Source organism: Chanos chanos, chromosome 8 (genome assembly GCF_902362185.1).
Source record: "Chanos chanos chromosome 8, fChaCha1.1, whole genome shotgun sequence".
NCBI classification, from domain to species: domain Eukaryota; kingdom Metazoa; phylum Chordata; class Actinopteri; order Gonorynchiformes; family Chanidae; genus Chanos; species Chanos chanos.
This window is the reverse complement of record NC_044502.1, coordinates 39,156,017-39,227,708: the sequence shown is the minus strand read 5'-3', so window position 1 is coordinate 39,227,708 and position 71,692 is coordinate 39,156,017. Positions and strand designations below refer to the sequence as shown.

The 71,692-nt window shown below is 41.8% G+C and overlaps 4 protein-coding genes across 5 annotated transcripts in view; 3 read left to right on the top strand and 1 right to left on the bottom strand.

The window, feature by feature from the left end:
* Window positions 1-2,645, top strand: part of hivep3b (HIVEP zinc finger 3b) — a 10,857-nt gene extending 8,212 nt beyond the window's left edge. The window contains exons 5-6 of the mRNA XM_030781906.1: window positions 1,011-1,639; window positions 1,852-2,645. Coding sequence (XP_030637766.1) covers window positions 1,011-1,639; window positions 1,852-2,616 — 1,394 coding nt within the window. The 3' untranslated portion in view covers window positions 2,617-2,645. The remainder of the gene's footprint in view (window positions 1-1,010; window positions 1,640-1,851) is intronic.
* Window positions 2,646-36,763: 34,118 nt separating this feature from the next.
* phactr4b (phosphatase and actin regulator 4b) lies at window positions 36,764-52,979 on the top strand. Its single transcript, XM_030781913.1, has 14 exons — window positions 36,764-36,818; window positions 42,643-42,813; window positions 43,242-43,322; window positions 44,183-44,644; window positions 45,519-45,935; window positions 47,314-47,445; window positions 48,701-49,232; window positions 49,429-49,709; window positions 50,600-50,780; window positions 51,118-51,173; window positions 51,734-51,795; window positions 51,969-52,106; window positions 52,263-52,339; window positions 52,451-52,979. The coding sequence occupies exons 1-14, from the start codon at window positions 36,764-36,766 to the stop codon at window positions 52,464-52,466; spliced, it is 2,661 nt and encodes an 886-aa protein (XP_030637773.1). The 3' UTR covers window positions 52,467-52,979.
* A 2,029-nt stretch (window positions 52,980-55,008) lies between these two features.
* On the top strand, window positions 55,009-61,745 carry rcc1 (regulator of chromosome condensation 1). Its single transcript, XM_030782143.1, has 10 exons — window positions 55,009-55,084; window positions 56,256-56,345; window positions 56,613-56,800; window positions 57,105-57,284; window positions 57,386-57,482; window positions 57,703-57,825; window positions 58,274-58,420; window positions 58,516-58,635; window positions 60,680-60,832; window positions 60,957-61,745. Exons 2-10 carry the CDS (start codon window positions 56,270-56,272, stop codon window positions 61,130-61,132), a joined length of 1,260 nt encoding a protein of 419 aa, XP_030638003.1. The 5' UTR covers window positions 55,009-55,084; window positions 56,256-56,269; the 3' UTR covers window positions 61,133-61,745.
* Window positions 61,746-71,332: 9,587 nt separating this feature from the next.
* oprd1b (opioid receptor, delta 1b) overlaps window positions 71,333-71,692 on the bottom strand; it is a 4,949-nt gene continuing 4,589 nt past the window's right edge. For both annotated transcript variants that reach the window (XM_030781455.1, XM_030781456.1), the window contains exon 3: window positions 71,333-71,692. This exon is cut by the window's right edge. In XM_030781455.1, the coding sequence (XP_030637315.1) occupies window positions 71,333-71,692 (360 nt within the window).

Sequence of the window (71,692 nt, the reverse complement as noted above, 5' to 3'; positions counted from 1 at the left end):
TTTGCACGAAACAACGATATGTCCTGCAATGCCTGGATATCCGAACCCTGAGGACGGTTAGATGTAGACAAGCGTCATGGGGAGCAATATTCCAGCGGGTAAAACAATTACCCAACTGTTAGTCAGACCTAGCTTTAATGTGAATCGGAGTCACGCTTTGACTAAACCATTTTTATGTAGTTTGTGAGTCTGCTTTGTCTGCAGAAGTTTGCTTTGTTCTATTGTTCCTTCTGCAGATATTAGAAATAGTTCAGCTCTGTCCAGCCTCTAGCTGTGCTTCAAGTCTTCTTTGTCTAGTGTCACGATGAACATGAAGCTCACAAACTGCAGTGTAATCTCTCTGCTGGTCCCTGACTTAAACTCAGATAATTACATATATGTGTTCCTCTTTGCACACCTCAAAAATCTAACTGAAGGACAGTAAGTTTTTGTGCCTTTTGATTTAATTTTGGAAATTAATGATTTATTGCACATCTTGCAAAGACGGTCACCTTGGTTGGGGGAAAAAATCCTCCATATAAATTTGCCAAGTCGTGCTATTGAGGCCTCACTTCCCTAGTTCTCTTTCTTGGAGACTGAGACTGGTATACAATGCTCCCAAGGTCATGAGGACGGTTGAAAAAAAGCCTGCTTTTCTATAAAGGGAGGTATTCCACCCACCTGTGTTGGCCTCCAGTCTTTCTGTGTGCTGTAAATATAGAGCCAGACCTGAAAGTTGCCCATCCCACTCAAACTGACAGCCTGAATAGAGCCAAGGACACTTCATTCAGACAGATTCCATTCAAAAGGGCTGTAAATATGGTTGAATGGAGCAAGCACGACTCAATTAAAATTGCATACTTGCTTGTTTATATGACGGCTACATATTCTATGTTTGAATGAAAGTTAACTTTTGTTCATGACCATCTAAGTTACTCTCAGGTTTGTGCACTGCATGTGTAGTGTTTTTTTGAATGTGTTTTCTAAGCAGTTTAATATTATATTGTTCATACTGCTTTTATGTCTATCAGTTGGCAGTGAAGAACAGGTTTGTGAGTCAGAAGAACAGGAAGAGCACCAGTTTTCTGATGTTGAAGACTCAGAGGATGATGACAATAACGAAGATGAAGAGGATGAGGAGTACTCATCTCACGAGGACCCACCCTCGTCGTGTTCCACTGACACTCGTCCATCCACAGGAGGGCGCTCGGACGGCGGACGCGGTCCGTCATTAGACAACCCCGATCCCACCGGTCCAGAGAAAGAGGACGTACCTTCACCCAGGAAGCAATGGCCCAGTGGGCAAGCAGCATCTCCGAGCAGCAAGAGGGCGTTGTTCTCTCGTAAGGGCTGGAAAGCTTCACCACGAGGCTTCTCACCTGGCAGTGAGGGCTCGCCCCTCAGGAGTCCGTCACCCAGGCTGGACTTGTCCTCGCCCAATAGGCACCTCTCTCCTTCACCAGAACGAGGTCCCTCCCCTATCAGAGCCCTTTCCCCGATCAGACCTCTCTCCCCTCTGCAGCCTCTCTCCCCTGGCCGTTATAGGAGCTCCCGAGCTCTCCTCTCTCCTACGCCCCTCAGGCCTCAGCACAGACCCCACAGCTCCCCCGCTCACCTCCCCTGGGACTCAGCGAGCAAACAGGCCAGCGTGGGTCACCAGGTAGGTCTCACCATTCTAATATCCTACCATTTTGGTTTTAACACTGCTTTGGGTTTTTTATTATTGCTCTCTGAAATTTTAATATCGGTTGTTCTTTTTCGGAATTTCAACAGACCAGAGAGATAGAGTGCAACATCATCATACCCAAAGCTGAGTTCAGTCAGCACTGGAAAGTAGAATGTTCAATTCTAATTCCCTGTCTCCCCCAACAGGAGAAGACTGGTACTCCTCGGGAGGGGCTAATATTCCCAGACCCATGCCTGCTACCTCCTGCTCTGCGCCTCTCTCCCAATGAATCTTCAGCTCACATCCCACCTAGGGCAGTGGACGTCATGTTCAGTCACCTGCCTTTACACTCCCAGGACAATGCTCGCATGCCCTACCACATGATTCCCATTGGCGGTATCCAAATGGTTCAGGCCAGACCCAGATCTCGGCCTAAACTGGAAAGAGGTCCCTCATCCACCCCGTCGCCCACCTCCCCAAAGGAGGATTTGCCCTTTTCCCCAGCAAGAACGGATACGACGCCCTGGGGTTCGTACGTTGGAACAAATTGGCAAAGTACTCATTTGGACAGTTGGTTACAGAGCCAAGAGGAAGGAGCTGGCCAGTCAGGGCTATGCAGTCCTAGTACAAGTTCCACACTTCCTAAACCCTTGAGTTTACAGCCGTGCACAGGAAAACGAGGGGCAAAAGACAAAAAGCAATATGGCAGCTTGTACCATTCCACTAAGACTCACACCCTTGTTCCTGAGAAAACCGATCAAGTGACTACAGACACTGATGAAGGAGTCAGAAAGGCCTCTGAGCTATCCCCTGGACAGACAGCGAACCTTGCCACACAGAGAACTAGACAGCCATACAAGAGGGAGTCAGCAGAAAGTGGACAGTCCAGGGAACGTGGCTCGGATGTGTCAGAGGGAGAGAAATCTGCCAATGCAGGCAAGTGCCAGGGCCCTAATCCCAAAAGCACTTAAAAATTACTGCACCTAGAGTCTTTGTGTCCAACATGAAAATACTCTTTGTTGCTATTGTTAATATTGCTCATTTTGTTTTGTAATGCTTTTGTCTTTTATACAATTTTTCAATACTGTTGTTAACATAAATGTTCTGCAATATTCAAGATTGTAATAAGATGCACTTTTTTTTTTCTTTTGACATTAATGTTTCTCTAAAATCTATCACTTCTATGTCTCCTTAATCTTTACTGACTTTGCATATCTTAATATATCTATTTGAATATATGTATACGTAAACATAATTGTCAAAAAAAGAATATGAATACATTTGTAAATGACCAAGATGAGTACTTATATCAAAAGTAATTCCAATTTTATTCTTCCCTTGTCCAGTGTTACTAAAATGATAGTTATGTGTGCCTTTTCAGTCCAGGTTTATTGCTTGAAGTGTAGACAAAGATGAAAGGCTGTGAATTTTCAATGAATTTATTATCTTTTGTGTTTTGGTGGTCTTGATGTTGCGGTATTTGGGAGTTTTGTTTTTTTTTTTTCCTTTTAGGTTTTGTTAAAAATCAGGGTAAGAGAATAGCAGTTGGTGTTTTAAGGAAAGGAGTCAAAGGAGTTACAGAGAGCTTTGCGAAGAAATTGCACTGAAGTCATATTTTTTTACATAAAAACATTATTAGATATTATCTGTATACAGAAGTCTATGTTCTATATTTATTGTCATGTTAAGCTTTTTTTTTTTCTTACTTTGACTTTCAAAAAGATTTTGCTGCCATTTTTATTCTTTTCACTTTTTGTGTTCCTTTTTTTCTGTTTGTTTGTTTGTTTGTTTGTTTTTTGTTTTTTTTGTTTTCTTTTTTTTTTTTGGTTCCGTTCTAAAGACTTGAAACTGAGAAACTGGAGTGGATTCCATGAGATTGGCTGATAGCTGAGACATTCTAAGGTTGAAATACCCTGCAATTTTTTCACAGATAAAAGTTATAGTTTCTGAACCAATAAAAGTGCACCAGGCATTGCTGATGTGGCATGTTTTTGTCTGATTAATAATTTTGTTTTTCCTCTCAGGCTCACAACACGTATTGTTTTGCATGCGTTTCAGTTCCCTGTTTCTAGCTCCGCCAGTGCATTCATTTGAGCCATTGCCCGCTCAAGGTCTATTGAAATCATTTCACAAATGAAATCTTTGGCTTGCTCTTTCTCTACTGTTCAAGCTAAGTTTCTAAAGGAGAAAAAAAAAACAATTCACACCCCGCCATCTTGAATAATTAATGACCTATCTCAAATCTCTCTTTTTTTTTTTAATTCCAAGGTCATAGAAGAAGCAGTCTCCGTTTTTGAGAATTTTAATGCCTTCAGAGCCATTCACAGCATTGAAACAGCTCTTCTCTGAGTTATTACTGACTTATTTGTGACAGCTGACAAAGAGTGCTCCGTCTTGTTTCTTTTTGACTTCAAAGCCATCTTTGATACAATTCATACCTATTATTATCCACTGCCTAAAATTGTGGGGACTAATTGACATGGGCCTGAATTGGTTTGGATCTTATCTGTCAAGTAGGCATTTTTAGTGGCTACTGGTGATGTAATTCCAACATCAGAAAAACTTACATGTAACGTGCCTCAAGGCTCAATCCTGGAACCCATTTTATCATCAATTTATACTCTGCTTGACCAAATCATCCAGAGATACGATACTGATATTCCTCTGTGTGCAGATGATATTTGCAACTCTCTATAAATCCTAATGACACTGAATAGGTGTGAATGAGACTGAGTAAGTGTGTGTGTGTGTGTGTCTGTGTGTGTGTGTGTGTGTGTGTGTGTGTATGCAAGTGTGTGCACATATGTAACCAGCAGGTGGTGCCCTGAGCTCAAATTCATTTTGATATAGCTGTCCAGCTGGTAACAGACTGCTCTCTCTCTCTCTCTCTCTCTCTCTCTCTCTGTCTCTTTGTCTCTGTCTATCTCTCTCTCCACTGTTCATATGCTATCTGTACCTTTCTCTCCGTATTTTGAATTCTACAGTTCTTATGTAAGATATGTGGGAGGCCAAACACCGAGTTCAGGTTTTATAGTTTCCTGGAGAAAATCTGTTAATGTAATTCTGATAATCTGTGCTTTCACAATAATTTAAATGTCTGAGTTGAGAATTGCAGAATGGTAAATATACCTTATGTTCTAAAAATGTATCTTAGGCAACATAACTGCATTTAGAATTTTTCTTTCAATGCTAGAGTTTAAGATAACAAATACACCAAGCCCCAAATTGACTGGCTTTAAATATACCTGTGTCCTACTGATTCAGGATATAACAATGATATAGCACTGCTTGAATTAAAATATTCACTTGAAGAAATGAGCAATACGTCACAAAATCATTTCTATCTACATTTACCATTAACTGGTATTGAATCAATAATTATCCTGCAATCCAGCAATTATCCAGGAGATTTTTTTTTTTTTTTGCTTTTCGTCTAATGCAGCTCATGGATTGTTTTCACTTATGGATCTAACCCAGTCTCACTGGGATTCATATTACTTGTCCAAACTCTTCCCCCATCTAAAACATTTCACAGAATGCTCTTCTATTGCAAATGTACCGATCTTCATCATCAATATGCCATGCCATAACTAGGTGAAGAGAATATTAGCTAAATTCTGTAATATAAGATGTAATATAACACGTAAGAGTTATAAATCGTTGTAAATGTACCTACTACTAATTATTTTTTCTATGAGCTCAAAGCTTATATTTTTGTATCATTTATTTGAGTAATGTAAATCATAAAAATGATTGTCAGAGAACAATTTGTCAATTAAGGAGTTTGAGGTGGACAGTTCTTAAAGACTGTTGGGGTAATGCGCACAAGATTAATTAGTGTTTCATTATTTTTTAACAAACAAAGGAGCCTTGGTGATGAGATATTATTTAACTTAATGAATTCATATGACATTGATATGATAGTAGAGATGAAAGCGTTACCTTTGGCATATGCATGCAAAATAATAAAACAATGCTCCAAATCTTGTGATAATGTCCAACCCTGACAATTAGCAGACAGCTTTCACCTGAGATGTTCTTTGTTTTCTGGTCAGACATTGATCTGGGTGTGCATTTGAGGGTGTGGGCACGCATAGGGTAATATTCTACTCTCCTATCTCATAAGAGATTTTCTTACGAGTTCTCTTTTCTCCTGTCAATCTTTTGGACTTTGGACAGCTTTCCCAGTCTAAACTTTTCTCATTCGCTCGAAAGAGAGCCCGCTCTAGGCATTTTTACTTTGTTTTTCTTTTAAATATTGTAATGATCGTTCCGGACTCATAAAATAAGTAAGACTTTAACACATCAATAAATCTCTTGTCGCTAGTCTTGTAAATAGGTCAAGGATGGATCAAACCCAATGCAGACAGTTCCATGCCTTTACATTATGTCCCGTCTCTTCCTATTACAATGCATCCATTCAGCAGAATATAAACTGTCACTGAGTCAAAACGTGAACCATTCCAAGTAACAATAATGTATATCGATGAAATGCATGCAGGGATCCTCTTTTTTGCCAGTTGCCGTTCTGTTGGTGGCTGTCTCTACTCATCGTTCAGTCCTTACACAACATTGTCAGGTTACATAGCCAACAGGTAACAACACCATATAGCCATAAAATCATGCCATCGTGGCCCCTGAGGATGATTCTGTAACCCTCCTTTCCTCCTGAGAAGAAGAATGGAAGGAGGAAACAAAAAAAAAAAAAAACAGAGGGAGGCTAAACTCTTCTCCTTACGCATGGAAGCCGCGGCCACTTCGCATTGTACCAAACAACAGCGCATCCCAAATGCCATCTGGATGTGGTCTATTTTTAAAACCTCATCTACTGAATAGCAAAAGGGAGGAATGGGGGGGTGGGGGGGTGGGGGGGGGGGGGATAATGACACCGCAAACTGCTGGAAGGATGGTGTGTAGCAAAAAAAAAAAAAAAAAATTAAGAAGCTGCCAAGACAAGCAGGGAGGCGGCAGGAAGTCGTAATTAAAGATAAATAACGCAAGCGGAGTGAGAGGCGCTGAGTTGTAGCGATCCTCGACGCACCAGAGGATGGAGCTCACAAACAAGTCACCCTGCCTCCCAATCACTCTTACACGCACAAATATTTACACGCACAAATATTCTTTTGTACTGTTTATTGTTCAAATAGAGTTGGAATGGGTTAGGTGGTTGGTACCTGTATATAGGAGGTTAATGTCATGGACGAGGACGTTAGATTGGTACGCAGAGTTGGTGAGCTATAGCTTCAATACCTGTTTTATCCCATTTTACAATCTTTTATCACGTGAAAAGTTAGTTACTGTGAAATACTTGGTCAACCAGGCCAGTGATAACAGGACGACTACAAAATGAGTCAGCAAAATTGTGCCGGCATGTAACAACTTGCCCTGTGATTTTAGGTATATCTATGTTTAGTTACATCCAGTTACTAAGTCTGTACTTGAACATATTTTAAGTAACCGCTCATTCCCAACTCAATCCTCCAGAGACTCATATGTGGATTTCTGAGCTTGAGTCAAATCTTACCTCCTCTGAAACATTCAGTAACTGGCCAGTTTTTCAGGTCACTTGATGCTTTAAGTGGTAAAGGTTTGATAATCACATTGTGTTATAACAAGCTGTTTCTGCTTGGTCACGGTCCATCCGGCATTTATTACATTAAAGGTCATATGATATATTTCAACATCATTTTACATCATTGAGGCTTGTCCTATTGATCTCACACAGTAATTATGTCTTTGTTATAAATATGTTCAAATTGTGTCAATGATTTACCTCAACTTAAAGAAGTAATAGCAATCAATCTTTCAGTGTAAAACTGTTCATTTTATTACTGACACCCGAAACGTATTTGCTTGCGTGAAAGAGAAAAGGCGTAAAACATGTCTATTTCATCAACGCTTTACTGTTCCTCTCGTTCTGTACCTCCCTGTCTTGTGCTAATGAACAGGGGGGGGGAGCGGAGAAAAATAGAACATGATACCATTCTGGAGAGATGAACACATTTCCTCTGTCTTGGGAATGTGCTGAGGAATGTGTACTATCGCACAGCAGTGACTTCCTTCGCAATGTCACACATTCCTTCATCCATCTGTGCGAGATACAGAACAGAGTAGAATATTTTCACCCTTTTATCTCTCTGTGCACTGCCGTTTATTTCTTCTACATAAATACTGCACTGAAAAAAAAAAAAAGGTCTTTAAGCTTCCTTTGGAGACGTATCAACAGCTTTGAATCACTTCGAGACCTATGACTTGAGATAAAAAAATGTTTGGATTTTAACTTTTTAAGTTTAATAAATAATAAAATGTGCAGTAACATTTAAATAATGCCAGATCTAAGCCAAGAGCACCACTTGCTAAAATTATGCATTTAAAAGAATATATAAGTCAGTAATGAAGTCACATGATGTGAAATTTAGTATTGGGGAAACAATAATCATCCACAAGATTTAGAACACTTTTCCCTTTTTTATTTAGAACATATCCCATGTACATTCTTGACACGGGTCATACACTCATAGCTCTGGAGGGATGATTCAATAGTTTGGTATTCATAATGGTCAATTTTCATATCAATTAGACACATTTCCTACATTTCCTTATCCAATTGATTTCCCTTCACTCATCAGCTTTAGCTTAGATGCACGAGCAAAAGCTCATATCGTTATATAGCATTAGTGATACAGTCATCCTAATCTTAGTGTGTGGGGAGATTAACAGCCATGTCATTTGCATTACAGCAATGTTCTTTTGGCCGTCATAGTGATTGCCGTGGATCATTTCTGTACATCTGCTGGAAAGTCCAGTCAATGGGTACTGTGTGAGCATCCCACGCTAGGGGGCTGCATTTGCAAAGTTAGTCAGATACCCCTTGGCAAACCACGAGCATCTTATCTCTGCGTGGGTTCTGACTAGCCATCACGGAAACTCACCACCACTGGCCATGTCTGTCATTTTTTGGGACTGCACCAAGATTCTAAATTACAGAAGCAACCTGACTTCTTTGACAGTGTAACTTTTTTACACCTTTCAGTCACCATTCACTTTGTGTTAAAAATACTCATAATTGTATTCAATGATAATCCTGTTTACTGTGGACTATTCAAGCACTTTTTTCAGTGTTACTATACATCAGCACTGACCAGAGTAATTATAGACATGTGTGCACTGGAAAACAAAACCCTCTTGAAAGTAACCGTGTCACTGTAGGAATTCATGGATGTTTAAGTAAATCTATGCAACTCCAGGAAATCTTATACTGGAAAGCAATGCTTGCACATTTGCTATGCAATATTCTGTGTAAAATTATGACTGTCACTGCATAGAGGTTTAATCCTAATTTGTTATTAAGTTATGACTAATTATTTCCCTTCCATGCGTCTCTTTGCGGTGCTTCCATCTGAAGTTACCATAAAATTGCATCATATCACCTGAAGTCAATGTACAACTGTGGAATAATGGTCTGTCCAACATGTAGGACTGTAATATGGTGGTATATTTAATATACCACCATAATGTAACCCATACTGTTTAAGAAATCACATAGTTTATGCAGGTATTCTGAGTGGTAACCCACAGTAACCAAATGAAAGTATTGTTAGCTATGCCATCTCCAAGAGAATATTGTTATCTCACACTAAACTGGGGGAAAAGCTGATTACTCGCTGGAGGGCAAAGGAAACAGTTGAACAATCAAACCCTTTCCACACTCCACTCCCACTCCAACGTGGATGGACCAAATCTCCACAGTGTTCCCTATGGAGATCACTCTTTCCATGGGACTCACCGTGCAAGGGCTTCTATCTGCATGCAAAACAGACAATTTATTGCCAATCTACAACTATATATCTCTTTTCCTCATCACCCTTGGCTTCTGTCTTCCTGCAGCCTCCCCAGTCTTCACAGAGAGAAAAAAACCCCCTCTTCAAATCTGAATAGTTGTGATTCATGCTTCATGCCGGGAAATCTGACAAATTATTCAAAACCTGTATCTACAATGTTCTTGTCCCCCAAGTTATTCCTTACGTTTGTTCCAATGGAGTGTGCAGAGAAGGGGGTAACAGATTCCTGGAATGTGAGAGGCGACCAAGACAATCTGGAGTTGTGTAACGACTACCCATGGGCTCTGACTGACTTGTGGGTGTGGCTATGTGACATCACGGGGAACAGTGCTATAAGTGAGTGCAAACAGTGCAGCTGAACTCCACAAACACCTGTAGGTCTCTGAGGACTGTTGGGATTGCCTTGCAATCAAACCTAAGGATTTGTTTTCATTGCAAAGTGAAGCTATACACGCTCAACATCAAAAATGGCTCTGAACATTCTCCTGTTCTTCACAATGGCTGTGTGTGCATCTCTGCATGAAGGTGAGCCTGACTCTGTCAGACAGAGTATATCACTTTGATTTTCTGACTTGTTTCAATTTTTGTTGTGAAACTGAATGTAAAATTTTGACATGGGAATTATTAGGATCACTACGTTTTGCAATGAACTCAGCATTATAGATCCATTTTTTCATGTTTAACTGATAGAATACATTGTTTTTATTACAAGTTCTTCTGTAATTACATTTAATTACAATTTTTGTGGTGTTTACTTTACTACAGCTATAAAGATAGAATCAATGACGTTCAGTGATTTAAAACTCCTAATTACAACCTATGATATATTAATGTGGATATTCTGGATATTCTTAGTTGGGAACAACTGAAAATAAGCTTAGATTCACACACACACTGACAGTTTACTCTGGCAGACTGCTGGAGTCAAATCAATTTGGCCTTTGAGGATGAATGTGTGTCAGGTTATTATCACATGTTCAGGCATTCCTGCACGTTGTGGAAATCTTAAGGAGTGTCAAAACAAAAGACTAGACAATGTGTTTGCTCACGCTTTCAAAGACCTGTGGTACTGTGTTGACCTCGTTAACAGATGTTGCATCTTTTAACGGCCTGGTCTGTACCTTAATAGCATGACAAATGAGAAGGTTATCTCTGAAAACTGAACCACTAGCACACATTCCTCCTCTAATGATGAAGTCACTCATTCACTCGCCAGGGCATCAACACGGACATGAAAACTGTTTGCCTTTCTGCAAGCGTCTCCTCCCAAAACTCACCTTCGTTTTTGTTTAAATGGAAACACCAGCGTGTTATCGGTGATTACACAAGATAGCGCCATTTGCACAGAGTGGATTAAATGAACTGCAGTTATAAATCAAGGCAGAAAAGTGGAGCTCTGATAATATGTGATGCACGACACTGATTTATAGCCAGGGTCTCCTCTGGAATGTCTTGTCGCAATATGGTAGCGAAGTCTGGGGGTTTTTTTTGTTTGTTTGTTTTTTGGGGGGTTTTTTCTTAGCAACTCAATTCTCTTTTTCTTCAGGTTTTGGGCTGCCCGCGATGGGACAATCTGACTCCGGTCACATGGACTCTACCCACAAGGTGAGGACCAAACGCTGCTCTTGCAACAACCAGCTGGACTCCGAATGCCATTATTTCTGCCATCTGGACATCATCTGGGTGAACACACCAAGGTGAGCTCACTGTCCCTGGATGTCACTTACTTGCTATAGCACAAGTATAAATGTTACTAATGTCATGATTGCATCATATATCTCAAAACATCAGCACGAGTGTCTTATCAGCTCGTATATCAAGTTCCAATTTTTTATGGCTTAGACTGCTATCTAGACTGCAGTGGAAAGCAATGGATAAAACGAATGCACTCTTTACATCACATTTTAAGTGGATTTGTTGCCATCCAATGATTATCACTGTGTTAATCCCAGGGCATTGATGTCATGGAAAGTTCTAAAGGAAAGCAAAGTTCAGAAGTGTTGTGGCTTTGTAGGATCTATGATTATTCAGTTTATTCTGACACAGTTTTTTTTTCATATTTTCCAATCTCCAGCAAGACCACTGTTTATGGACTGGGAAGCCCACTGACGCGCCGTCGTAGGTCTACCGGCCGTTGTCTCTGCGCTAACCTCTCCGACCGCACCTGTAAAAGTTTCTGTCTCCAGAGGTGAGCTTTTTTTTTTTTTTTTCCAAATTGAAAAAAGAAAAAAAAAAAGACTGTCTGTTGGCTATTAAACGAACGTATTTCAAGCCCCATTAGCAGAGGGCTTTAATGAAAAACATGCGCTCTGTCTTTGACAGTCTTAGTTTGGCAGAGAGCATGTTATTGTATGTGTTGAGGATGACTCATTAAGGGAGTGCTCATAGTGTTACCAGTTCCTTGAGGGCACTGTGTTACACAGCGACACTGTCTGTCACAAACACAATTGTGTTATCGCTGGCCAGAAGCTGAAACTGAGAGGACGTGTGGGAGTTTCAATGCTGAGTCAGGGATTCGTGCGTTCCAAGAGTTACAGTTTCAGGCAATTAAAGATGACAACAGATTGAATGAAACTGTTAATCACAGCAATGAACATTACATACAGCACTGTTATTCAGAAGACAGATACCACAAACTACTTTTTATGTTATGTGAAGCGGTTTATACTATTTATCAAAGGCGTGAGTTATAACCGCTAAATTTCTCTTGGCTCCAGCCCTGGCACCCATGCCACAATGGTGAATCCAAGCGCAAACCAAAATGCATTGGCGGACAAACCTAAACAACTGGATTCAGAGTTCCCGACTTCCCAGAGTTCCTCTGCTTTCGACGGCTCAGATGTACTGCTCATCCAAGAGACTTCACCTGGAGCTCCCTCAGACGCTCTTACATTCCTCAGGTGAGACACGCCTGAGACACAGTGACTCAGACGACACCATCCCATTGAACGTAACCATTTGAGGCTCGTCTGTTTGCTTGACCTATCGTCATTTACCTTTTCATATCTCAGGAATCTGGTCAAGGCCAAAGTCAAGTCCATGGAGAGGGCCGGCCGCCTTAAACAGAGGGGATCCAGGGCCCGTAAACCCGGCTACACATAAAAGTGGATTGTGAGGGGAGAAGAGAAAGGAGTGCGAGCACCAGAACAAAGGACAACCCCCTGCAACGGGTGGGGTAGCAGAACAGAGATGCGTCAGAAACAAGTGGCAGCACAACTAGAAGGAGCTGCTTCTGCGCATCAAGAAAAACAAGGTGGAGGACAACGAGAGGGCAGGCGAACAGAAGATGGCCACTGAGTTCTACGGTCACGAGAGAGGCAAAGGACACAAAGACAAACCATACTTCTGGAGGCGCTACCTTACTCAAATCGAGGTTTTTTTTTTTGTGACCTAATTTGAACATTTGGGTTATGTGAGACTACGAAAGAACTGTCTTACCGCACTACAGAAGAGGTGTGAACAAAACACAAATGACGCCTAGCTTCTACAGAAAAAAAAAAAAAGAAAAAAAAGTAGGATTAGTGTAGTAGGACTCACACCATAAAACACTATTAGTCTAGAAATCTTCACAACAGCATTAGGTGTCTGAACATCAGCAAAAAAAAAAAAAAGACATTTGTTGGATTCAGCTGAAAGAATAGATTGTTCGTCTAGCATGTCACAGCACATCCATCCATTCCTCATATTTCTAATAATGCTGCCACTCAGAAGCACCTTGACTGATGGTACCATCTGGCAGCATATCAGAGGGCAAAGGTTGAGATAACACAGGTTTATTAGAGGTGTGATGAATGCACTTTTGTTGTTCACAGGAGAAAGTAAAACCAGAGACGTAAAAACTGTTTGGTATTTGCGATGACGTTAGGAGGTTAGAGAGGCAAAACATTCTGAATATACATATACACGGGTCAAGTGATCATTCAAAAGTTTGTCGTTTCAAGAAAATTGCTTTGTATTTCGATTCTTCTCTCAAATATCGAAGATAACAACGAAGAAGCTTTCACGATAGCAGATTAAATCTTTTCATTTCCAGCTTTTGAACAACAATATAGAATAGACTGTAGATGGGATGTTCCATGCTGTTTGTTATGGCAACGGGTACAATAGAAGGACGCTTGCCAAAAAAGCTGGCACGCTTTCAAAGTAATTGAATGGCACCGGCACTTGAATGCGGTCCCGCTTATTCGACGACCAAAATCACTAGTGCTCAGCGATGGAAAGGCTGCAAAAGCGTACGAGTATGACTTGTTAATGGTAATAAATGAATTTTAGTACTTAACACAGGGCTCTGCACTAGTTTACTGCCACTGTGTTGCTTGGGCTTTTCAGGTCTATGATCTTATGCTATTGTGTACAATATATTTCAGTTATAGAAGTAGAGCAGTTTGGTGTGAGATTTTGGATGGGACAGTGGGAAGATAATTATACACAGACTATAAATAACCAATTTATCTCTGCATGCCAGTTATTAAGTTATGGTTCTTTTACGGTCATTATCATTTAAAGTAAATGTTACTTGTTATCAGTAATAATAGCTATGTTATATAACTAGATATCACATTTATCATTGTATTTACAATTATATTATTTGTGGTGAAATAAACTGTTATGTCAAAATACTGATGGGCTTGGTTGTCTCACATTTTCCCTTACCGCAGATCTCACTTGAACAGTTGTCTATAATTAAGCAACAGAAAACAGTGCTGATCCACCTAACAGTGACACTTACAGTGCAATTCCTTCTCTTTTTTTCAAAAAATTTCAACCCCGCCAATCAAATGATCCTCGACACGGTCATCCAGAGTGGCACCACTGGAATTCGAACCCTGAATCCCAGATCAGATGCATGACACATTTCTGCACTAGGAGGGGCTGAAATCATTGGAATGCCCGTTGTGCCTTGTGTTTTAATGCACAGCACCTATGCCTTTCTTATGGCAAAGCTAATGACATGTAGGGTCAGTTTTGCAATGTTTCACTTTCACTTGCCCTGAGTGACAGCAAACCAAAAGATCAAGGCCTTTGCTAAAGAGAATGTTGTTGATTGATGCCAGATCTAGACAGAACAGAAATGAATCAGTACTTTAATATGAAATAATAGTGATAATAATAATAATTAAATAAAACCATATCCTTATTAATGGTCATTTTGAACTTTTTTAACAATTTTAACTTTCATTTTAATTCACACTGGGGTTTTTTTCCCCCAAAAAATGACACAATCCAGATCTGTGGAGAGTTTTACAATCTTTTTTTATCTGGTGCATCAATATTCCATAGTGAAATAAAGTTCTTAACTGTCTCAATCAATAATGTTAGCTGACAAACAGATTAACAATGCTTCCAGCAATGTAACAGCATTTTCCCTTTCCTCTCCAAACAATGTACAATGTACAGTTACCAGGAAAAAAAAAAAAAAAAAAAAAGTCCACACAAAGAAATAAAGTGACTTTTCCCAAGAGCATTTTAGCAAACTCACTCGCACCGTCTGGCTAAGCTGATGGTCTGTATTCCACGAGGTAAGAAACAGGAAGAGCCTCCACAGTAATCACCGAGGCGAGCAGGTGAACTGGAGAGGAAGCGTCATGCTAGAACGTGAGGAAGAAAAGAATGCGGACAAATGCCACGTGAAAAACAATAACTTTCCCCCTAGCTTCTCCCTCTGTGTTTCCCACCGTGTGTGCCAAGCCAGCTGCTAAAATGGGGAATGTGAGATTTGAATACAAAGTATTTCAGAGCACTTCAGGTGATGATAAAGATTGGATGCCAACAAATAAGATAACAGCGCCGTCAACACCGTGCTTGGATCAGGCACCATATCTGCCTGCTTCTTTATAGATATTATTAACGCTTGAGAGTCCTTCAAATGCCATAACCTTTTCTAAAACATCAATACGGCTGATTATGGAGCATAAGGATGTTCCATAAACAGTATGATCAGATGGCAGATATTCAGACAAATTCTAGGATTGAGGCTATTATCGCAGTAATACTAGGAATGCCTATACATCTGACCCCAAATAGACAATCATTGTTTAACTTCACCCACTGGAACCCATATGTATGATCTAGGTCTCCAACACTTCCTAATCCTTCATATGTGCAGCACAATACATATTTAAACATCACAATGACCTGTTATTAAAAGAAAGGTCACTGAGTTTAGGACGTGGATGTCATGTATCATCCACTTAAAACCGACCTTACTTAAGAAAGCTGGCAGCGGCTGCAGAGTTCAGATCTGCTCTGAGCCAAATATCCTCAAGCCTGTCATTGGACATCTTTGTCCTACGAGAGAAAAACAGGATGCTTTAGCACATTCCACCCAAATCAACGATATTATAACCTGAAAGAAAGAATGACAGGAAAAGTGCATCAAGGGTCAACACGAGGAAGTGATATGAAGTAGACAAGGGTAGATAATAGAGTGATCAACACTGCTTTGCTTTTTTGTCCAGCTTTTTTTTTTCTTCTTTTTTTCTTCATAGCTACACTTCTACAGCTAACGCATCTACAAAAACCAATTTAATGCTTATAAAACACGGGGAAAAAGGTATGGAATGTGACAGAGAGATAATACATAACACGATCAAACTCATTAACCTTTTGCAGTTTTATGACTGTAATATCTTCTCAGAGGAAATAAGATTGAGTCCAAACCGAAACTGATATGTACTTCTACACAAGGTTAATATGACTAATATAAAAAAGAATGAGTCAATTCTGGACTTCAGGGGGAGCAAAACTAATAGACTGTACCAAAGGAATGAGCAGTTATGTAAGCAAATGTCAGAACTCTTGCCTAACCTACAGAAGTTAAGGTTGTCAATAAGTAACAAAAGATTGTTACTGAATGGTTAAATCCACAGTAATTAATAAGGCATGACTGGTATCTAGCAGAAGTTACTGAGATATTAATCTTTCTTAGAGACTGGTGGCATTCACCTGTTAAGGCTGGGAGGCTGTGATGTGAAGTTTATGAATAGGTTTACCTAGGCAGACAGAAGCTGAAAAGTGAGTATTAGTCGAACTATAAATCATTTTTAAACAATAACACTAAAGATCTGGAGGGAGGTAACTGATTTATCTGTGGCACTTAGCGTCTTTTTGTATTATAAAAGGCGGAGGCAGAAATACATCATACTTATTTTGTCAAGAGCTGGCCATTGTCTTTTTCAGGAAAAGCGGCACGTTGACTTCAAAAGGTTTCACCTTTGAAACAAAAAAAAAAATGTGAGAGCAACTGCATCCATCCTGATTTCTTTGTTCTCTACCATGGTGGCACTTTCTGCATGTTTATGAAAGCAAAATTCCCTGAGAGAGATTTGATCTCCCTTTGTCTGTCCCTCATCCCTTTTCCTTTTCTATGGAATGATTTATGGACAGAGATATACAGAAAAGAAAAAAAAACCATAGGGGCCAAATGTCTGGTTTTTATTTGTCACAGCGAGACTGTGGGGGGGAAAGTACCTCTGTGTCTCCAGGATCATAGGATCCCTGACGTTTATTTGCATTTAAAGTGTTAAATCTGACAAAGTCCTGGTCCGGTTTTGTTTTGAAACGATGCTCCTCTCCAACCATAACGCTTTCACTGAATTCAGACGTAATTACTCTGGAAAACAGAGCTTAACATTGAGTTGGCCATCGTTTGTGATAGGTTATAATTTATTTGATGATCTTAACTGATTATCATTAATGATTGCTGTACACAATACTGTGGTATTGTGGTGGTCTCTGTCTTCATAAAATGAAACATCGTCGGTGGAAATTGTAAGAGGGGTTTGTTTCATGTTTTATTTCATAAGGCTGCTGCTGTTATGTTCAAAACACTCTGTGTCTGTTTACCTTCATAAACATAATCATGCCCCAAGGGAAAAGCATAAAGCAGACTGGAAAAACACCAGAACTTACAGGCGAGCGTAACTAGACTCCTTGGTGGTAGCCTCACTGATTACCGAATGGATCCCCTTTCGCTGTGACTCACACGCTCCCCTCCGAGGAGAAATCTCTAGTTGGATACAGGAGATGTGTACCACTGCACAATCTTTTCCATGGACTCTCTAAACAGCCAGATAGTGATCTTAATATCCCATTCATACAGGTAATGATTGTCATCTACTGGCTGCGTGGTTGCAATACTGTACTGTTATTCAAATGTCTGCACATTGTTGAAACCTGTAGGTCTACCTGCTATGTGAGCCTGAGCAGGTGCATGCCAGCACGTTCCATGTGCCCTCCTGTGTCCTTCTGTACACTATACATAAAGACCACACAGTAGAACCACTGATCAAATCTACACAATGTGCAACAGTGATTCAAGCATAAGATTGCACAGCGTACTGAAATAAGACTATGCAGATACCATAATGTCGTCATGAAGAGTTTCCTTTTCTTTTCCACGTAGTTCTTTTCTCACTTAAGCAGTTATCACAGCATTTTGCTCCACAGAATTTATTTACAATGTCAGACTTGGAAATTTCACATGCCCATAAAATAAAGGCTGATTTACTGGTTCGTTGAAGGAGGCCAATTAAACAAAACTTACACATCTTTTCTCTTCAGAGAACGAGTCTACTGGCAATCATTGAGATTGCAAACAGGTAAGCAAACAGGTAAGACACAAGAAAAATGTCACATGGTCTTTTTGCTCATGGAGTTCATGGAGCAGTTACTGTAGTTTATTTGACGTACACTTGCACGTCGAACTTACAACAGATGACAAATGAAAAGCTAATGTTTGTTTTCTATAGTACTGCCCTTAATCAACCCCTTTCACAGCTTGAGTTTGAACGTGCCTGTCTCCACAACAGGAAGAGTCTGTTTCCTTAAGAACCCAAATAAACACCCCCCCCCCCCTCTCTCTCTCTCTCTCTCTCTCTCTCTCTCCTCCTCCTCCTCCTCCTCTCCTGCCACACTGTCTGTTCACCATAAGCCTGTCCCTGGTTTTGACTTTTTGTCACAGCAATATTGACTTAACATTTCTTTTATGCAAACCAGGTCTCACAGGGATCCAGTTAACTTTGGCTGACAGACAATGTGAAAACCCTGAATACAATCATTTTGTTTATGACGATGTACACTCATGTGAAACACATCCATTTTTGTTCATTTTTGGTTTAATCTAAAACTGTAACAGAGATCGATTCAATCTCATTGTTTTGAGCTGTACAGTCGGCGAAATGCGTTCAGGAGTACTTTACCAAGTTGGAAACCCAAACATGGAGTTAGAGTGCTGCCAAAACGCCATAAACACACTAAATAGGCTTTACAAATGCCCCATGATTTTCAAACAATCAGAATGTGATTTATAAAGGCCCCACGATTCGCAAATATGCACACCATGCTTTACAAGTACAACATACACCTCTCAAACAGACGCGCTGTGCTTTGGAAATACAAAACACATCTGTCAAAAAAAAAAAAATTCAACCTGTCTTGCAAATACAAATGCTGCTTACAAACAAATGTAGGTCAGGTTCCACAAGTGTAAAGAAAGAATGCAAATAAATAAACAACATTTTGCATGTATGTGTCATCGGTTTTACAAATGCAACACATTTTTCTCAACGAGTACACGGCAACACACGTCATTTGTGGATCACGTGACTTTTTGGCACATTATTCTGTTTGCATTTGTATTTGCAAAACTCACTGTATATATATATATATTTTTTGTCTGTGTCATGACTGTTTGTTGAATAGAAAAGTAACACAGTAAAAGCATATGGCTAATTCTGTTGAGTAACGAATGTTTCTGCCACAGTGATATAACATGTGCGTTACATCAACGCAGAAGGTCATATTTTATAACGGAAAAGTTCTTCCTACCTATAAACCCTGGCAATTCAAACAAAGCCCAACGAATTGTGTCAACAAGTTAAATTACATTTCACTGATGACAGCAACATTCTGTATTTAGCTGAATGTTATGCTCGGTTAGAACATTTGTGAAAATAAAAGCTTCTAAGTTATATGTGATAATATACTATGAAGAACGTACATATTTTCAGTGAGACTGATGAGGAATAATATGTCAAACTGAGGCACGTATGATCAGTCTAGGGGGAAAAAATTAAGGCAGCTTCAATCCATTGGATCCCAGGTCTAATTCACATTTTACTGGGATCTCATGTTTCAAACTGCTCACTCCAACAGAGCAAATTGATGTGCAGGTCAGCCACACTCAGAACTAATGGTTGCATCAATTAAAACAGACACAGCTAATGAGAAGTACAGGTTCACTGTCACTGCTATCTCTTTAGTTTAACGTAATCTTTTAATTTTATCACTTAACTTTTTCTGTTAAACTAAAATGAACAAAGGTAGTGTGAACCCCTCAGTTTTTCTCCAGGAAAACTCATATGCCGCTACAAAGTGCCGCCCCCTGGTGTAACCAACAACTGATTTAATTAACAGCTAAGCACACTTAGCTATTAGACAATGTAGCACTGCCATTATGCTGACTTTTAAACCTGACAGTTTTATGCCAAACCCTAGAAAACAGTGTAAGGTTGTCCTCTGAGGGGTCTTACACCCCACAGTTGCATATTTCTTTTTTTTCTCACGGTCAGGCACGGTCAGGAGACAAAGAAGACACGCACTGTGCGTAATCCTCGGACCATAAACAGGAGTCGATGAAAATGCGTGGAATTTTCCTGTCAGTGTGTTAAAGTGTCATTTTGTTCCTACCTCATCCACATGAGAAAATGGGCCATGCGTGAATAGTGGCAGGTGTGGGGGGGCACGGCATCTGGGCGTAATTAGAGTCACGTCATGGTAAAGAAGTATTGGGTCAAGCCTTATTTTTGGCATGAGCTCGACTTCTATCTATCGTCTGTCACAGGAGATATGAATAGATCCTAATCTGTTCTGGAAAATAATTCTGATTTGTACAGATTAGCAAAATAACCATAACAAACCCAGCTGTTTCTTAGACTAAATAGAGCATTCCTTCCAAATGCCCACAAAACGGTGTTTTGGACTCTACATTCCATATTGCGTATATTGCTTAAAATCCACACCAAACATAAGCCTTTTAAATCTTCTGATAGATACCATAGTGCCAAGAATTTCTGAAATGCATGCATGTCCTAGAAATGTTACATCAGCCAGGGAAGAAATGTGAAATGAACAAATTATGTCAATCCATGAATACCGTGTGTTCAGTTAAATTCACTATGGTATCAAGGAGTAGCGTTTGCCTTTCCATTCAATGAAAAATAGTGCAAATAGCACACAGCTTTTGCACTTCACAGCCAGCACCGATGAAAGGAATGACTGTAAACAAGCGCAGTGGTTGAGCTCTCCAGCAGAGCAGATTGTGTGCAGTGATGAAATCCACTGCAGCTGTCCACCGAACACAGACATTCCGGCTCAAACTGTTTAGTAAGTTCTATTACTGCCCTCTGAGCTATTATTAGAGCTCCTTCGTGGGGGAGGATCGGTGGAAGATGTTCGCTTTCATAATACTGTGTACATCAGCAATCTGATACACCACTATGAGCAGTAGGTGATTTGTTATATTTTAACAGGGGCGGATGGCCCAATGGGTGCACCCCCCCCAATCCACCCACCCCCCACCCCCGCTCCCACACCACCAACCAACACACACACACACCCATGTACACCTCTCAAAGGACATTGTTGCAGGACGCCTTAAACAACACTGTGGCATTTCTAATTGTACAGTTCCATTTTATCCAGTTATTTTCCTTCTCGTCCTACTACAATTGTCCCTTTATAACTGTGTATTACAGTAATGAGTAAATACACCTTTAGATTTCATGCAGGTGGACTGGGTTAACATGGGGGATGCATTTTGGTCATTTTGCTAACAATGGGGATGGCACTCCTACCCCCCCCCCCCCCCCCCCCATCTCCTCTCAAATGTGACCAGAAACAATCCACAGAGACAAATACCTCTCCACTGTCTTGGTTCTCTCTGCATGGGCTCGGGCACATGTTTCTGTTTTTTTAACAGCATGGTGGCACCAGATGATCCCGTGTGTTGCAGCATAAGCAGAAACAGGTGGCTGTGCCTTCAGTAATACTTAACAAAAATACATAAATGAATAAATAAAATAATAAATGAATGAATGAATTTAAAAAAACATTTTTTTTTCATATTTAGCAATCAAACCATGTAAATGTATAGCTACTTCAAGAAAATTTGTCTTAACTTGCCAGGACTTGTGCAAAAAACAAGATAAGTTTTAAACATTAGTCACCATGTAGACGCACTGAGATCCAAGAGTAGGCTCGTGATAAATGTAAACTGTAGATCTCTGTTTACAATCCCTATACGGTGCTGCTTTGTTTGGGTTTACTGATCATGATGTCATATATAGCGCTCCTCAGTTAAAAAAGTGCTTATTTACATAGTACCAGCTTACAGTACCTCTGAGAACACATTATTTTCATGTGAAACAAAGCGTTTTTATGAAAAGAAAATGACTGCAGTGCAAATCAAATTATTTTCCAACACCCACACTGAAAGCAAGCATCAAATACTTTAATTTAATATCCAACCAACATATTCTGTGTTCGTATCTTGTTACACAGGACTTAATAACTTGGGTTTCATTTCAATGTTTGCTACCAAGAAAACAGATGTGATAACTTTAATAATTGACTGATTATTTTAATAATCAACTGAGTGATCTATTTTCTAACATTAGATATCAGCAGTGATTGTGTTGTCTGAGCACTGATCTTGTGCCAAAGTCATTTTTATACTGACTGGCAAAGGTAACGCAAGTGGGAGTATAAAGTATCCACATCAGCCCTGTTATCAAACACATTTAACTTTCAATGTATCTTTCTCACTGTGGTGAGAGACAATGCTGGTGACACACAGTCTCCTCGGATCAGTAAAGTTTAAATCCATGACTGAGATATCAGAGGCATGGTCTGCAGTTACAGAGTGGACTTTGATTTATATGGCTGAATTAGACTGAATTGTAAAATTGGGAAAGACATGGGAGACACGTTTGTAGAATGTAAAATAAGAAACTATCAATGTATGAAAAGGGGAAAAAAAAAAGAACCACAAACCCAGTGAGCACTGGCAGTAATGTACTTGCATGTTCTAACTGTACTATCAAAGCTCTCATGAAGCTGCACTTTGCTTATCAGATACCATGACACTAAAGGAAAACCATTGATTGAGAATGTGTGACTTCCCTCTGAACCCGGAACCAGGCTTCGAGCCTGAGGCGGAGCTGATTAAAGATAATGAATTCGTGGGAAAAAATGTGGACTTTTTATTGACATGTGGGCATATTTGTGCATGTAATGATTTTCTAACTGCGACAGGTCCAAGGCATGCATTTCTAATTCATTAGCAAAATGGTTCGCCCAATGCTCAGCAACGTAATTAATAATAACAGACCTTACTAAAAGGACAAGTTCAACATTAGCGAGTTACTACTGTCAGTGTCATGTTGTGATTTTTGCAATATGTGTTCCTTGACCTGTATTTACATAGAACTATTTCAGAGCAATAGAGGATGGACTCTATAAGCTTGATAGACGTATAATCTGGGTTGTAAACGGATAATAAAAAAAGACGACTCTCGAGATAAATCAACGAGGAAATGGATTGTGCCATCTTTTGATGTTATAAGACTATTTCTCAGGGGGTTTCCCCACCAGTGCCCCTGTTTATTCTGTGATGGTGCAAAAAATTTTGCCAATTCCAACAAAAGTCAAATAAGAATAGCTACCTGTTTCAGATATGCATGGATCTCAGATATATGCAATGGTGGGAATGTACACCATAATGGGAAATGTAAAATCTGTTTCTGTTCAATTGTTTTTTAAAACAAAGAAACAATGTTAAGATTAATAGAGAGGGTACTGTGCCAGTGATACTGACATTTGCGCTTTTTCCCCAGAAATACCACAGGATGGCAGTGCGGAGCCAAAACATTCGACCAGTTCCTGCGCAACTTATTTGCAGTTCACTGTATAGCAAGCATCAGTTAATCTGCACTACTGACGGTGAACTTTTTGAGTGCTTCAGTACCAAATAATCATACAATACATATATCAACACAGGTACTGTAAATTATTCATACAATTTTTTTATATAAAATGTCACAAAACCACTTTGGGTTTTGTATATTATCTGCAACTTTAGAGTTCACAAATATGAACTCATCCATGCTGAAAAAACCTTCATGATGCACAAACTCAAACACTTTGCTTCATTGTTGCAGGTCTCTGTCTTGAAAGAATCATCATTCATTAATCTTTTTCATTATTGTTCTCTCCTGAAAACTGTTTAAATTCTCTTTAATAATGCCAAGGTCATCAGCAAATCAGCTTTTCAGTTTGACTGCTAATATTCTGCCCTGAATGATCCATGTCATTGTCAGGACAAGCCCACTCCTCCACTTAAGTGACCATTTTTCAGGAATTAAAAAATAAAAATCCCCCCCCCCCACCCCCACCCCTGTTTTTAAAGTCCTCTTCAGCCTAACTTCTACAGTCAGATTTAAACATGCGCTGACAGCCTGAGTCTTGTGGCCAGTTTCATAGTTTGGCTGCCCTCCACTGTCAGAACAGTGCCATTGCCAGCGTCTGTACTCTTCAGAACAGTAAGATCTCATCACCATCAACAGTAAGATCATCTTTGGCACAGTTGGACCTAAATGTTTTCCTCTGAGCATGTTTTGATTTACATCTAAACCAGTGATTCACAAGTCCATTACTGAGGGGCCACCTGTCCTGCACGTCTTTGTTTTAACTCTTCATTATCACAGTTATTTGAGCTAATCAAGGACTTGATACTTAATCGACCAGTGGAATCAGGTGTGTCAGTCACTCATAGTGAAGAGTTAAAACAAAAACAGGAGAGGGTGCTCTCAGGACCGGAGTTGAGAATCACTAAACCGGTTTTTACCAGCTCTCTGCATTAATGAGTTACATGTGTAATGGTAAAATGGCATGAATTTACAAGAGTAATATAACAATTCTAATGAGAAAGGAAGTGCCTGAAAAGCACAACAGAAATGCTATTATGTGTAATTCAGTTAGTACTGGAGTATGTACTTCTTTAGGATGCAGCCTGTTTCTCTAAAAGACAACATATGGCAACGTAGCCTCTCAAAGTGTATGCATATATGAGTCCTCAGACTCCACCTACTATGAATTATAATTAATATTTCGTCAAGACTAAGGACATCTGCTAAGTCTGCCAACTTTTCATGAAGTTTTATTTATATCTGAGTGTTTTCTATCCGCGCAAAATTGCTTAAGAGCTCAAAAACCTGTGGTCTAGAAAAGCATTTTACTTCGTTTACATAAATAGCAATTATCTGCAATGTGTAAGAGCTTCCAGTGAATGTTCCTTCTCTGATTTGGTTTACAGGAGGTGACACACTAAAAGAAATTTAAGGTTAAAACAGCAATGTAAGACGTGATTGTACCGTGCAGATTTGGCAGTGCGCTGTATTCAGTTTCCTTTAAATGGATTATGGGTAATGTAGTGGTGTGCATATGGTCGAACAATCGTGAGGTCTAGCACAGTTACATCATAAACTACAATTACCAATAGGCCAATCAAGGAATTTCCGGTACCTTTGGAAAAAAGTTTCAATGGGGGTTGGAAAAAGTGAGAGGCGAAGATGTGACCGTGTTGTGGTTTTTCAGTCGACTGAAACTGTTGTAAGAGGAGGAGGAGGGCGGTTCGCAATACGTAATAGGCAAGGTAAGAAATATTCATTATTAGCTAACTGTCTAGCAAACTAGTTTTCTAAGGCTGAAGCGGAAGAAAAAATTACCTCTCTATAATCAATAAATATTTTCAGGCAAGCAATGAAAGTTGTCGACGACCGTGGCCGAAGAGTATCATTTATTATGTAAATTGGCTTGTTGAATCCACTAACATTGTGTAAATACTTATAGGCTACCGTTGTGTGTAAAAGAACAGACCAGTTGATGCATACGTGTATGTTTCTTTGTTACCATCAAGGGAAAAAAATACAGTCTGCAATTAAATGGGGCATTGTTGCACAGTAACAAAGTTACCGAGGCTTGCCCTCGAGATGATAAAATGGATGAGCGAGGTGATGCTGCCTGACTCACTGTTCTCCGGTCATGCACGCGTGTAGCCAGATACACTTCGTTGGAAGTATGAGTGATGTACGTTGAGTGAAATATCACTAAACAGGAATAGATATGACTCTCATCTCCTCTATCCGGACGTATGCTATGAACTCAACTGGCGCAGATCCCGCAAAACAAAATGTTTCGTGGGAGCTTAATGGAAGCTGTGCCGACTTTCAAAACCTACAATAAATGCCCAGAACGTCGAGCGTTTGACCTCGATTTATTTTTATGAGTTCTTGCTTTTTAAGATAGTTTTACTGTTTTAAATCTCTGTTGTTCCTCATGGTTACTTAAACATATAACACGTTAAAATGACACATAGCAGACGTTTATCTTCCCAGTTGAAATTCCACACGTCCGTTCTTCCGATGAACACAACATGCGCGCTTAATGCAAATGTAAACCCGAGTCTTCGGTAGCCAGCGCATTGTTCTGTTGTGTTAAGGATAATACTTGAGAAAGAACGCAAATGAGGATGTTTAGTCAGTTACATTCTCGAAAGAGACTACGTGTGAAAAAAAAATCCCGAAAAATCCATTTAGACGTTACAGATTTGTTCAGAAGTGAGTGAAAGTCGCCTTTCTTGGGTTATGATTATATTTTCGTTCTTTAATGCATGAGTGCTTGTCTGCTATTTAGCAGAGTGCGTATTCTCACAGTGAGAGATGATCTGTGTGCTGTGTCTTGCTAGAGCATCATTCATTCCCTTCACGTAAAGCTAATTGTTGTCAGTTTTGCTCGGGTGCACAAATGAAAGATTAAGACGGACTGCTTGATTGAAGGTAAGATGAAGGGCAAATATGTATGACTAAATAGGCTACACACATTCTCAGGTCCGTCACCCCAAACGAACGTTTCAATTTCTTTCGTTTCTTGTTACGATTAATTCACAAACAGCTTTCGATTTTGACTAAAATATACAAGTAATGACTGAAGGGCAATTTGACAGAGACATGAAACCGACTTTCTTTATCGTAGCTGTCAAAACATACGAACATCATATGTGTGTCTCGTGCGGTGGGTTGATGTGATGCCTCAGGTATGTCAGGTTAATACATTGTTCTCCCAAATCAGTCTGATTTCTGTAATGGACCGCATGTCTGATTAAAATATAGATGAGTCTTCACGAGAGATGATTAGGCTTGTGCTTGTGTTTGTGTATGTGTTTGTATAGGGGCGGGGGGCATAGCCCAGATTTCTGCTGATTTTTCACTGAAGTTTTAAAGGCTATGCTCTTTTTCATACATTGCTCATGAATGTATGCTATGTGTTATTTTGTACAAGGAGTGTTCACAGGCCTTGCTCCTTATGATTTTGGTGTATTATGCTTAGTAATGTATCCAGAGACAATTCTCAATGCCTACTGCATGCCCCATCTGAACAGTATCTAAAGAGTATTGCGATGGTTCATTCAGGGCTGGCTGATGGTTCATTTTGGTTGTAGAATGAGCATCTTTAACAATTATGAATAAGTTAGGTTTTTGTTTTGCCCACTATGGCTCTGAGATCACATACATCTGTAATGCAGATGGGATTTATTAGGCTGTTACAGTCGTAAGGTCTCTGTCCACTGATGTGAAATGGAGAGCACAGCATTGCCAGTGTGGTTAAGTGGAAGTGCATTAAACGGATAGAGATGAACACGGAATGCAGAGAATGTCCAAAACAGCTCCAAAAATGGCTTAGTACGGAAACCTGACTGGTCTCCAGACTTTAAGTGTTGTTCACTGTCTAAGCCAGACACATCACATTAGCGAGGAACTTTTTTTTTTTTTTTTTTTTTTGCACTGCAAGTCACTGCGTTGACTGAGGAAGAAACATTTCCTAGCCGGTCATTTCAGATGATGTGAGCTGCTGGTTCCCAGGTGCGGTGGGGGGGGGGGTGTATGTAGAGTATAGTTTGTAGAGGATAGAGGAGAGCAGCATTTTGGGCTCCTTGTAAAGTGGGCCACAAGTCCCTGTGGTGAGCAGAGTTTTTCTGGGGCAGGCGTTGCTCTGACGTACAGACGGCCCAGAACGGGAGCAAACGCTGCCGTCCACTCTCTCTTGAAGGGGCCAGGGATGTGGTTGTGATCGGCAAACGATAGAATTCCGGCTAGCAGAACCAGGGGGGCGCGTCCAGCGAGCAGAAACCTTACTCAGAGGGGCACATCTGGAGCCGGGTTCTGTGAGTATTCGTGTGCCGGATCAGCTCGGGTTTCCGCGGGACCCGAACAACAAGGTTTCCTCTCCTCCGTATTATCAGGCAGAAACTTGTGAAACTAGAGCACAGTGTTGGCTCTCAGAATACGTAAGATAACGATTTTTCTCCCAGTTGTTGGCGTGCTCTTTCTGTCCAAACCAAAACTTGCTAGCGAGGCTCTACGTTGAGGGGCGGGATGCTATTTAAAGATCACACAAGCAATGCCAGCTGCTCCCATTTCCGCTCTGAGCGATTGAATGACTGAATCAAACGGAGGAATTTATCCATCTTTGCAGTTTTTAGATTCAGAAGTGTTTCGCATTTGCATGAAAATGTGGCTTTTTTTTTTCCAGCCTGATTGAAATAGTTATTTTCTAACACACGAGAACTTCAGAGTACTCTTGGCTGTTTGATGTATGCACACAGAGTCCACTTTTACGTGTGTGAAGCTAATCATGGGTTGTGTATAAGAGTGGGGTGTCAATTTTCTGTGTTAATTATGACTAAGGTGCCTTTTGTCTGTTTTTGAGCATTATGAAAAGAAACATTCAGTAAAGAAGATGAGGAACTGAGAAATGAGTGGAATAACTGTTTGTCTCAGTGCAGGGTTTCTTTGGCTCAAGGTTGCATGAGAAATGTGAATAGATGATGTGAGAGACATTGACTGTGCTCACGTTAAGAACTAATTTTGGACAAAGAAGTAAAACTTAAAATCATTGGGGAGCATGTTGAACCTTGAAGAGCCTTTCCTCATTGGCTTGTGTAGATGACCGGTGGCGGACAGGATCTCGGCGTTCCAAAGACGCAATGCGTATTACATGAGAAGGCAGCATGTAGTTCGGACGCTCACAACTGTTTCTGGGAAATTCAAGACCAAACATCTGAGTTACCTCAGTTTTACTTTTTATCGAAAGCAAGTTGTACCGTTTTTGTATTTTGTGTTGTCCCTGTCATTACAAGCATTATAAATAAGAACAAAGCGTTCGCAGATTCAGTACCAAATTTTTTATTTATTTTTTTATCGATAAAACTCCCCATTTATTTGATAAACGATGGAGTACGAAGGGATAGAGTTCAGCACTGTACTGTCCTGCTTGCTCCTATACCACCTCTCTTGTTTTGAAATTGACGGTAAGGATGGCTTTAGTTCCCTGTGGGCTCTCTCTCTTCAAAACCCTACTATTAAATGGTGCGTGTAAAAAAAAAAAAAAAAAAAAAGTGATGCGCACAGTGGCGTGTAAAGAGTTAAACGCTCAATAGAGGAACTAGGCCATTTACATCCCTTTTTCACACTTCCCATCCTGAGGGAGGCTGTGAGGATGGGTGAGGGAGAGGGGAGGGGGGGGGGGCGGGCAGGAGAGCGTGTTAAGTGTGAGCGCAGTGATGTAACGGTCAGTGATACTCTCAGGAGCCTGGGGGGGAGATGATGTAAACACCCCTCTTCCCACATCCAGTGTGTTTTGACACTGAAATCGTACACTCTCTCACTCACTCTCTCTCTCACTCACTCACTCTCTCTCTCACACACACATACACACACGCACGCGCACGGATCTAATGTGCTTACATGCGTACGTGACATGCAGCTGATGGGCACACACACACACACACACACACACACGCACGCACGCATTCACATTCACACACACTCGCTGTGTTTCTGTTTTGTCGGAGGGGGAGTGCCCGAACACTGTTCCCGATTTTCCTGTGAGTCAGCCCAGCTGATATGCACTGGATCGGAGAGAGCTGGAGAGCAACAGTGCCTGGAGCACAGACATCTGCTGCCTGTGGGATCCAGTGACTTCACTGTTTCCAATTCTTTTATTTGGCCTATTATTCTGCCCCCACGGCCAGCCTGTTTGGCAGCTTCAGACTGAAGTCAAAGTGCTGGTTTACCTTGTGACTGGACGCACACGCACACACAAAAAAAAAATAATCATGTTATGTTTATCTGGGTTGGCATCTTCTTCGGTCGTGCCTTTTTGTTTGAAGCTCCCTTTGTAGTCTTGATGCTCAAGTTGATATGTGAACACACAGAATGTCTGCCTGATACTTGATAAACAAGGACAAGGCTACACTTTTAGCAGTCTGTGTGTGTGTGTGTGTGTGTGTGTGAACACTTGTATGAACATCTGCTCCTGTGAAACAGAACTGTGAGGAGAATGAGGGCTCCGGGTTTGTTACAGTGGATGAATTATGAGGATTGGTCATTTTGTGTATTAAAAACCGTGGTCAAAAGAACAGCCTGTCGTTAGCTAAAGTCTGATCCAGTATTTGGCAGTCACAAGACTATGATCAGCCACAATAAACACACACACACACACACACACACACAAAGAATTCTGAATTATGCTCAAATGATGCAGAAAACAGGAACATTCTTTTTTTTCCCCCCTCTTTTCCTTTTTTTTTTTTCATGAGTTTTGGAAACTGTTGCCTGATGGGAAGGTGATTGGAATATAAGTGTTACACACGAATTGATATGGTCTCCTGTGCTCTTCATAAACCGCTGTCCTCAGCGGCAGCCTTTTTATCTTCATACTGCAGTACCACACCTTGTTGTTTTACTTTTAGTCTCCTGAGAGGCAGCGTTAGTTCCCTGCAGTTTTAGCTCTTATACAGTACAGCCACGTGTGCAGAAGTACAGCCAAACGCAATGTTGAGGGGGTTTTTTTTTTTCTCTCTCTCTCTCTCTCTCTCTCTCTCTCTCTCTTTTTTTTCTTGTCTTTCTCACGGAGAGTCAGTGCATTAGAACATACTGTAGTCTTTTTTTTTTTTCTGTCCCTGAAGCCGCGTCTTCTAATGCGTGTTTGGAACGAGAGAAACCGAAATGGAAGGAAGAGTGAGCAAATCTTTCATTTCTGAACCAAAAGTACTGTCCAAAAGTACTGTTTCATTTGTGGGGGACAATAAAACACAAAAAAAACCCCAGAAAAGCCCTAAAAAAAAGAAAAAAGAGCTTCGGTTGTTGTTTTGATGGGAGGCTTTCTTTTTTTTTTTTTTTGGATTTGCTTCATTTTGTGTGCATTGCTGTAGTTAAGCTGGGAATGTCATTCCTGTGGTGATGCCTCTTGGAGTTTTAGGATAATTCTGGTGCCGCTGACCGCAGATATGTGGGGCTGATGTGGGCAACTTTATGCAAACCAAAAGTGGCTGAAATAATGCTGTAATGTTACCCACAGGTCCCTGTATGCTAGCACTTCCTACTTCATGTCGACCGCACGATTATGTGGATAATGTAAGACTAAACTTTGTCAACGTTTGAGGGGTGTTACTGGTCGCTGGCGTTAGCACTGATGCCCGAGTTACTGGCCAGGTGGCTGTGCGTATGATTTTGGAAATAATTTTAACCTTTTTTTTGCTTTTCTCTATTGGAAATGCGTTCGATTCTTTCTGAACCTCAATCACTTTCCTCTCACCATACACACACGGTGTCTGTCCTTCATCGTCCCTGAAAAAGGGCACAGTTACTGCAGATCTGTTCGAGTTAGCGACACTAAAAATAAGTCACAAACGCATTCACACTCTGTTCCCGAGGTTTGGTGCCGTCCCCCTGGCTGTTCTTCACACACATCGAGCAGCTACTCCCTGCTGTATTGTTATGTGGGTTTGATTTTCTAATACGTTATGTCTGTACAGGAGCTCACGATAAACATATCTGATCATCACCCACAACTTCCAAACACTTTGACCCTCTCTGTATGCGCGTCTGAGCATATGTATATATGTGTCAATGCAGTTTCAAAGAAGAACAAAAGACAATCTCTTCTCTTCTCTTCTCTTCTCTTCTCTTCTCTTCTCTTCTCTTCTCTCCTTCTCTTTTCTTTTCTTTTCTTCTCTCCTCTCTTCTCTTCTCTTCTCTTCTCTTCTCTCCTTCTCTTTTCTTTTCTTTTCTTTTCTTCTCTCCTCTCCTCTCTTCTCTTCTCTTCTCTTCTCTTCTCTCCTCTCCTCTCCTCTCTGGTGTTATTAAAAGTGAAGGAGGTGAAGTTGGACTGGGCTGTGCCGTCCATCTGTAATCTCTCCATCTCATCGACCATGCTTCCTCATGAGAGATTCACTAGCATTCCTCCTCTTCAGCCTCAGCTCATCGATCCTGTCCTCCTTCAGATACCCTCCTAGTCCATTACAGCCAGTCAGCTCCTATCTTCTCCAGGATTTTTTCTTTTTCATTAGCAGTGCATTTGTCCATTTTAAATGCAATCTTCTCACTTTGATTTTTTTTTTTCGTGTTTCTTTCCTTTTTGTATTTACTAAAGAAAATAGTCCAGCCTTTTTGTCTCACCCAGAGTTGGCAATTATTTTTACACTGATCAGTATTCAATTCTCAAGCTGTGTAACCTATAACTGTAACCTACAATTTTATACCATCTGTGCAGTACCTTAAGTGCCAGCCATTTTTAGTACCGTGATAATTGCACAAAAATATGTTACCCTTCTCTGTAATGCAAAGACGGCACCGCCCCACCCCCCAATAGAAAAAAATGATCTTAAGTGAAATAACATGATTTATTCCGGCACTACAAACCTCAGATACTTCAACACGCCCCCTTTGTGAGAGCACTTGAGCATGTCTGACTTTATTGATGACTCCCATTGAGATGCGATTAAATTGTCTGAGCAGAATGTCGGCCGCGTTTAAGTGGTATCCTGTCTCTGGTTAATTTACGTGTCGCCCTCCCCTCTCTCTCCCTCCCCTCTCTCCCTCCTCGCAGTGATCTTCAGCAGAGACCACCTCTCGTCCCCAGCCTCCTGGACCTGGACCTGGACCTGTAAAATAGACTTGTTGAGGAAACGTGTATGATCACCTCAGTACAAGGCCAATGACCTTCTACATTGTAAGTTTTCTCTCACTGTCTCTCCAGATGTGCACGGGCCGTTAAGTTCTAAGCGCGCGTGTTTAAAGCAGGCCTTGGCTCTTTAGTGCCTCACCTCATGAAAGTATGTTTTACGGTGACTCTTTATAAAGTGCGTAATCGCGTCTACTCTAATACAGATGTTCCGTTAAGACGGCTGTCCGTCTGCCTGCGGTTGATTTTCTGTCTGCTTTTATTTTCAGGATCAATTTAACGTTGCCCCTCACACAGTGTAATGGAAAATCGTGGTACGTACAACTCCATCAATTCTGCAGTCTTGTCCCTCTCCTCCTTCCCCTCTCTCGCTCTTTGAGTCCTGTCTCACAGTGCATGACTAACATTGAGTAGGAGCTTGTCTGAGGTGTTGTTTTGTGAGTGTAATCTGACCTCCTTTGTGTTGGATTTCCTCAGTTTGTTTGCTTGTTGCGGAAGATTAAGACCACATTTTTAAGATTAAGATTTTAAGATCATCCAGTGCAGGCTTACTGAAGATTCCACGAGCAAAGAACATGAAAAATGGCAGAGCAGGTTTCGGTGTCCGCGTGCCAAAAATCTGGAATGTTCTTCTTGCCTTACACATTCAGTCAGATCCTCTCTCTTTTAGACCTATAAAAAGCAGCACAATTACACTTTATTGTTTCGTGACTATACGTAGCCATTAACTGGATTCTAGATTATTTTCATCTATATGGCACTCTTCCTAAAATACAGTTCTTCTGTAGTATTGTTCTCATGTATTTATTTATTTTAGTCTTCCTAATCTTCCTCTTTCAAAATGGTACTTTTATGTTGTTTCCTTTGTATTTTTATTCTTGCTCTGTACTGTTTGTCTTCTAAGTTCTCCTTCTTTCCTCTTCTTCCTCTAGCGCTCTCTCGATGTTTGTGACGATACATGACATCACTGCATTGTCTTCTGTAAATCACTGTCCGTTTGTCCTTTGTATGGGCTGTCAGTTCTCGTAAGCTGTACAGATTCACCTGACATGAGACACCCGTGCCTTTTTTTTTTTTTAATGTGTGCTGTTTAATATTATGTTAATATTATGTGGGGCTCTTGATGAAACAGGATTGATTAGTTTTGTAACTGTGAAACAGTTCGCTCTGTGAGGGATATGATGTGAGAGCTGGCCATCGTGTGATTGTCTTCTCAAGGGATTCGGTTCAGCTCTTATTCAGGTCATAACCACAGGTTCTGGACTCTGTTAGAACCAAAAGACTCTGTGTGGATCCGTGGCCTTGTGTAGATGCAGTAAGTGGGACGTAAGGAAACAGACTATACCTTACTTTTGACGGAAACACATTTGACTGGCTTGTCATCGCCGTGTCCAGTATCATTGTCCATGCCTCAGTCTTGGTGCTTCTGTCCGTCGACTATTTTAAATCTTACCTTTTACATTTCTTTTTTTTTTTTTTACCACCAAGTCTGTGAACTTTTCTGAGAGTTTCAAAGTTATTCTTTGACGTTTATTATTAGGTGCCATCAGTCTCCTGCACTCTCAGCCTGGTCAAATGTCTATTATTAAGCCTCTCTCTAGCCGCTGTATGTGGACCAGTCAGGCTTGTGTTTAAAGGGTCTTGAATTTCCAGTTATTTTCAGAGCCCGAGTGTGGCCAGGCTTACGGCAAAGTAAACAGGTGCAATTCATCAGGCACCGGGCACGAGTCTTAGCTACCAACTGGCCGCTAGTTATTTTTTGGCACGAGCGTTGAAAAACAGCTAATGAGTGGCTAGTCATTGCCCGGCTGCTCTTTGATCGTTCAGAGAGCAGAGAACCGTGTGTCTTCACCTCCCACTCAGCTTTACACTTCCTACTTTGGTTTGGTTTGGTTTGGTTTGGTTTGGTTTGCTGGAATGTCAGCAGAACGTAACCCTGAACTCTTGTCAGAACAGTGCGCTGAGGGTCATACACGGTCTGGGACCTCAGAGGAGAAAAGAGACAGGGAAATAGAAGAATACGGGCCATCTGTGAGGTTATGAAACATCATCATTTCAGGTTTCATTGCCCCTCTCTCTCTCTCTCTCTCTCTCTCTCTCTCTCTGTCTCTCTCTCTCTTTCTCTCTCTCTTGCACTGGTTTTCTCTCTCTCTCTCTTGCACTGGTTTTCTCTCTCTCTCTCTCTCTCTCTCTCTCTCTCTCTCTCTCTCTCTCTCACTCTCTCTCTCTCTCTTTCCATCCCTGTCTCTGTGTGCTGCTTAGCCATTCAGTGGCATTATTGTTGCATGGTTTGGGGGATTTCGTTGTCCCTCCACCACAGAATGAAAGAATTGTTTGTGCTAGCCCCACATCTCTGTAACTAAGCCACAAGCATTTGCCTCAATTTAGCAAATAGGGGGTTTCAAAAGCATGCTAATCCCTAAGAGCCATTGGTTGATGGTTAATTTAAAAGAAAAGCCCTGAAAATAATAATAGTGACTCTTCTAATGAAAGAAATAGCTCTGAACAAAAAATATACGCATTGGAAGTTGAAGAATCATCTCAGAATTTGTGCTGCTGTCTGAATGTGTTTGTCGTTGTTGTTGTTGTTGTTGTCCATTTGTTTGATGTGGAAGGGGAATGTTCTGTGGTTCAGCATCTTTGGCCTCCACTGAATCAGCACACAACTCATCACTGATGCACAGAGTCTGCCCGAGATTTTGCCTCAGTACATCTACCTGACTTTCATCCTTACTCGCTAGATGGGATTTTAAACAGCCTGTCTTCCCAAAACCTTATTAATAGTTAAGCTTACTTTTGTGATTTGAATCACCACCAAAAGATGACTCTGTTGTTTGATGCCTCTTTTGAACAGAGGAGCCTAAGTCCATTCCAGAAGTTTCCTTTTTGCTCTATAAGGTTTTTTTTTAATCATGCTCTTACTTGTTATGAATACTGACTCTGCTTTTTGCAGGAATATAGTGTAAGGGTTGGAAGTAGTTATCCATGTTAATCAAGGAAGCTTGCCCTTTCAACGACCCGACATTGCTATGTTAATCTCCTGTGTGCACTACTCAGAGACTGGCCTCTCTGTGAGGCAGTAGCTTCATCACGTTTTTTTTTTGTTTTGTTTTTTGTTTTTTTGAGAGAGAGAGCAATGCTGTGATCTGAGGATAGGCAGAGAGTACTCATCTATAGACACATTACAGAACCGACCATGTTCGCACTGCCGTTTTCCTCTTATCAGCTCTCTGCTCGATAACCTTACATGCCAGGCATTCCAATGGCTGGTGACCACTATGGTGTGTTACCCAGTACTACCTCCAGGGGGCAGGAAACTGTACTCTTGGCGGTCAGTGGCTGTGAAGTGGGTCGGTACTGCAAGTAGGCAGGAAAGAGGGATGTGTAGGAGAACATGTACAGAATCAGGGCGCACACGGTTCTCATGCTCCATGTTGTATCCGGTCGAGTGGCTTTCAGGAGCAGTGTCACGGTGGTTTGACTTGGAGTGAGATGATCGGTCCAAAATATTTTACGCTATTCATGAGGTTTTTTTTTTTTTGTTGTTGTCTTTTGCTGCATCCGTCTTTGTAGGAGATGCTAAAACAATGTACAGTGCACGTGGGTGTATAATTATTCAGCTCTGATGTCATTTCCTTTTCCTCGGGTTGTCTTCATGCTGTCCTAATTAAGGTTCTGGTTCCTCCCTTTTCTCTCACCGAGAGGCCCTCCCCTAAGTCATCTCTCTCCCTTTCCCTCTCAAAACATGCACACACACACACACACACACACTGCACTCTGACCCTTGCTCTCAGGAATGATAGGCATCCATCTGTGACTGCGCTGATCTGCTGCTTTAGTTCTGAAGTCAGGGAAGGGATGGGAGTGTCAGGATGTGAGATAGGGGGTGGAGAACCGGAGAGAGGGAGGAGTAGTGGACGCTGGGTCCGAAGGAAGGAGGTGAGGTTGGTGCAAGACACTCAAAGAGAGAAAGGGGTAGAGATCATTGTGCAGGCGGGAGAGAGAGCGTGAGAGAGAGAGAGAGAGAGAGAGAGAGAGAGAGAGAGACGTTGGCAGACAGGAAAGGGGCCCTCTTAAAGGGGCTGAGGAGAACCAGGCAGCCCAACAGAACGGCAGGTGAGCTGCCCGTAATCCCCAGCAAGGTGTTTGAGTTTCTGGACGGAGCTGCACACAGAGGCCCTGAGGGGGCAGGAGCATGGGACAGACTCTGCGTCTGGAGATTGCACCTCAGGACCCCAAGCCACACTCCGGTGAGTCGCTCAAAGGCACGTGATAGCTTATCTCAGCTTCACCTCAGCACTTCAGAGGCTAGCTTTGATGTAGCCTCAGGAATTCTTTATTCTCACAGAGGAGAGAGCTGACAGAAGAACGAGAGAGGCTGCACTAAGGAGTAACAAGTACACGCTCTGACTTTCCTCGTAGTGTTCTCTTGCTCTCTCTCTCTCTTTTTTTTTTCCTTCCCTCAAAAACCAGAGTGTTAGAGGACAAGGATCGGTGGGCAGAGAAACCAAGCTTGTCCTTGCCAGCGTTCTCGGCGTGTGTGAAGCCATCTCATTTGACAAGCCGTTGTACAAAACCAAAGAGTCACGCCCATGGCCAATTGTTGTCGCAGCAAACGGTGAAATATTGAAACACCATTTCTCATAGGGATTACTGAAAATAGGATTGTCTCAGTCTGCGCTGTTTGCTTTTGGCTACGTTCCAGACCATTCCGCAGAGTTGATGTTTTTCATTACAACATAGTCTCATTTCTGGAGCTTTGAAACCCCCAGCGTTGGCATTTTCAAGGGTTTTCACTCCAAGAACGGAACTCAAATCACTTCAAATAGAATTCATGGCCACAAATTGCCAACACCGAGATGTGGAGTTTCTGCAAATGTGTCTGTTAGCCACATTGAGTACTTGTGTATTTGTGGGGGGAGGGGGGGGGATGTTTATGCGTGTTCACCGTGACTGTAGTTGCAGTGCCAGTTTCGTTTCTTATTTGGACTTTGTGTCCATCTTCACTCGGCGTACTTCGCTCCGACACATGGAAGTAGTCAAGAAGAAGTATCGGTTTTGTGATGTTTTGCCTCTGATGGATCACTGAAATCTAGACGCATATTTTTTCGCAGTTTATGTTTAGACTAGTCTGAACTTTTTGATTATTCCCGCTTAAAGTGAAGCCAGCGCATTAGTTATTGTTTTCTCTGAGACGTTTGGTTATGCCTGCATCAGTGCTTTCTCCCAAGTGTTTCAAATACTATCAAAGTGCCTTTCTTTTTTTTTTTTTTTTTTTTTTTTTACAGTTTCTCTGCAGACTTCAGTCAGGCACTTAATGCTCTTAAAATCTGAGCCCTTGTGTAGTGTTCAGACTACCAGTCTCTCTTCTAACCACATTCAGTACATACATGGTACAGCGTGATGGTGCAGTGCCGAACTTGAGCATCACACAGCTGTGTCAAGTTAGATTTTTTGCTCTCTTCTCTTAAAGCTTATCTGTCTGATCACTCCTCTTAATACGGTGCGATTCCTCTCCACTCACTCATTCAGTTCAAACATAGTTTATTTATGGACAACAGCCTTGGAGATGAAGCACAATGATCTGTGGATTCTTTTCCTCTTGTCCAGAGGGAATAAAACGTCATTGGTATGAGAGGAGAGGGGGAAAAACAAACACACACACACACTACGGAGGATCTACTTCTGCAAGGAGGAAACAATCAAGCACAGAGTACACGTCTGCCAAATTGTCCAGCCAAACACTATGCCATGACTAGGTTTCATTTCACAATACAGGCCTCTTTGTTTCCTACTGAGCTGTCCCCTGTGTTGCCCCTGCTAGAGCTGGATTCATTTACAGTGGCTTCTCCAAGAAACAAAATGTCATCTCAGTGGACGCATCAGCAATAAAGCATAGACCTAGACTACAAAGGCTGACACCACTTTAACCTCTGACTTGCTTTTTGGTTAGCCTTATTTCTTTAAGAGCTTGAGGTGAAGTGACGTGTTTGTCTGGTTGGCGCTGTGTTTTGAAGTTGTCTGCTTGGACTGATGGTTTTGGAGAGCGAGGGCTGGAGGGAGGCAGAGGAGAGGGAGGAGGTGGAGGAGGAGCAGGGGGTGTCCCTCCTGATTGCTCCCAGTGGAGGCAGATTCTTATGTAAGCCCCCCCCCCCCCCCCCCCCAAGCTGCTCAAGGCACTGTGTTCTACTGTTGATTTAATAAAGCGGCTACCCATTCTCTTTTCTTTTTGTCTATGAGTTTCACACACACACACACACACCTGATTTCCACTGTAAGCACAGATCTACTCACACACACCTGATTTCTCTTGTTCACGGCATGTATCCTCTCGTGTTTTGTGTTTGAATGGGCAGGTGCACTCATTATCTGCTTAATGCACAAACATACACCGATACGCTATTCTCCTAGCTCCGTGTCATGGAACACGAGGGAACAAATCATGTGGCAGGTAAAAAATAGGGAAGTTTGATTTTTGTTTCTTTGATACGTCTGGTCATCATGTGGTCATGTTATTGTCTTTTGGAGAATATAGGTTTTTATTTACTTTTATGTGCAGTTGGGGGGCTGCAAGGATTTTTTTTTTTTTTTTGTATTTCATTTTTGTTTTGTATTTTTTGTTCTTTTTTTTTGTTTGTTTTTTGTTTTGAAAGGTTTTGAGTTCATCTCAGTCCACTCCCTGACCCGAGCGAACGGCCGGGCCCTTCTGTCTGGCCTGGTACTTTCCAAGGCGGCCATAGTGCTGAGAAAGAGCATTAAAACCATTTACTCCATCACACTCCCCTCATTATGGTCCAGTGGTCAATACCGCATCCTCTGGGGCTGTGAGTCCGCTGCTCCCAGAGAAAGAGGAATTCTATGTAAGAGGAGAACAAAAGACTCCCCAGTGTGTGTCCAAGACTAAAGAAGCTCTGTTGGGTCTAATGACCAGAGACGTCAGGGTTAAAGGACTAGCTATGAGAAGAGTCATTTTTGCGGCATTTTTTTATACATCTTTTAACACGTTTGACATTAGTGTCGGTAGAATTAAAGAAATAGTGGTCTTTTTATGTTTTATGTGCAGTGGTTATGGAATGGGGTTTTTTTGTTTTGTTTTGTTTTGTTTTGTTTTTTTAAGTTTGGTTTTTTTTCCCCTCTTATTCCTGTTTTGGATAATGGGTGGAGGTGCACTGTGTTCTCTCCCCCTCTGCTCCCCCTGTTAGGATCAGGGCGGAGTGTTGTTTCCTCCCTCTGTTTCCCAGGCCTCGCCCCCCCCCCCTCCCCCTCCCTCCCCCTCCCCTTCCCCCTCTGTTGTACTGTATGTTAGAGCCTCTCACGGTATCTTCACAACACACAGCCTGGGCTGAGGACATCCACTCACTTTCTCAGCTCTGCAACTATATCAGCTGGATCTCTGTCACCTCTTTCACCGAACCTGGAGTTAGGACTGATGTTGGGCCGTCGTAGAACACACTTCCTGTAGTAGATGGATTGGTTCGTCGGGCACGGGCTACGAGGTCACAGTCAGTTAAATCAAGAGCTTGGTAGACTCGGAGACCGCGGCTTTCGGTGGTGGTTTATGTCCAGAGACGCGAGGACCGACACTTCCGTCTGCTCCCGCTCAAAACCCCAGTCATGGATGGTTGGCAAGCCGCCAGGCTGTCTCCATTGGATTATTGCCTGTGTTTATGTGGATTATATTGTCCTGAATGATGTCTCCTTTTTGGATGCTTTGACCAGCGGTTAATGCTGCGGGTTTTCAGCGGAGCGTTTGATATTCCTCCCCGAAGCCGCATAGACTCCAGTACATCTCCACTTTTTATTTGAACTGTATAAGTTTAACATGCATTTCAGCTCAAACCCTCGACGTTCAGACGCGGTATACGGTATGGACGTGATGCTATAGCCAAACTCTAACGTTTCCTGTGGCTGTAAAAGCTTGTTAGCGACTCTTACAGGTGGACTTTTTTTTTGGTTCACTTCTTTTTTTTTCTTTTTTTTTTTTTTCTTTTTTTTCCCTTTTGTGCGCCTCCTCAGCTTCCCGCGGCAGTTCCCTGACCCTGGGCACAGAGCAGGAGGGCTAGTGAACACACCCCACAGCTCCCCCATGGCCTGCTGCTTCCCCGTCCGTCGCCATGGCAGCTGGAGCCCAGGTAGAGCAGCAAAGGCTGCAGCCTCACTCCCACTCATGCGGCTCACTCTTTTTTTTTTTTTTTTCCTTCCTTCTGCTCCTGTGAGCTGGGGCGTCAAAGAAGTCATTAAATTCTCTTCTCTGAGTGACTAATTAATTGAAACGCTGCATGTGAAAGTTTATTGGAGGAGAGGACGTAGGATGTACTGTAGTAGGGGGTTTGTTTTGAGATCCGGGTAGAGGAAACGGGAGTTGGGAGCGATTCTCCCCAACCTCCACCTGCTGACATCCCCAAAGAGGAAACGGGGGGAGATAGCAAGTCCAATTTCCTTCATTTGGAATCTGTGTGGCTTTTTGGAGTCTTAAGCTGAAAATCTCATTAAAGTTTGTGCTCTGTCTCTGGTAGGAGACACTGTTTGTTTGTGAAGAAAGCTTTCCTCTCAGTCATGGACTAACTGCCGCCTTTATTTAAGCATCCTTTCCCAGAGAAATATTTTTAGGTTTTGTCAGGTTCTGTCTCGTCATTATCACACTCTCAGATTAGCTTTTCTAACTGCTGGAAACCAACGCTCTCACAAGGGTATCATGCCTCTCTGTTTGTGGCAGATGGAAGTACAGGTGCTGGCCTCATTTGAGAGAGCAGAGTTTCAGAGCTGGGTGTGTAAAACGTTACTGCTGGGATACTGTGAAATATGGCTGAGAACATTTAATAGGCTAGCTTTGTGGGCAGAAGATCCGCCGCTCGCTAGACAGAAAGCTATGCCTCTACACTTCTGCTACTTGGTAAATGCTGTGTCATGAACAGAAGTTAGCTTGCTTTACTGAAGGGCCTTTAAAGGTACCAGCTTGTCGTAGTCATTTTTGTTACATCGCCTTACGACTCTGTTCGAACAGTGTATTGTGATTTAGTCATTTAAAATTGTGGTCAAAAATCTGTTTGCTTCTACCGTTGTTGTCAAGAACCCATTCCCTCCAAACAAACATGGCAAAATTCCCAGCTGACTAAACCTATGCCATTGGAAACCCATCTGCTTGTCTGGAGAGCCCTTAGATTCAATTCATGGTGTTATAGTGGTATTAGTATAGGGTGGCATCAGATTCAGTCTGACATTTTCATATGTTGTTAAAAAGTTTGTCTTATTGATCATTTATATATTTCTTTTTTTTTCTTTCCTTTGCAGAATTCAAAGCCTTTGATATTGATGTGATGAGTGTTTGTCAAGTCACAGGTTACAAGACTTCCCCATTGGGGGATCCAAATCAGTGTTCACACCTAGCTTAAAATCCACCGCTTTTTCTGCATCCAAACATATAACGATGGCAGGCGTGAAATGGAACACAGGGACATTCAGTCAATATGGACATTCAAAAGCCTGTAGCCTAGTGAATGGATACTTGAGTGCTTTTTCATGGTGTTACAGCCCCAATGGGTGAGAAGAGTGTGAATTCCTGATGTTGACAAGTAGTGGATGGTAGCCAGCTCCCATTTCAAACGTTATGCGGGGGAGTGCGTTCTGCCAAAGACCACACAGTTCTGAGTTTAAAATAACAACCGTTCTGATTTGAATTTCCATTCTGAAATTTAGTAGAATATAGGATGTAGTATTATTCACTGAGGTCAGCCTGTGCATGTATGCATGTGCACATGTGTGTGCGTACGTTTGTCTGCCTCTGGGGTATTTTAGTAAACATACCATGTCTGCTCATAGGCTGGACTATGTTTTGCTAGTTTGTTTATTTGTTCATCCATGTGTGACTGAGTAATGATTTCATCTGCTGTGACCTGGTGATAATTTATATAACATGGTTACATAAATTCTCCAAGCGTTTAGACACATGACTACCCCAAATCCACTGACTCGTTTTCGTAGCATAGTTCTCTGTGATTAACTTTAGTTATCCCAGACAGGCCGGGTCGCTTTGTAACCCCTCCAACTTTCCCATGTCTCTGACCTGTTGTCTAGATGATGACGCCGATCACCAGCTCAATACGACGGGAAGTGATGGGGGTAACCCGGGAGATGGCACCCCTCCCCCAAAGCGAAAGGGCAAGTTCTCCACTCTGGGCAAGATCTTCAAACCCTGGAAATGGAGGAAGAAGAAAAGCAGTGAGAAGTTTAAGGAAACTTCAGAAGGTCTTTGTTGCTGCTGTGTTTGTATTCACTTTGGGTTTTGGTGGGGTTATTGTGGTTTTTGGGCTTTTTATGTTTTGTTTAGTTTTTTGTTTTTTGTTTCATGGTCCATTTATTAGACATATGAATGTAGCCTTTCCTTTCCTCAGCAGAACGTGCTGTTAAGTATTTCCACAGTCACGCCTGCCCCAGCATTGTTCCTGGTGTTAAAATAATATCCGGCTGATTTGCAGATATGTAGCCCTATAGCTCTGGATTGTTTAAGTATCATACAACCAGTTTTGTGTTTTTCCTTTTTCGTTTTTTTGGGTTTTTTTTTTTTTTTTTTTGGTCTGTGCCCTGAAAAAGTCCATCGGTCATTCATCCTTCCGTATGTTATAGCTGACGGCACCCAGCGCCCAATTAGCTGACGTGCTGTGTTTTTCCTACAGTTCTGGAAAGAAAGATGTCGATGAGACGGCCAAGGCAAGAGCTGATAGAGCAGGGAGTACTGAGAGAGCTCCCCGAGAATGGTAAGAGAATTACTGCTCTGTGAACCAAAGACAGGGGCGGCGAGGCGCTTTACCTGATTTACATTCTTCTCACACCAAAAAAAAAGAGTCTGCCATTTGTTTTGAGAATGACCTAGCGGGAAAGAAAAATGAACCTAAAAACAAACTTGAGAGTTGTTTCCTAATAAACAGGTCTAGGTGCACTGCATGCATAGCAGTGGAGATTGTCTCTAGTGGTTACTCAGCGGAAATATGGCCTTTGTGAGCGGGCAATAGTGCACAACGGTCCAAATGAGGTTCTGCTCATTTACTCTCATATCTGTGGAGCGTAGGCATTTCATAAAGGTGGGGATGTTTTGGTAAGGTCAGATTTCATATCAACTCCACCCACAACTGTCCAAGGGGATGAGATCAATTTTGCAGGTTTTTGGAGTATGTGAAGAGAGGAAATTCAATTTGATGGCTTTTTTTTTTTTTTTCTTGTCCGCCTCACTTCATATTTTGGGAAGGAAATGACATGCCGTTTTTCTTGAGTTGTGGAAAGTGGAGCAAATAGTGCCCTGCAGCAAAAAGCTTTGAAAGTCAAGCTCGACGGACTTGATGCTGTAGAGGCCCATTTATCAGAAAAGAAAGCTGCTCTTGTTTCCTCCCAAACAGGAATAAACAGCCACTACCTGCCTTAGGCTTGTCAATCTCTCCTGGTTTACACAGAGCACCTGCAAATACAAAATGTCTGGCTTAAAAAGAAAACTGCCATTTTCGGCTTGCGTTTTGGAAGCGGTCGTGTACACATATGTGCATCACGCTGGTATGTTATCATAAAGATGTTCAAAGATGTTGATAACTGCGTATTCATGGCTTGTCTTTATTGATTGTCGCAGAGGGAGATGAGATGCATGGCTCCAAGCCGTCCTATGTGAAAAATGGCCACACCCTGCCTGTTGGGGGCGGCAGCGGTGGGGGTCGATTGATGGAGCAGGGAAGGGCTCCGTCTGAATCGGAATTCAGGGTCAACCCATCCTGGCTACCCCAGCCCGAGGAAAGGCGCGGTCGTGCCCCCTCTGACGGGGAACGTCGTGGAGCTCTGGGGCCCCGAGGTCCCAGCCACGAGGAGGCCAGGGACGGCGGGAGGGGAGGGGGTCGTTTGACCGGAGAGGACTGGAAGCCTAGTCTCCCTTGGCAGGAGGAGGGACGGCGTTTAGGCAGACCTCACTCCGACGCCGACAAAAGGCCGGGCCTAACCAAAGCCCCGTCCGAGGACGGGCGCAGGACTCGCCCCGAGGCCGAATGGAAGCCCACCCTCCCCCGCCACTCGTCTGCGGAAGAGGGCAGGGGCCGCCGAGGTGAGCGCGGTCAACTTTCACACACCCCCCCCTCTTTCTTTCTCTTCTTTTTCCTCTGTTATGCAGCGTTCTTCCTCCATCACTTCCTCCTCTGCTCTTGGCCCAGTCAGAGAGGAGAGCGGCTGCGTTCCCTGGGGCTGTGTTCCAGCTAAGAGTCTTATTTAGGAACAGGCAGGAACAGCTCAGCTTTTTCTCTTTCTCTCCTAATTAACACAGTGGCGTCGCTTTAAACCCAAGCCTTTTTAGGCCGACTACCATCAATTTAGTCACATACCTCCCTTTAGAGACAAATCTGTCCTTCTGGCAGAACCACTGCTTTGAAATTTGAACGCACCCTCTCTTTCTGAAGGCAATTTAATTGTCCCGTGCCTAGACCTAACACAGTACAAATGTGAACTGTCTCCAAGAAATAAGCAATTTGTCTCCGCAGTTAGCTCACCGCTAGCCTCTCTTTGCTCACTGCCTGCCCTTCCCTGACCCTTTCCTCCGGCCGCTAGTTCCTGCAATGTGATAAACACCGAACTGTAAATAAATAACCCTGAACTTAAAACATCGGTTCTTAAGAATGGGGTGAGATAAGTGAGTGGAGAGAAACAGAGGAAGAGAGAGGGAAAAGGCTGGAGTAGGACATGTAATTATGGGAGCCCAGATTTTGTTATCTCCTACAGTAACTGATAAGCTGATTAAGAGGAGACTGGGAAATGTGTGGGAAACGTGAGAGGCAAGGCAGAGTGAACATAAGTGTATGAGTAAGACTGTATGAACACTTGAATATGGTATGCATATCAGAACAGAGAAGACTGATAGTGTTAAGTGGGTATTTCGCCTTTTTTGTTTTGTTAATTTTTTTTTTTTTTTTTTTGGCACTCTACAGAGTCTGACAGCGGCCACGTCATTCCCGACCCCGAAACTCTGCGGGACACCCTGAGGGAGCCGTTGCCCCCCAAGCAGTCCGTCCTGCCCCCGAAGTGGCTGATGAGCTCCACCCCAGAGCCCGGCGCGGAGGGCTCCCCCCGAACTCCCGTCCACCACCTCCCCGTCTCCTTCTCCTCCTCCTCCTCGGCCTCCTCAAGCTCTTCCTCGTCCTCGTCCGTCAGCATGGCCGGGAAGCCCGCGTTGACTGTCTCTTCTGCCGGGAGCAGCTCTCACCTCCCCAGCGGAGTGCCCCTCACTACTTCCTCAGCCCCCTCTTCTTCCTCATCAACCACAGGCACTGCCAGCCATCCTGCCAAGCAGCCGCCCCTGCCCCCGCCCAAACCAGTCAACCGCACTAACAACCCCACCATGCTGAGTAAGTATACATGACTGTGTGCCCTCATTATGAAATAGTGTACTGTACTTCATCAGAAGAGATGCTTGTCATGGTCTGGAGTGCTCTACACACACACACACACGCACGCACGCACACGTCTGTTCACGCCTCTCATGATTTATCCCTTAATCAAATTAATCTCATCCTGGCAATGAAGCTACGCCTTTAAGTCCACTTAAAAAAAAAAACATAGATCCTTTATGGTATTCTTCTCTCTTAGGACTCTGATGGTTGAGTGCTCGGCAGACAGCCTTCTGCTGCAGTGCTGCTGTTGTTGTTGTTGTTGTTGTTTAGATGACTGTGAGTTCCTCAGCTGAGACGTGTGCTTTATGCTCATATGCTTTCTATTCTCTTTGAGCCTTTTTTTTTGTGGACTCAGTGCTAAGGACAATGCACACTGCCTCAATATGCATTCATTATCTCTGATGAGTCTAAATATTTACTATTGACTGACTGACGCCGTCGTCACATCACACTATGATTAAACTTATTCACATCCCTGTCAACGCATCTATGAGTAATATGTAGTCATCCTTTGGCATGGATAACACGTCTAAAACCATCCGACACACTTTTTAATGACAACAGCGTGTGTTAGACTTCCATGGAGCGTAGCCTTTGTATGTGGCCCATATTTAATGGGGTGTTATGTGTTTACTTGCACGTGGAGCTATGTGATCTCTGATGCTGTTTTTGGCTAAAGACGTAAAATCAGCCCTCTTTCTGTCGAGCTCGTCACGCCCCTGTCAGAGGGGTTAGAGTGTTCATATCTGAGCAGGCGTGAGATCCTTATGCAGTGCAATGGGGAATATCCCCCCCCCATCTGATCATGATGGCTCAGGAAGATGAGAATGTGAACGGTTTTGTATTGTTTGATTTTGACTCATGCCGGTCTGAGATGGCTGGTTTTCAGTACAGTCTGCTGAGAAGAGGGGACGTGACTCAGCACTACCCCCTGCAGTCCAAAGACACACAGTAACAAAGCAGCTTAACAACCCCTGCGCGTTTGACAAACTGCTATGCTTACGAGGACATACGCAAATGTGTACCGAACATATTGTCGGTAAATCTGTATTGTGTTGGGAATCATATACTGTGATGAGGATTTTGGTTTAATTAGAGATTTGTTAAATAGACTTTTCTAATAATGTTGATGAAATGTTTTCATTTTACAGCGTCCATTTGGCTCTTGAACTTCGAAATGTCGCTCATAATTAGTTTTAATAAAAAAAAAAAAAAGGCATCCTTACATTTACAAAGTTTGGGCGTTTGTTTAGGGATGTGTGAAAACCCTCAGAATAAGTGGCTTTGTGTTAAGTGCCCAGATCCTGTTGGGTCTCTGTCTTGTCCCTGACAGCGTCCACCCTGCACGGGGGTGACAATGCAAACTTCCCCCTCTACTGGTCCTGCTGGAAGCGTGAGGGCGATTACGACGTCTATCTGTCCCTGCCTGTCTACCTGTGCCGGCGGGCAGGAGGTGTGCGCTCAGGTAAAGGCGAACTGCACCTGTCGCCAAAGCAGCGGAACCCTTTTGTCTTTTCTGTCCTTCATCTGCTCAGTGCATCCTCCTCCTCCTCTTCATCGTCACCGCCACCGCATGCTGACCTGGGTGCCGGACCAACATGCAGTGGCCAGAGTGCCCGCCTTCCTTTGAAACTGCACGTGTGTGACTCCAAAATGTCCGAACGAGCAGAGAGCTCCATTTCAACGCTTTTAGAATAACTCATAACGTTGACCCGTTAGCGGCCCGGAGCAGAGACTCACCCACCGCTCTCTGAACAGTTTCAGCGAAACACCAGCTGGCTCCTAAACTGCATCTGCTCTGAAGCAAGAAATTGGGTTAGAGAAAGCAGAGTCTACCCCATGGCATGCTGAAAAACGCACGGGTCAAAAGATTAGGGTTTGAACTGAAGCGTTCCACCGAGAGCTCAGTTCAAATCTGTTTATTTTGATGAGCGAGATTTACCCGTATGTAGTCAACAAGTTAAGAGTTTAAGAGGATGCAGCGCTGCTATTGCATTAATCTCTTTGAGTCTGTCTTTGGCACTAAGTATGTAAGATGGTTTAGAAAAGTCTGTTTATCCCTGTGTAACCCAATCAACCACTTTTCCCCTGTCAGTACTGTCTGCACTCTGTGTCGTTGCATCATGTGATTATTGGCTTCCCCTATGCTTCAATTTCACAGTCACATGACTTGAAAAATATTTTCTTTCTTGAGCATGTGAACTGAATGCTGACTGTTCCGTCTCAAGCCTGGACTTTCATGTACGTGCATATGTAAAAAGTTGGATTGCGCCCTGTGTTTGTTATGGGGAATTTTAACGATGCAGTATCATGTGATTAGAAATAGAGCTCTCAGAGTCTGGTACAATAGAACACAAAGCAGGAACTCAAAAAAAAAAAAAAAGAGAGAAATTGTTTGGCCGTATATATTGAGCAGTGTAAATGTAAACTGCTTATTGTTATCCTGTACAGAAGTACAAGGTGTACCAGATGCTAAGAGGTTGAATGTATGCACCACCTCAATATCCAGCCAATGTTTACAAACGCTTTTCTGTAGCATTATGCAGACCAGCTACATCAATGCAGTGTTGTTGGTTTAACTTTAACTTTATCTAAGCTTTATCTTAAACTTTATAGTCATGGTCTCTGAATCATTTTGTGAGAGGAATTTTTACAAGCTATTTTTTATGGGAATTCCCTATGATCATCACGTTTATTGATCACACCCTTTCCTTCCACAGCTGAACTCACACAGGCTGGAGTGGGCGCCAGTCTAGTGCCAGCCAAGCCCTCCCCACCCATGCCCCCTAAGAGGACGACCCCAGTGACGAAACGGAACACCGAGGACACCTCCACACCCATTCCAACTCTCCCCATCGCTTCCATGCTGTCTCCCGAAGAGCGGGCCAACATCCCCGGGGGCTTCCCACTGCCCCCTCCACCCCCATCTCCCCCTCTCCCAACGCACATTCCTCCATCCCCACCTAGACCTCACACACACCACTTACTGCATCAGCACTCCTACCCTCACCCCCTGCCTCAGCCAATACCCGCTCACTTTGACCCTCCCAGCCCCCCCGAAGAGCCCCACGGGCGCCAGGCTCCGGTGCCCCTGCACATCATGATCCAGCGGGCACTGAGCAGCCCGGGCCCAGCGGTGCCCCATCCGGACAGCTCTCAACGCGCCCACTCGCTGCTGTTTGAGACGCCCCCAGAGTGCCAGGGTGATGCCCATGGGCGTCCACTGCCTGTCACTATTCAGCCCCTCAAAGTGTGAGTGCACGATTAATACACTGTTAATACACTGTTTTGCTCTGACAGTAGTTAATACACTTTTTTTTTTTTACTGGGGCTTCTGATAGGACTGGAGTGTTAATGGTCATAGAATATTTTGTTATTTTGCTGTTATCTGTACTTCATCCAGTCTTCTGTTGGATTGTCAGTGTTTTCTCTTCTTTCTGCCACTCAGAGATGAAGATGACTATTCCGATGAAGAAGAGGAGGAGGAAGAGGAGCCCCTTCCCGATCACCTGCCTCCTCCGCAGCCAGAACTAGAACCACGTAGCCGCAGGTGCCTGGTAGGGGAGCTGAACGTCAGCGTCATTCCCGAAGGTCCAGACAGCAGTGAAGAAGAGGAAGAGGAGGAGGAGGAGGAGGAGGAAGATCAGCATGCTGAAGAAAGCGATTCTGACGGGCCTGTACTCTACAAGGATGAAGAATCAGATGAGGATGAGGATGAGTGTCCCCCCAGTATGTATCTCTTCCTGAGTGTGAAATGATGCATGTTTAAAATTATACAAGACATGAAATGAGCCCATATGTAATGGATAATGTATAGTCTGCCAGTCATTATTGTAAAAAAAAATCTCGATAGGACGAACAGGACCCGACGCGCAGCGGAGGGGTCTTGCATCATCCCGATGGGATTTACCCCGCTTATTCTACGGTTACTTGCCAACATGATAAAAGAAACTTCACATAATATTTCATTTTTATGATTTTTTTTGCCGTTTCGTGGCTTCCGCTGAGAAAAATAGTCCTTCTATCAAATAGAACTTTAAAGTTGCAGGTGTTAGGCTACCTGCAGACTAGTCAACTTGTTACAGGTTACCATGAATTTCTGTTACAATGAGTGAACATACTACTTGCAGAATGATATGAAAGATGATATGAATCAGAAGCACAAAACCCGCTGCCAATGGCAGCCGTCATTAATTTTTTTCAGCAGTCATTATCAAGAAATATTGAACCTCCAAACGCTGGGATGGCCCATCCAATTCAATGGAACTTTCTGCAGCATTCTGAGGAACTGTATAATGAGGGATACTAGATAGAACAGTTCATTTCAGGACAGATGTGCATGAGTTTATGTCTGTGTCTGAGTTGTCTGTGCAATGTTATTTGTTGAACTGGTTTTATAATTATGATCCTTGACTTCATTTTTTCAGTGTCTTTGAACTGAGCTATCTCTAAATGTGTGTGTGTGTGTGTGTTTGTGTGTGTGTGTGTGTGTGTGTGTGTGTGTGTGTGCGCACACATGCGCATGCACCAGAGTTCTTTGCTGCAATGCAAACGTTTATATGTACCAGGGTGTGTATGCCACTGCCTGGCACTGATGTGTCTGTGTGTGTTTGGTCCAGGTGCTCTGGCCAGCAGGGTGAAGAGGAAGGACACTCTGGCTCTGAAGCTGAGCAGCAGGCCCTCTGCCCCAGACAGGCAGGCTCCAGAGAGACAGGCCAGGGTCGAACACACAGGCCTGTCTTGGCAGAGCAAAGAGCAGTGGGAGGCCATCCGCACACAGATCGGCACAGCACTCACACGGTAATGGCTTCTGTACTAAACAACACACACACATTCATACACACTCACACACACACTCATACGCACTCACACACACACTCATACACACACACACACACACACACACAGTTCTTAATTGAAATTGTACAGAGTAACAGACAGACTCCTTCTGCTATATTTACTAGATTTGATTGGGGCTTGTTTATCTCCTGTTGCATTCTCAAACACATGTATTTTGATTCATATTTGTGAACAGATGAAAAACAGGAGCGTAAACACACAGCCGTATGCTGACATTACATAACCGAACTGAAGAGGGAGTGTAACAGTAATAATATTGGGGGTTTGTTTTCTGTAGACGACTGAGTCAGAGGCCAACTGCTGAAGAGCTGGAACAGAGAAATATCCTACAGCGTAAGTCTGGTTTATCTTTCCTCTCTTCCTCTCTCGCGCTCTCCATTTCTACCCTCACTGGTTCCCTGTTTCCTTGGCAATGGGGCCCCCTCCTCACTGTTTGTTTTGGTCTCTAGTGTCTATGTGCACATACCTCTGTAAGCTCACCCCTCTCTCCTAGGAGTTGGTCCAAGTTTTCTCTCCTGATTTCTTTCTTTTTTTCTTTTTTCTTTTTTTTTTTTAACATCTGCCAGTTTCTGTCTCTGATTTTTTTTTTTCCCTTATTCTCTATTCCACTTTCTCTCACTGTGTCCAGAGCGGAGCGATTCTAGCCAAGATTTTCCCATGTTTGCTGAAATGGTCAAATCCGCTCTGGTGTTTCTTCTTGTCTGATCCCAGCGTAGCTCTTTGTTATGTAATCCCTATAAACAAGGCTACTCTCGTCTTTCACCAAAAATGAGGACGCCGAGAGGAAATACATTAAAATTTCACAACACCTGTATTTATTTTGCGTAGCGTGCTTAGATTTGCTTGAATACTGTTATTTGAATCAATCACATGTTGAACTTGCATTTCTGCAGCTAAGAATGAAGCTGACCGACAGGCAGAGGTCCGGGAGATCAAGCGTAGACTCACCAGAAAAGTAAGAAGAAGTCTCTATACACAGATGGAAGCATGGTTGTAATTTAGTATGCGTCTGTGAAAGATTTCCTTTGCAGTAGTAATGTGAAGGTGGTACCTGTGAAATACGGTTACGACTGTGGCTTTGGGTATGTGACCAGTTGCTCGGTAAATAAATGTTTGTCTCCTCCGCAGCTGAGTCAAAGGCCTACTGTGGCGGAGCTGCAGGCCAGGAAGATCCTGCGATTCCACGAGTACGTCGAGGTCACCCATGCTCAAGACTACGACCGTCGCGCTGACAAACCATGGACCAAACTCACGCCTGCCGACAAGGTCAGAATCACAGATTTCTCTCTGTTGTTAAAGAGTTCAGCAGCTGTAAAGGAGCACTGTGGCTGAAAATGCATTACTTCAACGCAGCTATTTAGTCTTCCCATCCCCTTTCCACTTCTCTCACTCTTAACTGTGTTCTCTCATCTGCTCTACCAGGCCGCAATCCGCAAGGAACTGAACGAATTCAAAAGTACTGAGATGGAAGTTCACGAAGAGAGTAGAATCTACACAAGGTACACTGCCACATTCATGTGGGGGAAAAAACCAACAGAAATAGAATTTTCTTTGTTTGCTTTTGGCGCGTGAGTTTTTACATGATTTTGTTGCATGATCTCTCTTCTTAGATTTCACCGGCCCTAGCGTCCTCCACGGCTTGAAGGCGAAGCACTTGTGCACTGGCTGGCAGAGATAGAGAGGCGTTTTCGTTTCTGCCGAGGAACTTTAGGGTCTTGGTGCTCCCACAAAAAAACAAAAAAGAAAAAAGAAAAGACTGCCTTCTAAATGTTACTGAATGTACTGTGTGTGCAGATGAACAGGGAAGCCTAAAACAATGAAGAAAACGAACCATTCCTCAAGACATCTACTCACAGCTGTAAATATTATGTGTCTACGTGGGGGATGAGCTCTGGGAGACAGATGCAGTATTTCTCCCAGACACTAGGGGGAAGCCATGTGCCAAGACTGGAAAGGTGGCAAAGAGTTTGATGAGGAGTGTGCAAAGTGCCACTGGGCTAACAGGAGACATCATGTGTGGCACCCCTCAGGGACCGATCCCATAAGCGGACTTGCCTCTGCTCTCTCTCCTCTGTATGGTGGGGAGTGTCCAGGGTTGCCTTTTTTTTTTTCCCCTCTTCTTACACTTCATATGGCACAGTTTATTTCCTTTCAGGGAAATGTAATAAGACTTAACAATAATAGTAATAATAACAAAGGTGACAATAATAAATACAATAATAATAAGTGTTAGTTACTGAGCAACAGGAAAGAGGAAAGAATTCATTACGGGAAACTACAACGTTTTTTTTTTTGTGTGTGGATCGACAAGCTCTGTGAATATTGTGTATTTGTGTAAGTGTTTATAGATTGCTGTAAGTTTTCTTAGACTGCTTATTTGGAAAGTTTAAAAACGTTAGAAACTGTAATGCACAAAGTTTTTACAGTGTTGAAACTGAACATCTGATCTGATCGCCTTTGCTCTCGCCCACCGTTCCTCCGTTTTGCCTGTCCTCAAGGGCTCAATCTCACTTTTGTTTTTTGGTTTTTTTAGCTGCTGCTGTTGAGGGCAGAGGAGGAGAAAGAGTACCTGTTTGTGTGTTTACTTCTCGTATTAGCCATACAGTTATTTACTGGCTATTAATAGAATGTAGGCATATCACGGTTTTAGACCCAAATTTCAGCGCATTAACCAACACAGATATTGAACCGGTGTGTCTCATTCTTTTAAAAAAAAAAAAAATTTTAATTGAAATATGGGTCATTTTCATTCTTTTTTGTTTGTTTGTTTGTTTGTTTTAAGGTCAGACAATTTCGCTCAGAATAAATATGTGCGTCTTACTTCGGGGGGAGAACATGGCTGCATAACTTATGAACTGTCAAATTATTTATTATACATTGTAATGGATTGTGGATCAGGTCATACTGATGCAACACTATACCTAAATAAACACCTTTTGATAGAGAGACGGTAAACAGGGAAATTGTTTTGGCAGGAGAGTTTTATTTTAAAAAAACTGTCTTATCATATATTGTTGATGGCCAGTGGAAGACAGAGCGCTCTGCTGTATAGATCCATTCTGTAGATTCAACTGACTGTTGTGTATATTTTGTCTTCCTTTTATTTTGAAACATATTTTAAATATAATAAAAGTGATATAGGTTGCTATTTTTTTAAGCACAAATATTAGTGTATGATTCCACACAATAGTGGGAATATTAGAATGTACCTATTTCATTTTAAGATAGTTGTCTGTTTTCGCTCTTTGTTTTTAATTATGAAACAACATTTTAGAGATGGGCAGTAATTTCCTCTGTTTAGATGTAAACAGTCACCTTTAAAATCTTAATTAAAAAGCTCTCAAAACACTTTTTTTCTGGATGTTTCTCTTATCAAATAAGAAAAAAGAAAAGTATTCCCTTTCTGAGTGAAAATGAGTAGATATGTAGAAAAGAAATGGTTATGGTTTCCTATCAGAAGGCGTATACATGAAACGACTGATCAAGAAATGATAAATGAAAGCAGAATATAAGTGTTTTTTTGTACATTCTTATTCAAGGATGATTTACTGTCTTAATCGAAAAAATATTTTGAAACTAATAGCTGTGTTGAACATTTAAAGTCTACACTCTTCAAGACGGTACAGTGATAGATTCACTTGTGGCTTTTTGCACGAGTCCATTTATGTCATAGTGTACTCATTATGCATATGTGATCAAGTCAGACCACCGTTTTATCAGAATTAATACAACTTCAGTGCATATTGGATATTTAGGTTCTATCTCTATGGTCCCTTTATTACAGATGTTGTACTAAGCCCTCTCAACCCATGATCTGGGGCGGGAGAAAATGTGCGTGATGAGGTCAGACCACTGTTTTGTCTGGATCAATACAATTTCAGTGCTTATAGGGTATTTGGGTTCTATCTCTATGCTCCCTTTATTACAGTTGTTATCTTAAGTCCTCTTAACCCATGGTCTGGGACGGGGAGACAGTACCGAATTATTGTGTGATTTTAACCCACTTTTCGGGTTAATAACTACGCCACTAGCACCTACTTAGTATGTTCCCAAAGGCTCCCATGCAGTAGATGGCGGTATTTGTGCTTTACTTATTGCCCGCCTATCATGAAGAGACTGAAGAAGGAGAGCTCTACCACTATGAGGCGTGCGTTCATTGAAGGCGAAATTTGCTATCTTGTTAGACGGTCTTTCACACTGTTTCCTGAAAGTAACTCTTTCTTTTGAAACAGCCCAAACTCAAGGTAAGTAATTTCTCTAAGCAACACAAATAATTTTGAAAACTAGGCAGTTCATATGCCGAATGGTTAGGATTATGACCTTTGGGTATACGCTACAATGCCTTAAAACCCTGTGAGTTGGCTAGCTGCATTAGCTCATAAATTAACCAGCCTATTACTAATTAACGCAGGTAGGACATGTGTCTAGAAACTGATATGTTCAGTAAGGTTAGACATTTTGAGAACTGAGTGTACATCCCTACAGATTTTACGGGTTACTTTGTTTGCATGCTAAGTGTTCGAGTGATACTCGAACAAATGTGCTGTGCATACCCTCCTCGACTCGCAGTGGTCTGTTTAAAAATTTAGCGGGGCCGGCTCTGTAGATACTTTGAACTAGGAAACAGATTTGGTGTCCTGTCGCCATGCTATGAAGTAATTTTTATTTTGTAATACACTGAAAGAGCCATATGGTGAAAGAAGACACCAGTGTTTGTTTGAACAATTTTGTTATGTGCATACGTGTCTGTCAGTCATATCTCAGGATAGTAGTGGTGTTAATATCGTGTCTCACGTGCAACAGCTGTGCTCACGCAGTGCCATATTGAACTTGAGGTTGTGAGTTTGCTCAACAACTGTTCAACTTCTGCTGTAACACAATGCAGCTGTCCGTTCAAAACACTTTTATAGTCCTAGACTGAAGTTGCATTTTCTCCTCATTTTGAGGGCACTTTTTGTTAAAATCGTTCTGGATAAGAGCGTCAGTAAAATGGGAAAAATTCAATAGAAACTGAAAGGCGTTTCTGAAGCTGTTGCATTTAGACTATATCCCTATGGATGAACCATGACGTACATTTCTGTCGACTCCCGTGTATCAGGCGAAATCCGATAGAGACTGAGGCCTTTTTTGCGAAAATAACATTGTTCAGGTTACCTCGTGGTTTTCTTAATTGACAACACTTGTCTAAATTAGCGTTGTAGGTTTGGGGCGTTGCTATTTTTAAAGGGCATTTTTTAGTTTCCAACGCTTAAGTTACTTTCTGTACTTTTTTTCCTCCAAGTGAATGCTTTCTTATCTATCACTTCAGCCGCCAAGATTAAACTGGACAGTGTTTCAGGACTAAATTTGACGACATTTCAGCCACCGCTTAATTTCTGTTTGCCGTTGTTATCTTCGTGTATTCGTGTTCTCTAGAAACAAGAGCCGTCATGCCAGGGAAAAAGGCTGCAAAGAGACAAATCGAAAATAAGGCTGAGGATTCAAACGCTGCAAAAAAAGTCAAAGGTAAGTCGTGTTGGTCCACCCAAGAGATCCTCCCAATGTTTTCCTTAACCCACTGCAAATTCTTTGATCTTAAGTTTCCTGTTGATATCATGCACAAGATGTTTGTTTGTTTGTTACATTTTCCTTACTTTTCATATACAGAGTATGAATAAAAAGGGCACATTATGAAATGAATTGGAAACACAGCAGCTCAGCAGGATTTGAATATGCATAAATAAAGTCGGTATATCATAGCAGAACAACTGCATGTCTCTGTTTTGTCTTCAGTATCCCACAGGAGTCATGGGCAGGAGAAGGGGTTGGTGTTGGTGTTGGGACAGGGGGATGTTGGCCAGTTGGGCTTGGGAGAGGATATCCTGGAGAGAAAGAAGCCGGCCCTTGTGACACTCCCTGAAGGCGTGGTGCAGGCGGTGGCTGGAGGCATGCACACAGTCTGCCTCAGTGACACGGGAAATGTAAGCCCAAGCCACAGTCTATCCTATTTAACTCTCTTATTGCGGTGTTCTCCATAACTGAAGATACCCGAATGATACAGACAGCCGACTTTGTGCCAGCCTCTATGCTACAGTGTAGTGCTTTTGCAATAGTGGAAAGTTCTGCATGTCACAGTATGGCAATAGCACAAATATCTGATTAACATTTAACAGAGATGACTGATGTAATGCACCAGAACCTTAATGCTTTGCTGGGGGAAAACAAAACCTTAAGGCTTTGCTTGCCTTGAAACTAAGCTTGATAAGTGCCTGTTTCCCTCTGCAGATCTATACATTTGGCTGCAATGATGAAGGTGCCCTGGGACGGGACACGTCAGAGGAAGGTTCAGAGATGGCCCCCGGGAAGGTGGAGCTGGCGGAGAAGGTGGTGCAGGTGTCTGCTGGGGACAGCCATACAGCTGCACTAACTGAGGATGGCACTGTCTACATTTGGGGCTCCTTCAGGGTTGGTTTAACATTGGTCCTCTGTCCAGTGTTAGTAGAGTTGATATATTTGTATAGTTGTATATTATCATAGAATGCTTTGTGACTATGGTTTGATTTCAGGATAACAACGGGGTCATTGGACTTCTTGAACCCATGAAGAAATGTACTGTACCTACAAAAGTCCCCATAGATGAGCCAGTGGTTAAAATCGCTTCAGGTAAGTTTACATGTAATGCAAATCACACGGTATCCCATGCCATTAAATCATCAGTTTCACAATGAGTATCAGCACTACTACTTCATATATCCAAAGCATATTCAGAAATGACTACAACAACCAGTGTTTAACTGGAATATAGTTTTCAATGGAACTTTCAGTACAATAACGACCTTCTCCTAAGTTAAAATGAAATCACATAGTTTGTCTCTAACCACAGGGAATGATCATTTGGTGATGCTGACTCTAAATGGAGATCTCTACACATCTGGCTGTGGAGAGCAAGGGCAGCTGGGAAGAGTACCAGAGCGTTTTGCCAACCGAGGAGGCCGGAAAGGACTGAGTATGTATTTGACTTGCATAGACAAACACAAGTCTGGTCGCCTGCCTGTTTGTCACATTTGTATTGAAACTCACCAAGAAGCTGTATGTGGTCAGTTTCAACACTGGCCGTGTATAGGTGAATCATGCCAGTTGTACGTGGTCAGTTTCAACACTGGCCGTGTATAGGTGAATCATGCCAGTTGTACGTGGTCAGTTTCAACGCTGGCCATGTATACGTGAATCATGCCAGTTGTATGTGGTCAGTTTCAACGCTGGCCATGTATACGTGAATCATGCCAGTTGTATGTGGTCAGTTTCAACGCTGGCCATGTATAGGTGAATCATGCCAGTTGTACGTGGTCAGTTTCAACACTGGCCATGTGTAGGTGAATCAAGCCAGTTATGTGAAAGTGCCCTGTGGACTTGACTGAATATGACAGTGTTTTTTCTCTTTGTGGCTCACGCAGTGAGGCTGCTGGAGCCACAGATGGTGATGGTGCGGCCGCGAGGCAAGGTCATCTTCACAGACGTCTTTTGTGGGGCGTACTTTACCTTCGCCGTCTCCAAAGACGGACACGTCTACGGCTTCGGCCTCTCCAACTACCACCAGTTAGGTACGTTTCCTTACTGCTGGTAGGGCACTGGACTGAAAAGTTCAGAGCCTTATGATTCGTCTTTGATTTATATGTCTGGCTGTTCTGGTTTCCAGGAACCCAGGGCACAAACACCTGCTTTGCCCCTGTAAAACTCACAGCCTTCAAAAACTCCACCACCTCCTGGGTCTGCTTCTCTGGAGGACAACATCACACAGTCTGCCTGGACTCGGAAGGTAAGCTCTGGATAATCCTAATCTGTTTGAGGAAGTCGAACGCTCTTGTTAGCGTTTGAAGTCGATTGTATAATCCAAATCGTTCATTTAGGGGTCGACCGATATGTTTTTTTTTCAGGGCCGATACCGTTTATTAGTAATCAAGGAGACTGATAACCGTTATTTGGAACCAATACACATTTGCAGTAAAAATAAAAATCTTGGTGTCAAAATTTAGAATAACAAACACTCCAACACAAAACGTCGTTGAAATGCCTTTGAGTGCACGTTTAATTAAAAGAGAAACTTTTCAACATTATATTAAAACAAAAAGTGCAGGGAGCTCCCAGCAGCATTTCTTGTAAAGTTAACCAAAAATTTTATTAAGTAAATAAACTAAACAGCTCCCCAAAGTTTTATAAAGTAAATAAAGTAAAAATAAATAAAGCTACTAAAACTTAAATTTGTACTGAAATTTGAGTCTCGATTAGTAGTTCCAATTCAGCAGCACCAGATTGGGGTGCAGAGAGCGGAATTGCTCAGCGTGCTCTCCAGCGAGACGGCTTATGTTCCTCTCAAACTGCACAGACTACACTGAAGACGCACTCACTGGTTACAGCCTATCAATTTATTTTGCTGGTCAGCAAGCTGAATTATGGATCAAAAAATGAAATTGTTGACATTCGTTATCGCGTTCAAATTTACTCGGTGAGACTCAACATTAGCTTACGTTATTATGACCGTCGGCTGCCTGTGACCAGTGTTGGAAATAACTCGTTACTGTAATTCCACTACTTTTGGCAGTAACGAGTAATGTTACTAATTACATTCACAAATTAAATAATGCAGTTATAATTACTGAGATTTAAATGGACTCGTTACTCTTTACTTTAGTCTTGCGTGAAAATATTAATGGACAACTGCAGACCATAGCAGACAAATGCTGCCTCTTCCCCCAATTTCCTGTCTATGATCCAACGTCGAACGACCTTAGGTGGCGCAATGAATGAGTGAATCAATCAATCAGCATCAGCCCACACAATAGCCAACAATACAGGCAATGTGAGCTTGCTGTCCTGGAAATATGGACATTATTTTTCCCTCCTCGAGATCAAGGACAAAACTATACTTGTGAGTTGTGGTCTATGTGCAGGTGTGAGAACTTTATCCACATCAAAGAACAGTAAATCTGAAGCACCCGTTAAAACAACAGGCTTCCACAAAGCTAATCGCACAAATACCCCCAGTGCTGGCGCCGCTGACCGAGAAGCAGGGGCATTTCTAGCTACTGAAATGATCAGGGGCTAAGTCATCTGGGTGCGTGCATCATCCAACTTTTTGTACACTCCCCCCCCTCCTTCAGACGCTGCAAGTCAAGGTCTGGGCTAGGCTTCAGATATTTAGGGCTGTAGCTCCAAATGATTGGACCTAACAAGTCCACTGCCATGGAGCCACTCCATCCAAACAGCCAAGGCTTGATTTGCTTGGTATGTTTTAATAAGAGAATTGAAGCAAACATATAGAAATAACGCAAAACTTACTTTGCCTAGTAACTAATTACTTTTATGTGCAGTAATTTGTAACGTAATTCAGTTACTTTCGAAAGAAGTAACTAGGCACTGTAGCTAATTACTAATTTTCAGTACAACTTGCACAACACTCCTTATAACATGTAAAAACCCCAACTCATGCAGGCGAGTAATGTTCACAGTACATTCCAGTTGCACTGGCGCCAACGTTACTCGATGTAGCTATCACTGCATAAATAAATTCTCATTGTAGTTTAACTGTATATCACTGCAACAGAGCGCATTATTCGGGCATTTTCAGTGTAACTGGGGGAAACTGGGCATTCGTATCATTGTAGAAATAGATCAGAAGCTTGTGGTGTTTTTGCAACTTCAGTGTAGAGGATTGTGACGTTTATCGCAACGTCGTCAATATCTGCTGCCTTACCTTCGAAAAACACAGCTCCGCTCGCTCACTGAAGCTGCTCCAGTCAGACTCGGTGGTCGTCCTTCATTAGTTTTGTAGGATTGTTTAATATTTTCCTCCTTGTCCACAGGCATGGTGTACAGTCTAGGACGAGCAGAGTATGGGAGACTTGGTCTGGGACAGGGGGCAGAGGAGAAGAGTGAGCCCACGCCGGTTGGAGGGATCAGTGGAGCTCAGGTGGTTGCTTGTGGGGCATCTGTTAGTTTTGCTGTCACCAAAGAAGGTAAGCATCCTGATGAAAGAACCCTCTCTTTTTTTCAGCCCAATAAACTTGACATCAGTCCTCATGAGGCTCTGTGTTGTCATGGCGGCTGGTAATTGCCTAAACATCTGTGACTGTCTCTTAGGCTCTGTGTTTGCCTGGGGCATGGGCACCAACCTGCAGCTGGGCACAGGAGAAGAGGATGATGAATGGAGCCCTGTGGAGATGACTGGCAAGCAGCTGGAAAATCGCGCAGTTCTGTCAGTGTCCAGCGGGGGGCAGCACACAGTCCTGCTGGTCAAAGACAAACAGGAGAGTTGATGATGCTGGATCAAGAGCAGAGCAGTGGAAGAACTGCATCGACTATAAACAATGTGTTCATCAGGGGAGGGGGGGGTTTTAAGTTGGTGGAGACTGCCTGTGCTGAACCGTGCTAGCCTTGAGAATGGAGATGACAGCTTGTGAGCGGGGGAAAAAGGAGGATGTGTCCCTACTGAAGAGCTCCTGTGTTCAGGGGAGTCTCACCTTTCGCTGGATTATATTCCAGTAGATCATGATCCAAGAGAGAAACTATTTTTTTAAGCCTTGTTTTGTGTTTCATTTTCTTAATTCCTTAAAATTGAGTATCTTTTAGAATGCCTTTTGGGGATGTCAGTTGGTGTGTGAATGAATCTTGTATGTATGTATGTATTGGAAAGTGATTTAAAAAGACCTTTTAGATAAATCCCCATTACAGTATTTTAAAAACTTTGCAATTTGCTCAAGCAATAAAAAAGTATGCCTGTAAGTGCAGTTTATCATCTGTGTACAAGACAAAGGATGTTTTATTTGGCATGATTTCATGGTTTACGTGAAAAATAAGAATTGGCATAACTTCATTGCGTCTGTAATGTCATTATTGCTGTTCGGTGGGGAATTTAATAAAAAAAATTAAACCATACTGAGTTTTCTTCTGTCTTCTCAAGTTAGGAAGTCCTGACTTTGGCGTGTCGTATATGTTTTTGGGATTTGTCACTTTTATTAGTTGTGATACTGTTGTGCATAATATGTCCTTCAACAAAAGATGAAAATCTGGTGATCTTAAAAAAAAAGTTGTTAGAATGTCTGTTGTATATCTTTGATTCATGCTATCGTGATACGTGATCAGTTGATGTTATGTTTAGACAAAGGTAATGGTTTCTTCTGTAGACCTGAGCATAAGCAACAAACTTTGTTGGGAAATGTCAATTTTAATATCCTGATAAAGAAAGGATGTGTCTGCTGTTGGTTACACAATATACCCACAAGGTGGCAGAACTCTGCCCACAATAAAGGGTACTTGTCAAGCGCTTCATCTCCAGTTCATAAACCAACTTCTATCTCTCATAATTAATCCACAGCAGGGCACATCATATTTTGCCAGTTTACTTCTGCTCTCTGATAAAAAAAAAAAAGCTTGTCATTTTTGACACTCAGTGTTTACATGCGGCAAGCAGTGCAGTATTAAATCAAAGGTGCTTGACTTAGCAGATGATGTGGATAATACACACAAAGGCAAGGATCAAAGCTATAATCTTACTTTGGTGTTCGTCAAGCGTGAGCGGCATTATGTTCTTGGTCTTTTCTTCTGTTTCTACGTTATTATATAGTGAGTCATAGAGTATGTCTGTGGGATGGTCTCGTGAAAGCCCTTGTGGCTTCATTTTCTCTGAAAGCTTTGAAATGTTAATAGCTTTTTGTGTGAGTACTTAGCTGACAAGCTGATCATCTCATCTCATCTCTTTGTCGATGGTACTTTGTCATCGAATCAAGGAAATGACGGTAGTTTAGCGTGCTGTTTTGAAGCCATCAGTTTCCATTCTTAAAAGCTCTTTGATGACTCGAACTCATCATATTGATTTTTAACTGCCAAACTATATATATCTTCATTCACTGATAAATGAAGTAGCCTTGTCGTTCAGTCAGTCCTGTTGTTTAGCTAAGTCCTGTGTTATTTCTGCCTCAAGTATACAATATCTATCTTCAAAAATTAATTCAGTATATAACAGTTTTGTTTGTTTGATTTTCAACATTTTCTGTAGGGCAGCCCATGCTCACTTCCAAACAAATCACGAAACAAAACATCACCATGGAAACAAGGATCAGCAAAAATTCAGTAAGACCCAAACTGTCGCACAGGGTACCGTTCCGAAACAAAACTGCATGATCAGTTGCTTCTGAGGCCAAACTGTTTCTTTTGGATTCTACCTCTTATCCTAGCAGTTTGTGTTTTGATCAATAAAAGCACAGTAATTACGACTTCTCAACAGGACTTAATAAGACAATGTTAGTGTGTCAGCCCCTAAGGCACAATAGCTACCAGCACAGCAGTTAAGTTATAACAGGGAACTATTCGGCCAGCTTTTAGCTTAATCACTTTTCATATTTTGATGTTTCATCACAGTAAGGCTTGGTTCACACTGTCAGTCCAAATCCGATTTTTTTGCATATCCGATCAAAATCCGATCTTCCTGATTGACTGTTCCCATTGTTGCAAGTGATCAGATCCGATCTGTGTGTTCGGGTGGCTATCCTCATTTTCTATCTTATTCACATTGGTTGCTATAGTAATGACATTGTGCCCGAAAGTAGGAGTAGTTGATATAAACTAACTTAAGTGGTGGGTAACGAAATGGGCTTGCTTATTTACAACCTGGCAACGGGGAGCCGCAGCGCGAGTTTTATAAAAAATAAAATAAAATAATGAGACGTCAGAGACGGAGGAAGCTTGCAACTTTATTTCGTGCAGCCGTCACCGCTGGTATCACTGTTCAACGACCTGCAACCGCTCATCAATGGCTCCCTCCGCCACCAAACTAGCATGTTTCCTGTAAGTGTGATGTACACGTGAACTTTACGTGGCGTCAAATGTCACAAACGTAAAAAGAGAACACCTGAAATCCGGATCTCCTTTGATTTTTGCCTGTTCAGACTTGCTACATATTATCGGATCCCAATCGGATATGCACATGCATCGGATTTGGACTGACTGTGTGAACATAGCCTAAGTTAGTTGGCACCTGTGCCTCTTCAGAAGTATGGCTTTGACAATAAAGTAATTAACAACAGAGCAGAGGTAATTATATCTGCAATTCTCTTCTCTGCGCCAGACTTTTACTTGGGTTTTTTAAAGAGTCATTAAAACTCATAAACCCTGAGGAACTGAAGGTGACTTCCGTGAGTTGTGGAAAAATGCAAATGTTTCACACCTGAGAAGCATGCAGAATGGTAGACCCTGTCACGGTATTTCAAAATAAACTATTAGAAAACATGTCGTCAGGATTTTACACACTAGTGTAAACCTGTTCAACCAACGCCATTTTTTTTAATTTTAACATTCAAAATGGTTTCCAAGCATCATATTCACACCCGTGTTTTTTTTTTTTTTTTTTTTCAAATGGCTAGTTTTTCCTCCACATTAAGTAAAAAGGGGCTCCTCTTATATGACTGGGTAACCCTGGTTCACCCTGACCCATCCCCATTGTGCGCAAATGATGATATGTTGTCTGGAGAGCCTGGACTCTTGCAAGCGTGGGCAGGTTTGCTCCAGCCGATGAGATGAGTTTCTGCCTAAGCTTTTACACTGTTCCGCCAGCTCGCTGTCGTGCCTCCCACCCACTCATGCGTTCTGTAAAAGACTGGAAAACAGCCCTGCTCTTTGATTTGCTTTTTATACCATTATGTAATGGACTCTTATGATTGGCACGGATGTGCCAAATGTGGTCACTGGAGTGATTATAATTTTGGGCACAGAAATATTTGTGAATTTGATGTCGGAAGATTTAAAGAGGTTGTGAAGCTATAAGAAACTGCCGCATGTGTTGGTCTAGGGTGTATTTTATATATAGTACTCTCTCTTATATATAAATTGAAGCAGATGGAAACACAGGAGACAAGCACAGCAATACTAACAATTTTTGACCATTGCTCTATCGAGTAGGTGCAGGTCATTTGCTCCTGAGCAAAGCTATTACAACCTATGCAATATTTCAGTAATGTTTTACATTGACATGTGCCTCCCCAGAAGACTACCTCCTATCACTTGGGTAATGTCAGTTATTACAATATATGTTTGAACATTTTCACATGGTAGGTAGCTTTAATAGGCATGGTGATTCTATAAAGGCATAACATACAAGATCTGGAACTTCTGATATTTTTCACATTTAACAGGAAAACACTTACCTGAACTTTTATTCAAGTCTTTACAGAGTGAAAAGTTGAAGGTGTCACAGTAGCAGCTGCTGAACTGACGAAGGTCATTTGTCTGCCGCTACACATTCTATCTGCCCTTGGCGCTCTCTCTCAGACCTCCTGTCTAACCTTTTTGTTCTCTCTCTCTCTCTCTCTCTCTCTCTCTCTCTCTCTCTCTCTCTCTCTCTCTCTCTCTCTCTCTCTGCCGCTCACTCCCGCATCTCACAGCCTTTCTTTTTCCACTACCCTACTTGCTGAGCTTAAAAAGTGTTTTTCAAGGCTACATGCTTCTGCAAAAGCTCTTACACCACCACCCCCCCCCAACCCACACACACACACACCCCGCCTGCTCATGCTCTCCCTATGCTATACTGAATTATGTCTCTCAAGGATAAAAACAGGGCTAAAGAGACTGCCCAAGGCAAACAGGACTAAATGGAGAATGCAGAGGCTGGCCTTCCAGCTATAGCTTTGCTATGGGCTTTCAGACTTTTTTTTTTTTTCAGATTAATGCTTGTCAGACCTCAAGACATATTTGGAAGTTCCAAGTGTGCACATGCGAAGAGCATGCAAATGAGAAGTAAACTGAATTATGCAGTTTGATTATCATCTCATTTGTTGCATAGTTCAGAGTACCTGTGTTACTTGTGTAAAATCCAATGAATGATTAACACAGATTAAGGGAGATTAAACTCATCTGACACCCAGTGCACACACCAAAAAAAAACACATTTAAAAACAGTTACTCGATATGTGACAAAATTCAATTCAGTCTAAGAATATAAATTAAAAAATGCATATGTATGTACTGTAAATCAAGTCGTCTGTTCACGGTTGCCTGTGGATTCTCCGTGTATTCTGTGATATAGTTTGTCAGTGACCTGGGTATTCTGCATGTACTCTGTTAAAATGTTTAGTATATGTCTTTGTATTCTCCAGGCGTTCTCTGATAATGTTTGCCAGTTGCCTGTGCATTCTTCATGTTCTCTGTGACAATGTTTGCCAGTTGCCTGGGCATCCGAGTGGCTACAAGCACTTTCCCTTTAAATCAAACCATAAATACCGAATGTACGATTTAGTTGAACTGCATACACAAAGCTCTTTTTCATTTATCCTCTTGGAAACCGTGTTTATAAAACACTTAAGTCATATTTCTCATGGTGTAATACAGAAACAGTTCATTCCTAGTCGGTTTTTATTTACATATCTTATACTCAGTACATGTTGTCTTATTTACATATCTTATACGCAGTACATGTTGTCTTTTCATCTGACTTCTGTAGGCTGAAAAAGGAGAGTGCTATTATCTCCAGTGCACACACAGTTATTTTCACCATGGATATAATATAGATGATGTTTTGTTTTTTGTTTGTTTTGTTTTGTTTGAAACAGTTCTGCATATGAATGTGAATTTGTGTATACAGCATTATGACATACACACAAATCCATATCATAAGGTGCATCAGTGAAAAAAAAAAAGCTATATGTGAAAGATATGAAAATGCAAATAAAAATAACATAAAAAAGAACAGTGTTACTATGTAGTTTCTTTGATGCATGGCGGTCTGCATATTGCATATTTTACTTAATTTACTATAGACTTTCATTAGTCTACCCCATGCTTGTGTAAAATCATTTGCATTTGTCTTATAAAGCACATGTATGTTTCTCTTTCTTCACCACCTATATTAAGTTGTTTCCTAATGTAGTTTATTTCTGATTTTAGTAACAGTACAACTAGTTGCATTTATTACGCTTAAGAGATTTGCAGTCCAAGCGCTTGCTGATAGCTGTTAAACCGGGCCAGCTGACGAGTAGAGTGCAGAATAGAACTCATGAGAACCTTGCATAATGCACTTGAACCTCTGAGCAATTAAACCAGTATATTTTAGTTTTCCTTAGCTGCCAGTAGGCTTTTGTGGAAACTATTCAGGAAGACTGATCCAGTTGACCATGCTGATTAGTGTCAGTGCAGTTTTTTTGTTTTGTTTTGGGGTTTTTTTTTTATTTTGCTGATTGAATGAATCTTCATTGTTTCAAAATAGTTAAGACAAACTTCAAAATTCTGTCTCAAGATTATGGGGAAAAGATTCTCTCAGAGATACTGATGGGTCAAGTGAACAGATGTGCACATGATCAAAAAGGAATGAATCAACATCTGGTGTTATTTCTTCCAACAGATGATTACAGTATTATCTATTAATGCTGCAGAATGGTTTTGTATAATGTCATTTTGGTATCTACATTACTTCAGTTCCAAACTTTGCAATTTCATCAATTTTACATAGGCAAATGATTCAAACCAAACTGCTAAAGAAAAAAAAGAGAGGGCGGGGGGAGTGGGGGGGGGGCAGTATTCTAATGCCTCACAGGCACTCTCTGCTTATATCATTGATTTTTTTAACCACATTTCATCAAACATTGTCCATTACGAAATATATGCTTTTACACTGCCATCCTCTAGGTAATACTGTTCCTGGTTCTGACATAGAAGACAGCTAAAATGTTTGTCCTGTGGCAAAATTTATAGAAAAGCTTCAATTTATTGAAATCATTCCTCAGTGTGAGTCAGAAGGAGGAGTATAGTGTCATTATAGTTATTGTCCCTTGTTGCTTTAGAAATGTAACAAAAGTCTTGACGTTTTCCATTATCTGCTTGTCAAGGGTTTCGATGAGCTTCAAACATGACAGGATTGAGAAAAATGAGTTGACTGGGTGGTTGTTTAATTGTGTCTTTCTACCGTAATATCTCACTCTATTTCCTCAGAACTCCATGAGTATTCCACTGCATGGGCTAATTCTTCATGATAGTTTTGTTGTAAAATGTGGAGATTATGGTTTAAAAATGTGAATTTGTTGGATTAATCAAGAAGTGATTGATATTTTTTTTGTTGGTCTTAGCAGGGATTTGTGCTTATGGATTGACCTGTCTGTAAAAACATGTGCCCAACTCCTTGCTCCGGTAACTCTCTCCAGTTGCCTCTCATGACATTACAAGCTCCATTTAACTTGTTGATTCTAAAATGTAATAGCAAGGAGAAACTCTGAGGGAGACAAAAATCACTTTAAAAAATGCGTCCATATTAAATTTTGCCGGACTGAAAACAAAAAGCTGTTTGTATTGCATGGAAATGTAGGAAACGTCTCACAACTGATGATTGTTCTCTGGAATCCCTGTTACAATTGCATAAATTTGCAACAAACCATTGGACAAAAAATATCCACTAATGCACAAACTAGTGTTTGCATTTTCAAGCAGATTAATCTTTTCATGCTTTTCATCTCAATTTTATTCCCCACTCATCCAGTGTCATTCTCATCATAGAGGTATTTCATCTTTTAAATCATACACAATGTCTCCTATCTATGTAAGTAGTTTCTTTGAGAGATGTAGACCTTTTAGAGGTAGATGTAATACAAGGCTGCAGTGGGAAGGGGGATTAGCTGTAAAATGTTTTTTTTTAAATGTTGTTTTGATTTTAGATAAAATGTAACAGAATTTGTTTGATATTGTCTTTTTTATTTAAATGCTGAATGCATTTCAGGGAGAAATGGCGAAGAGTTGTGTGTAATGGTGGGTATGGTCTGTGGTCAAGGCTGCTTTATGGTGTTTGAAATGCTCTGCTTCTGCAGTGTACGTACTTCATATTCCACAACATGTTTTGTTTTGTCATAATGGCCTATTCCATGTTGAATTCAAGTGTCTTCATGTCATCCTTGTTTTATCCTTCCCTTTTGTTTCTCTCTCTCCCTCTCTCTCTCTCTCTCTCTCTCACTCTCTCTGTCTGTTGTTTAAGCATAGTATGGTCTAGTGAATTCCACATTGCTATATTCAGTCTGTCATTAAATGTCCTCTTGAAAAACTCAGCATCTGTGATCATCATGTCCATCTGGGATCCACTGTGACAGAAAAAAAAAATTAATCTTCTCGGGAGTTGGTCTCACGACACACAAATACTTCATGTGTTCACTGAAAAATATCAGTGCTTACTACGACAATTACACATGACATTAGATTATAATATTGTTAATTATATGTTTGTAATTTGTTGTTTCTTTCATTAACAATAACCTGGAAGGACTGCATGTGGACTGCCCTTAGCAAACAAAACGTTGTCACTTAGGAATCAGCATTAACGTGGACAGAATAAGCTCTTTCAGGGTCAGTTTAAGTACTGTCATTTTGCATCATGTACCAAAAGGATCTTTCTGTGTGATTAGACTGAAATACATTTTTTATATACCGTGAACATGTACAGCACTCTTTTGGTTCATTTGTAATGCTTTATTTAGTATATGTAATGATGCTTCAAACTATAGTAATCTAAAGCAAAGCAGTACAGATATTTCCACCTCCACAAGTACGGAGTATAAAGCACACACAGGAAAAACGTTGAGTTACTGAAAAGGCAAATAAACAGCTTTAGAATATCACATAAACATTTCACTTGCTGTCCAAAGCTAGAATAAGTCTAATGAAGTCTAAGGCAACTGAATGGAATGTTTCACCACCTTTCCAGTCCCACTATCCTTAATCAAAGTCAAAATGCCCATAGTGGCAAAACTGAACAAGACAACAGTGGCCAAAAACCGATTAAAAGAAAATTACAGCCGTGTTATGAAAGCCACACTAACCACGGCACCTGGCTTTGCAGTGTCAGACTATGTTTTACCACGCAGTTGCAATGCCACTCTATTGTATGAACTGGAAGTTATTTGACTCGGATAAGGGCTAAGTGGACTCCAGATCAGATAAACTTCTATAGAACAAAACACTCAAAAAATGGTTCACAAAACCGAGAGGGAAAACTTTGCTAATAATGAGCTTAATCTAAACATTTCCGAAGAGAACTTTGACAGCACTAGAACATAAAAAAAAACAGTCTTTAAAGTTGCACTTATAAAAGTCAAGTGGTATCGGACAAGTCTAGAGAATTCCAGCTGCTCAATAGTGCTGTGGAAATTCTCACAGCATTGCCAGAACTGTTTTTTTTTTTTTAATTTTAGCTGTGTACTACATCCTAACACCCTTTGTCCATTTAAGAATTTGGACATATACAGTACTAACTTTAGCTGTTAACTAGAATGTTATGTTACAGAGACAACCCTTTCTTACTTTTTCATTTCGTTTTTCTTTCACACTTTTTTCCGACTAACTTCCCACCGTTTGTCAGTCCACCAAGATGCCTGTTAAACTTGAAATCCCACTTTCTTTACAAAAAAAAAAAAAAGGAGCGTGTAATCAAAAACAAGAAAAAAAAATCCTTCCAGCTTCTCTGTCCTAACACGTAAATGTTCAGAATAAGTTTCGCCGGGCGCTACAGAGCAACAGTTTTCATCACTGCGGTGGAAACATTTCATCAACAGCACAATAATAACCCCGTGTGTGGCACGGGAGACAGCGATATCCTGCTGTCAAATCAAGTCGACTGAGTTCAATCGTGCACAGTTTGAACATCCAAGCATGCTTCATTGCTTAAACGTGTCTCTTGTTGACATGTCTCATGCCCCAGCAGCATGGTTCTTATGGCGCCCTTTGGAACTTGCCATCACACATTCTGATAATTATCCTTACGACATGGTCTTGATCATTTTCCACAGGGCGCCTAATCAAGTCACAAATCCGTGAGTCATTGAAATGTTCGTTTCAGTCCTGCCAGGCAGTAGTTTTTCTTTAAGATGCAGAAGATGTAAAAACAGTTCCTACACTGTCTTTGCAGGACATTAATTACTACAGAGAAACTAGGAGCGTGCCAGACATTCACAACAATTACTATCTAGTAAGAGCAAAAAAATGAAGCATCCATCAAACTTGCTCTCCGTTATTTAACACCCCGTTGACATAAATTCATATTTCATCAAAGTCATCATGCATGGATTTGTAATTTTTTTACACTCTTATTGTCCTGAATCTGCTTCTTCATATCCACACTAATGCCAGAGGCAACGTGCAACAGACTGACAGAGGATTTTACTCAATCTGTGTGCACGACATTTAAATCCACTAATCGTTTCTAAACAGAAAAGATCAAATTCATTCTTGAGTAATTGCTAATAGTTGTGATGGATTTATGTTTACCAAGTCCAGTGATGAATACATCTGAGTATCATAGTGCCAAGTCAAAATGATACATGCACAAAAGGCACTAAATCCAGATATTTTTTCACTGTCAACGAGTATAGCATTACTATTGGCACACCCCTATCAGGGACTTAAAACTCTGTGGTCGATATCTGTGTGATCTCGGTCTGTAGGTCTTGCTGTGTGCTCCCTGCCGGAGTCTCTTGAGGTATCTGGCCCATTCCTAGTCATACGGGCTTTTTCACAGACTCTGAAGCAGCGCATACTGAGATGGGCTCTCGTGTGGCGTTGCGGGCTCTGGAGAAGCTGTTCTGCTCCATGCGAGAGCGGAAAGGCAGGCAGAAATCCCTGAAGCACCTCTTGAAATTCTCATCCAGAAAGGCATAAAGAACTGGGTTCAGGCTACTATTCATATAGCCCAGAGCAATACACAGGTGCCAGCTGGCAATGACAAGTGGATTCTTCTGGTCGATTTCTATCAGGGTCTTGATGATGATGAAGATGTGGATGGGTGTCCAGCAGATGATAAAAGCTGCTACCACCACTAGAACCATACGGGTTATGCGTCGTAGGTTCCTGTCCTTCTC

Excerpts from the sequence above, each read along its gene's own strand:
- phactr4b (XM_030781913.1), top strand. The coding sequence starts at position 36,764 with ATGGGACAGACTCTGCGTCTGGAGATTGCACCTCAGGACCCCAAGCCA. Across the intron at positions 50,781-51,117 it reads ATCGGCACAGCACTCACACG|ACGACTGAGTCAGAGGCCAA; the intron begins GTAATGGCTTCT and ends TGTTTTCTGTAG. Across the intron at positions 52,107-52,262 it reads AACTCACGCCTGCCGACAAG|GCCGCAATCCGCAAGGAACT; the intron begins GTCAGAATCACA and ends CTGCTCTACCAG.
- rcc1 (XM_030782143.1), top strand. The coding sequence starts at position 56,270 with ATGCCAGGGAAAAAGGCTGCAAAGAGACAAATCGAAAATAAGGCTGAG. Across the intron at positions 56,801-57,104 it reads GCCTCAGTGACACGGGAAAT|ATCTATACATTTGGCTGCAA; the intron begins GTAAGCCCAAGC and ends TTCCCTCTGCAG. Across the intron at positions 58,636-60,679 it reads AGTCTGCCTGGACTCGGAAG|GCATGGTGTACAGTCTAGGA; the intron begins GTAAGCTCTGGA and ends CCTTGTCCACAG.